This window comes from Protopterus annectens, chromosome 4.part0 (assembly GCF_019279795.1).
Source record: "Protopterus annectens isolate FY-2018-M chromosome 4.part0, PAN1.0, whole genome shotgun sequence".
Lineage (NCBI taxonomy): Eukaryota > Metazoa > Chordata > Ceratodontiformes > Protopteridae > Protopterus > Protopterus annectens.
In genome coordinates this window covers 1242011825-1242083913 of record NC_056733.1, presented here as the reverse complement: position 1 = coordinate 1242083913, position 72089 = coordinate 1242011825, and positions in this window count along the sequence as shown.

Genomic DNA, 72089 nt, shown 5'->3' with positions numbered 1-72089 from the left:
GTCTTAGAAAAAAGAATTTAAAATCATACTTAGATATGTTACCAATACATGTAATGGCATATGAATTGCATAAGAATACTGGACACGTTGTGGAGGTTGCGAAGAGCACTTCTAGCTAACATCAAAGACTGAAACAATACTCATTTCATGAACTCTAATCATACTTTGACTTAAGAATGGGTCAGTTCCCATAATGGTATTAGAAATCCAAAAGACTTGGAAAGAAACCTTATAAGTATACTGTCTATGTGCATGGTACTTACATTCCCAAGCTTGCACTGTACATCATTGCAATGCAGAAGTGATGGAGAAAACAGTTTCTCCATTGCTGTTCATTTTATTTTCACCTTTCTTTCTTAACTGTTAGAAAATAGAGTTGTTAGGAGGGACAGTGCAGAAATACATGGAAAATCAAATATGTTTCTGTTTAATTAGTTTTGCAAAATGTACCTAATTTTTCCTATATTTTGCTCTGTCTCCAAGTATATACCTATGGAAAGTCTGGCCATTCAATAGTACTTCAGTGGCTGAACGTTTTTCTGTTGGTTTATGCTCAATTTAAAATTTGCATGCTGGTTGGGCTCTTCAGTCATGGTGTTAGTTACTGAAAAGTAATGAGCTGTTATTATATCATCACTAATATACTGGCAAAAAAATCAGTTCTAATTTTACCTCACCTACTCAAACCAAATTTCTCTGCATTTCCCAAATTGTTCCTCCTAAAATCTCTATTTATTAAGTCCTAACTGACCTCTCCAAAGCCAAGAACAATAGCTCTATGGGTCCTGGCAACATATCCAGCCTTATCCTGCCCTGTCCTAAGCAAAATCTTGACTAATTCCTCTTCTGTACTTGGTCAGCCTAGTTCTTCACACTGGTCATATCACATCTGAGTGAAGAACAGCTACTATTGTAGCACTACACAAGGCTAACACTATTATTTTTTGTCTCCTTCCCCCATTGTTTCATATATTCCAATCATACTCCAGTGCGCCCATCCATTGTTGGGTCTGCCATCTCCTCCTTCCATCCCCAGACTAGATTACCATCTGGGGCTAGCATGGAACTTAAAGGTGTCTGGAGGGGGGGGGGGGGGTTGCCAACAACTGCTTCACTGCGGTGGAGGAATTTTCTTTCTGTTATGACCTACCTTAGTTTTGTCCCTCCTTCCTCTCCTATGTTCAACTTGTTAAGCTGTCTAAGGACAACTCTTGTCTTATGACCATGTCTCCCCTCACAGTGTACTAAGATGAACATCCCTTCCCCTGGGATAGGAACTCCCATCTCTCCCTGCCAGTGCTTCAGACACCTGAACAGCTAATTGAACCCAGGTCACCCATGCTGTAGCTGCAGCTTTATCCCTCTATGTCACTGTGTTGGCTACATGGTGGCACTTTTATTGGCCATGGGATTTGCAGGCCTGTTAGCCTTAGCAGCAGCATTTCCAAGGCCAGAAAATGATTAAATGGTAATAGTAATCTCCACTTTATAGAACTCATAGAAGGAAATACACAAACTCCAAAATAAATATGCTCAATGTGAAACCAGATTCATTTTGTAAGGTAGATCATGCCAACTCAACTTAGCTGTTTTTTTTTTTCCTATAAGCATCCCCCCATTCTCTATAACTCCCTATTGAACTATCGGTGCTTAAAATGCTAAGTGCAGTGCCAACATGCCAAGAAAAATAAGTGAGGTCAATCCTGTCACACCTGTCAAACACACACAAACACACACACACGTATGTCTGTGTGTGTGTGTGTGTGTGTGTGTGTGTGTGTGTGTGTGTGTGTGTGTGTGTGTATGTGTGTGTATATATATATATATATATATATATATATATATATATATATATATATACTAAAGATAAATACCTTGGAAAAAAGGAATATTCCAAGAAATGGTCATCATGGACTTAATATATGCAAGTTAATTTTTTCTGTCATTTAATCTCCATGTTTTGGGAGCCACTCTAATGGGTTCTACCATTTCATATGGTTACCCTTCCTGCAGGGCCAATCAGTCCATTCATTCAATGGTTACATGAGTCAGGAATTTCAAGGTGACATGATGGCCTTACGTCCCCTTTATTCCTGTCTGAGAATCCCACAAGTCATGTGGCAGGCAGCCAGCCAACTTAAAGTTCATCTGGGGTGGCCTACCCTCTCCTCAGTATAGAATGGACCACCCCTATTAGCTGATCTTCTGAGTTCCACTCTAACTGGTCTCTGAGGAGAAGTGTACCTATACATGATTCATTCCCCTCATGTCACTGTGTAACATGCACCCAGCAATATAAGCTCAACAGACATAAGGTCCATAAAGTAGACCCTTAGTGCTTCTGCTAGGTGTGGCCTATATATTGAGCCAGGTCACAAAATCCAAACATTTTTCCAGCCGTAACAGCTCTATAGTTTATGATTTAAATTTCTTTGCTAATTGCAGTACTGACTGGTTAATATATCAAGTACATGCACTTGTGGTTGCTTTTACATTGGCCAGACTTCTCGTCCATTCAGAATCAGAATTTCTGAACACATCAGTAATATTAAAAACAAAAAGGTAACCAATGCATTGTATAAACACTATCTAACACACCCCACTGCCAGATTTTCTTTCATGGTTATTGACATCATCAAGGGCAATAAATCCAATAAAACTGGGTGGCACTCTATTTTAAATAATAAGGAAAAAAAGTGGATCGTTAAACTGGGTGGATTGTTTCCACCTAGTTTGAATGAACAATTCTAGTATGGGCCAATAGGCTTTAAGATGGGTGTATTTAACTTACAACAGAAACTGTATTTGACTTGCACTGAAGAAGGCTGTGATATTTTCCGGCCGAAACCGGTCTGATTTTTGTTGTTTCATTTGAATAAAGACAATTATGGAACACAGTATGCTGGCTCTACTTTTTTTGGCGCTTCAGATTTGTTCCTGAGCCGTGCATTTGCCTTTCGCGCAGGAGTGCTTTTTTGACTGTTACACTCCCCTTCATTTCATGCTGGAGGCCTGTGCTCTTGATACTGATTGCCAGTTATCTGTGCAATCGCTCTAGTCATATTTTTATTTTTTTTTTTTTTTTTTTTGCGACACACCATCTTACTCCTTTTGGTCGTTTTTTGTGGATTATCATCCGTTGTTGGTGCTGTGGATTTATATGGCGCTTGATGTTTATTATTACCAGGTTTAAGCTGGATATATTGGTGGCGTTTATTCGACATCACGCTTTGTCTGGCATGGAATACAAGATTCTCAACATGGCCATATTGGTTTCATCTTGATGGGGACTTCAAAGCTGTTTACTTGTGTTATTTGTTTCGCCATCAAAGTAGAGTCATACAAGTTTAACGCATTTTGTGTTTAAACTGTTATTTGGATATTCTAATTGTGTGGATATTACGAATGCAATAACCTGAGATCAAAGCAGTGGGTTTGCCCTTTTTTTTGGTAAATATCTGACGGCCAACTTTGTGATCGAACAATACAGGTACTGTTTTTTATTATTCATTTGGCGTCTTTGATAAGAAGGAAGTTTCTTTTTGTTTATACAAATGGATTCTGTATTTTGCTTATGTGAGACACCATTTTACATCAGATGGATATAATTTTACCAGGCATCGCTTATATCAAGGCTGTGTGATTTGTTATGCCATACAAGTTCAACGCATTTCATGTTTAAATTACAATTTGGATATCCTAACTGTGTGGATTTACGAATGCAACAACACGAGACTATAGCAGTGGGTTTGCCTTTTTTTAGACAATTAATGGCCAAACTTTGTGCTTGATGAACACAGTTACTGTTTTTTATTTTCCATTTGGTGACTCTGATAAGGAAGAAGTTTCTTTTTGTTACACAAATGGATTCTGCATTTCACTTATGAGAGACATTAGTTTACATCAGATGGGCATAATTATATTAGGTGCTACTCATATCAAGGCTGAAATTCATTCTGGACATTCATATCCTTAAATGGACAAAATTTTCTAACTGGTTTGTTTTTCAAGTTGGATACAACATTTTCATATAGTTCAAGGAGCGTTTGATATCATTTTCTGCTTTCTCTCATCAACATGTTTTTTGTATTATTGAATTTATGATATGAGGTCAAAATTGACCATTACTTGTTCTTCACTTTACAGTTTCAGTATTTAGACATCATCATTGCTGGTGCAGGCTGATATTTGTTCTGCATTTAATATTTGATTATCTACAGTATCATTCCATATAAGTGTTCCATTGGTCATCCTTAGGATCAACTTATGTGTACATGTTTAATCAAGCTTTATCTTGGGTTATTTGTGATACTATTTAGTATTATCTCATCCAGATTGTATATTTCCACAGTTCAATAATTTTTCTGGATCCTTTTTGTTGTATTTGACCTATGGGCTACTACAATTTATGCTCTATAGTCAACTTTTTTATCCATATTGCACAGTTCAGAGTCATTTGCATTCTTCTTTTTTAATGATTTTTATGATTGGTATTGGGCAATTGTCCTTTGTATGGATAAAGTAGGGACGCAGCTTTAGCAATGAATGGTGTATGGACCTTCTTTTATGAGCTGTTATTGTACCTACAAATTGTGTTTTACTGACATAGTTTTTGTTACTATCATTGTCAGTATTATAAATCAATATATTTTTTGGTTTGAATCTCCTGACAAGCCTTAAGTTCATTATGGATCTTTCAAGTTCGGTAACAGGATTATCAGCTGATAGGGAAGACCTCAGAGCATTTGGCTTGGGTCTTTCACTACAAAATAATAATGACACCAATGATTCTCTTGGTTCTGAATACAACTGTGCAATAGTTTATGATAATTTATTTAAACAACTTCAATTTTTAAGATCTAACATCTGGCATTCGAAGTTGTTCAAGGCATACACTGCCAAAGGGATAACCCCTCTAGGTTTGAGAGTATGTATACAACCTCATGTGGGGGAAATAGACTCAGAGCTCAGCAGCCAGTGGTCTTCAATACAACAACAGGCCAGTATATCTTTTGTAGAAACCTTATCTAAATATTATGATCGGGTTATTGATAAAGAGATTGACACAGTGACCAAATTGGTAGATAATGTCAAACCATTTGAAGGTGAATCCTTTTATAATAAATATCTCAATAAAACAGCCACGGACCTGAACAATTTAGAACAACAATTTAGAAGTAGGAAGATCAAAAAATTCCAGAGAGATCAAGCTGATTACCAGCATGGAAATCCTTTTTCAAATAGTACTAAGCATGTGAGGTTTGCACCTTCATTACCTAAAACTTCCAAAAGAAAGAGACCACGCTCCATTTTGAGAAAATCAGGTCATGATACAGGTTCCTCGACTGAGGAAATCTCTTCTTGCACAGATAATGAGTTAACAGTCAGTATCAAGTTCACCTTCCGCCAAGAGGACACCGTTGTCTGTCCCTTTAGGCCCAAGTATCAGCGAGGGGGACGCAAACATAGGAGGCATAAACAACATTTAGAGTCTGTTGAAAATGGCCATACAGAAGTAGATTTGGATTATGACAGGAATGTTTTAAATTTATCTGATTTTGTGCTATCTCCAGCCCATTTGGCTGTCCTCAATAAAGGTTTAACTTTCATTCCGGGTTTCATGGTGTCTGAAGATATTTTTGCTCAGGACTTAATGTCCTTTTGTAGAACGTTAAATATGAGAATGTTTTTTGGTGACAATGATAACAATTTTACTGATGACAAGTTTGTTTATCACAAATCATCTTTTTCTCCCCCTATGCATCCTTTGGTACATCAGTTCCAAAATAGCGTTCTCAAAGATCTGCATTTCTCCAGGTCGGACACATATTCCAAACGGAATAATGTAACTGCTGCTGAAAAACAAGCTATTCTGGAACTTCAAAACAACAATAATATTGTCATCATTTCTGCAGACAAAGGGGGAGCTGTGGTTCTTTTGAATTGGTGTGATTATGATCAAGAGGCTAAAAGACAGTTGTCTGATGGTAGATATTATTTTGAGATGCATATTAATCCCATTTATCATTTTAAAAGACTAATCGATGATTTTTTAATTCAGGCTAGGGATGAAGCTATCATTACCAATGATACCATGCATCAACTTACCATTCAGGATCTGGCCAACCAATATATTTATTTTTTGCCGAAAATTCACAAAAATCCCACCAATCCACCGGGTAGACCAATTGTCTCAGGAAAGGGTTATATTACAGAACCTTTGTCTCTATATTTGACCAAACATTTGAAGCCTTTGCTCCATCTTGTACGTTCTCGGTTACAGGACACTACAAAATTCCTGTAGATCATTTCAGATAGCCAATTAGAATCTGATAGGTTGATGTACACACTAGATGTGTGTGCTTTATATACGAATATTCCACACAAATCTGGTGTAGAAGTCCTTACATACTAGCTGGAAGTGGCCAATTTATACAGACCTGACTTCAACTCCTTTTTGGTTCAGTTAGCTAGACATGTTCTGAATAGCAATGTATTCTTTTATCAGGATACGTGTTATTTACAAACAAAGGGCACAGCAATGGGTGCTTCATTTGCCCCGATATATGCCGACCTGTTTATGGCCTTTGTCAAAAAACATCTTATCTATGATCATGTGAACAACATCTATTTGGAATACATTGACATTTGGAGACGGTTTTTAGATGACTGTTGGATGGTATGGAAGGGTGAGACAAATGTGTTACATGAATTCATATCTTACCTGAACAACAACCCATGGGGATTACAATTTACTGTTCATTATGATTTGAACAGCATTACGTTTTTGGATGTGATTATCAACAGACTACCAGATCACACGTTGAGTACTGAAGTATTCAGGAAATATCCCCAATACAATACCATCCTACATGCGTCCAGTTTCCATCCACCACACATAGCCCGGAACATCCCAAAATCGCAATTCATCAGAATAAAGCGTATTTGCTCTGATGATTCCTCTTTTCAGAGACAAAGGAAGGATCTCATAAATAGATTCAAATCTAGAGGTTATGGTATGGGTTATGTATTGAAGGCCAGTAATCTGGTCAATTCCATTGACAGACAAGAATTTTTAAGTTACAAAGACCATAACAATTCGGCATTACAACCAATTAGATTCCTAACAACTTATGCCAGGAATTCTGACAACCTAATTCAAAGTGTGCATAAACATTAGAATATTTTACAATGTGATCAGGAGCTAGCACACATCATACCAGAAAAATGTCAGTTTTCTTTCTGTAAAGGCAAAAATCTTGGTTCCTGTTTCAGTCATTACAAGCATGGGACACTGAATCAATCCTCTACATATGTACAATCTACACTATCGGGGGATCCTTTAGTTGGCTGCTACCCATGTGGACACTGCATTCATTGTGACAAGGTCACAAAATCCAAACAATTTTCCAGCCGTAACAGCCCTATAGTTTATGATTTAAATTTCTTTGCTAATTGCAGTACTGACTGGTTAATATATCAAGTACATGCACTTGTGGTTGCTTTTACATTGGCCAGACTTCTCGTCCATTCAGAATCAGAATTTCTGAACACATCAGTAATATTAAAAACAAAAAGGTAACCAATGCATTGTATAAACACTATCTAACACACCCCACTGCCAGATTTTCTTTCATGGTTATTGACATCATCAAGGGCAATAAATCCAATAAAACTGGGTGGCACTCTATTTTAAATAATAAGGAAAAAAAGTGGATTGTTAAACTGGGTGGATTGTTTCCACCTAGTTTGAATGAACAATTCTAGTATGGGCCAATAGGCTTTAAGATGGGTGTATTTAACTTACAACAGAAACTGTATTTGACTTGCACTGAAGAAGGCTGTGATATTTTCTGTCCAAAACTGGTCTGATTTTTGTTGTTTTATTTGAATAAAGACAATCATGGAACACAGTATGCTGGCTCTACTCTTTTTGGCGCTATATATTGAGCTCCAGCTGCTGCCCTTCCCACTAGGATCATTAAGTTGACAACAGCTGTCCACTCCTGTCTGTCCTCCCTTCCCAGCTCCTAGGGGTGTCCCAGCTGTTATTTGAACTTGGGTCACCTGCAGCCTAGTAATGGTTTTATTTATTTATTTTATATTTTTTTACCGGGAGTGTCTTACTGGGCCAGGAGCCCATTTTCAGCAGTGGCCCGGGGAGAAAAGCTCCAGTATAATCAACAAATTTTAACATTTTCAAAAACATAAATGATTATGTAGTACAAAACAAAAAATCAATATCTGTAGAGACAAAAGGAAGGCAAAATATCAAAATCAATATTAACACACTCTCTCTCTCTTTATATATATATATATATATATATATATATATATATATATATATATGTGTGTGTGTGTGTGTGTGTGTGTGTGTGTGTGTGTGTGTGTGTGTGTGTATGCATTGTACAGTATCAGTGAAATATGTGGCATATTGGAGATAATCAGACTAGTTCACAAATGACTGAAAAAAACAATCTCAGAGACTTTAAGTAAAGACACTAAAAGGGGCTATCACTAGCTGTTATTCAAGAACATAGTATTAACAAGAAACTGAGCCTGAAACTGGGAACTGTGCAGAAAGTCAATGATGTTTTATCCCTCTATGCCACAGAGCCATCAATCTGGTTGACTTTTCTGAAAAGGTTACAGAAGCTCTGAAAGAAGGAATGTCTATTCATGCTACTTACTATGAGCTAGCAAAAGCCTTTAGTACTCTTCCCTCATTACGCCAATAATTGGGTACAATGCCCCTTTTTGTATGTACTTAGCCAGACACCTGTAGCAATTGTAGAGATTACAAGCGTTCATCACAATGAAAATTCAAGGTATTCATCATCTGTCCTATGTGGATCAACTGAAATCACTGTCACTTTTCTCCATTTCATATAGACTACTCAGAGGTGATCTCTGCCTTGTGTATAAGACAATCTCTGACTCTGCTTTATTGGAAATGCTGCATATCTGTAAGTCCAATGGCTCATGGGTTACTCACTCTAAAGACCTTAACCTGGTATGTGACATTAATAGAACCTGCTGGAGGGACAGGTTTGTCTCCCAGAGGTTACCGTACCTGTGGAACAGACTCCCAACTCATGTCAAGCAGGGCACCTCTTTGGCCCTCTTCAAGCACTATCTGGACAACTGGATGGGTAAATTTAATTTCACCCCAGGGGTTCCACCTGTCTCTCACTTGGATAGGAGTAATAGGTGCTGATCGTGGAAATAAGGGTAGAACTTAGCTAGGCTTGTAAGTGCCCTAGGGCCATTAGCCCAGTAACTTCCAATGATCCTATGAATACCATTCCTAGTGCTTGTATAATAAACTGTCTCATCTTAACATTAACTCCTATATAGTTTACAGGACAGCTGTTTCTCCAATAAAATGCATGCTATTAAGGTTGGGGTACTGCCACATAACAAAAGAAAGTCACTAGTGGCATTCCCCCAGAAGGCCCAGATTTAAGCCACCTACTCTTTCGTACCTACTTCTCAGATGTGGTGGCAGATGTCAATGGTCTGTAGTTAATCAAGTTTGTAGAGGATTGCAAACTGAGTGCTGTTATCAGCTCCTCACGGATTTTCAGGTTCCCCAAAAAGGTCATGACATAATTAAAACAGTTATGCCAATCATGGGTGCAGTGTGAATGCCAATAAATGTGGCAACATTACCTTTGAAATATATAATTACCCTTCTAGCACTTCTCTCAAAACTGAATCAGTTATTAGTGATCTGGGTACCTTTTCAGACAGTAAGCTCCCTTTTTGAGACCACATCTCAGTAATTATTAGGAAAACCGATCTCCCAACGTATTCTTACAGACATCTATTCTAGATCCAGAGATATTATCTTCTCTCTTGATTTCTCCCTTAGAATAGTCTCAATTTTACACCCCCTTCATCAGTTATCTCACTATGCATTTATATCACTTTGAAAGGCTCGACAGACACCTAATCAACAGATTTAGTAGTTTGGGAAACCTAAGTTATCCTGAAAAACTAAACACCCTCTGCATATACTCTGTTTCATATTGTCTTCTGCAGGGCAGCTTCTCCTCCCAACAATCATGGCAGGTGACTGCCAGACAGCTCTGTGTGCTGAATTTGCCTGATTTCATTTTTTAGACATGTGAAGATAGTCTGTCTAAGATGACTTTGTTGCTGTTGGATGGCCGTGGTTCGACTGTTCCTGGCAAATTTTGAATCTTGTCTTTTTCCCTCATTTTTTTTTTTTTTTTTTTTTTTAGGATTTTACTGTTTTATTCTTGAGTGCTGGGATGGCCAGTGTGTTGCTTGTTCACATCCTTATGGGAGATGGTGAGGAGATTGTGGTTCTGAAGTATGGTACTGCCATGCTGTCAAGCTCTGGGACCCTAAGTTTTTGGTAGAAGAACAGTTCTGGACTTTGTGGAATGTTCAGCATCGTCACACCTGCTGGTAAAGAATGAGTGTAGTCAGACACCACTGCTGTCCTGCAGCCATATTTTGGGATTTTAAGCCTTAAACAGAGGAGCAATGTTGGACTTTGTCAAACACCAAGTACCCTTTTGGATCATATGGACTTGGAGGTCTATTTGGATACTGTCATTTTGTAAGGGCCTTATGAATGATTGCTACTATGTTGTTTAAATTTTGTCTATTACTTGGTGAGATTATCCTTGACAAATTTATTGCATTTATCCCTGTTTTATAAATTGGACATTATTCATTATATAATCATTGTCTATTTGGATACTGTCATTTTGTAAGGGCCTTATGAATGATTGCTACTATGTTGTTTAAATTCTGTCTATTACTTGGTGAGATTATCCTTGACAAATTTATTGCATTTATCCCTGTTTTTTAAATTGGACATTATTCATTATATAATCACTGTCTGAGTTGTTCATTTTTTGTAAAGTGCTTAGTAAATACTGAAACAGATGGGAATTTGGAAAGCCAATCTGTGAGTACCTTTTCAGGGCATGAATTGTCCTGTTCTTTTCAATCTTTTCCACTTATATAGGTTCATAGGTAGGTACTAGGCTATATGCCCGAGGGCATTTATAAGCCTAGCCAGAGTGTGTCGGCTTTCACTGCCCCATTGATTAATTAACTGATCCCCTGTCAAGCAGAGCCAGTGATGTGATCCCAGGAGTGTATTTTCTGTTACCCATCCACTCGTCAAAGTTTCTCTTGAAGAGTGTTAGTGAGAGGCTCTGCCTGATGTAATTTGGAATTTTGTTCCAAAGCATGGGGAGTCTCTGTGACAGGAATCTATCCCTCCAGCATGTTCTATTTATTGTTGTGGTGAGGTTTAGCTCACTAGAGCGCGTGGCTTGCAGTGACTTGGATTTCTTTAGGTGGAGCATGTCCATCAATTCTGAGTTGGACATGGCTTTGTAAGTCAGGCAGAGATCACCTCTGAGTAAGCGATATGCCACTGAGTACAGCTGGAGTTTTTTAGTCGGGCTGCATAGGACATATGTTTGAGACCAGTAATCCTCTTGGTGAGGTACGTTTGTGGTCTTTCCAGCTGTTGGAAGTGTCTTGTGAGGTACATCCCAAATGGGGCATTGTACTCTATGATGGGTCTAATGAGTGATGAGTAGAGGGGCACTATAACTTCTTTATTTCTAGATGCGAACCCTTTAGTAATTAGATGGGCCACATAGAAGGATTTCCTAACTACTTTGGCAATATGATTGTCAAAGGAGAGATTACTATCTACCTGGGTCCCCAGATCTCTAATTACCTCTTCTGTATTAAGGGGGCTGCCACCGATGTGGTAATTCGTGGGTGTTTTGTTTTTCCCAAAAGGGATGACTATGCATTTTTTGGCATTTAGCTTAAGGCCATGACTTTGACACCAGGTGTCCGTCACAGTAAGGCCCTTTTGTAGGATGTCCGTGTCAGCCGGAGAGTCAATTATGGCTCCCAGTTTGCAGTCATCGGTGAACTTGGTTAGCCATAGTCCTCCTGTGTTTTCCTGTACTTCTGAAAAGTATATGCCGATCAGTAGGGGTCCCAGGACCGAGCCTTGCAGGACACCACTTGTAACTGGTTTAGAGTCGGACCTGGAGCCCGCTATTCTTACTGTGTGAGTTCTGCCTGTATGCCAGTTGGCAACCCATCTTGTGACGTAGGGGTTTATGTTCAGGCTGGTGAGTTTTTCTGTAATACCCAAGTGGGGATGGTGTTGAAAGCCTTGGCGAGGTCAAGGTAGGCTGTGTGAACCACCTTTCCCTCGTCTATGACCTTGGTAACTGTCTCGAAGAAATCAACCAGGTTTAGTAGGCATGATCTGCCCTTAACAAAGGCAAACTGGGTCGGGTCAAGTGTCTGGAGGTTCCCAATGTCTTTGTTAATGAGTTCCATGATGATGCGCTCCATAGCCTTGCAGACCAGGCTAGTCAGGCTTATGGGGCGATAGTTACCAGCAGTGCAACTCATGTTCCAAAGATTTAAACCTCCAACCTGACTCTGTAGCACAGAGGACAGAGTCCTGACTGACACTCAGATGACTAGGCAACTAGAGGGATGCATGTACTTGGGCCATAATGAGTGGAGTAATTTCCCATGCAGAGAGCAGGGAAACCACCGCTCTTGATTTAACGGGAGGGGCTGCCTGAAAGGAAATGTCTAAAGAAAAGAGAGGACACTCTTCACTACAGTCCCCTGCACATCCACTCCTTGGTGCTTTGCAGAGGCAAGTGCAGCATGTGAAAACCTTGGCTCATCTCTAACAACTGTCTATATGATGACCCCAACCAACCTTCACTTCTGTAAATGAAAGGAATGGGATGACCATTAGGAATTGATGATCAAATGACAGGGTCAAAGAAGAGACAAAAGACAGTACAAATGTGTAAGTAAATTTATTGTAACACTAGATATTGTAACAGAAGACTGTTGTGATAGCTCAATCTATTTGTGTCCTACCCCTACCCCACATGGCCAGCCAGTTTTCAAAGCATTTGGGCATCTTCCATGTGTTCTGTCAGCAATTCCATAAGACAGAATGCCAATTTCTTCAGACATTTTTTGCCTAGAAAAGGGAAGCAAGAAATCTGAAAGGACAATGATAAGAAACAAACCCAAAGGTAAACGATATAAATAAAGGTCTACATCCATGCTTGGCAATAGAAAAGGGACACAATCAAAATAAGGCGCTGGAGAGAAGGGCAGCTTCTGTAATGGTGCTCTATTACAATATCTACAGCTTCTTCACTCCCTTATTTCTATTAATTTCTCTCCCCCTGGCTTTCTCTATAAATATACAATAAGCCTGCTTTTCACTCACTTTGTTTTGTAATTCCTGTTTGTATTACACTAACTTACCTTTAATTTATCCATAAACTGGCTAAAATTAACTATCAGATCATTATCATATAACATGTATCTATTCTTAACAAGTGTTTTCAAATTATGTCTAATTTGCTATAACTATTTAAGCAGTATTTGTATTATTTTAAAGGCTGTAAAATTATTGTTCTTAAACTGTTTTGTAATACTTTGGAGATTTTTTCCCCTGGGCATCTGCTGAAAATGGGCTCCTACTCAGTTGGACTTTCCCTGTAATCAAATGTCAATAAATAAATTAGTGTCAGTCAGGGATGCTATGACTGCTACTAAGTCACAATCATCATCAGATTTGGTCAGCCAGAGGCCCTTAATGTTGGCCTTGACTTCAAACTAATAGATGCCTTAAAAGGAGTTATCTCAGGACTGATCCATTAGCGTCTCCACTGATAACTGGCCTTTTTGTAGAGGTGGATTCCCCAGTTCTAATTTTCTGGGTCCTGTCTGTGAGCCAGATGGCTGTGTACTAGCTACTATTACTCCTTGTCACCATAAGGTTTTATGCCTAACAGTGCCCAAGTGAGGTATTGTGTTAAATGCCTTGGCCAGATCAAGTTGGCAGTATGAAATGTTTTACCCTCATCTATTGCAAGAGTAGGCATGGCCTGCCCATGACGAAACCAAACTGGGTTGGGTCCAGTGTCTGGAGATTTACTATGTCACTACTGATCATTTCCATGATAGTTCCTTCCATGGCATTTGGATATGCGACTTATGGGTTTGTTGTTTCCAGGAATTATAGATGGTCCACTTTGTGAAGAGGGATGATGGTTGCCATTCTCCATTCATGACGCATGAATCCTGTTTTGAGGTTACAGTTAAATAGTGATTCTAGATGGCCTCATAGGTCATATTTTATGCTATTCAGAAGGCAGCCTGGGATATGGTAGAGAGTGGTAAGTGCTTGTAACTTGTATACTGTCCTATGAGAAGTCAGAGCAATAAGTAAAACTGTCTTCCATGTTAAGGACATTAAATCCACCTGATGAGCTGGTTCAAATGAAAAAGAGTAAGCCTTTAAAACACAAAGTTAAGATCCAAAGGAGGATGTTTCTGTTCATGGAGTCTGTCCAAGTCTTACTTAGCTGGTCTGCAACTGACAGACGGTATAAAGCCTGAAGAGTCAAACTGAGCTTTGTTGCTATTTCCCAGGCTGTCAAAGGAAGTCTGCAAAGTGGGTATGATCTAGTATCTCTGAGTTATGTACCACATCTCTGTGGGCTGTCGTTGTAAAGTTGTAGAGATTTTGGTGACCAGAGCTGAGTTGCTATTTCCCAGGCTATCACAGAAAGTCTGCAAATAGGGTATGATCTAGTATTTCCTATTTACGTACCACATCTTTGTGTGCTGTTTGTGTAAAATTGTACAGGTTCTGGTGACCAGCGGTGACTTTAAAGCATTGATCACTGCCAACATCTTTCTGATGTTTATGTGCTTCTGTCTATTATGAGGGTTCCACATATCTTGCAATTTCACCCTCTTGGAGACTGTTCCCTAAGCCAGATCTGAAGCATCTGTAGTGACAGATTGGACAGGGATTCGAAGGCAGAATGGGAAACCTGGATTGCAAGAGATCAGGGTTATCCACCAGAGAATCTCCCTTCTTACAAATCCCAAAACAGGGATCTGAAAATATAAAGGATGAAGATGCTAATTCCAGACTGAACTGAGGTATCATTGGATTTTTCTCATGTGGAGTCTGGCAAGGGGAAGTAAGAGAATCATCAGTGCGATGTATCCCAATATCCTTAGAAATTCCCCTTGCAGGTACATGACTTTGAGTTGAGAAACTCAGGAAGAACTGCTGCAATATCTGTACTTTGAAAGAAGAAAGGGTCTTATCACGGGCAGAATCTAACAGACATCCCAGAAATACAATTCTGTGAGACAGACTTGTTGTGTCTTTCGGCTTTTCCTGGTTAGGGGTCGCCACAGCGGAACTCCGGTCCGCTAATGTTTGGTAGTGGATTTTTGCATGCCGAGTTACGAGCCCTGATGCACAGCCTTCCATGAAGGCACGCCCATTCACGCATGCCTCCACACAGAAGACGCTCTAACTGAGAATCGAACGGAACAACGTCTTGCTGTGAGGCGACAACGCTACCGCAGCACCACTACCGCGGGTCACTGAAGATTTTTTCTGAGTTGATTTGAAAACCTAAACTGAGCAACAGATTCTGAACAGTAGGTAAAGACTTTGTAGAAAAAGTCTGCAAAGATAAGACAATTGTCTATATAAGAAATATGAATGCCTTGAAGTCTGCATAAGCCACTTTGTGAATACCCCTGGTGCAGTACAAAGGGTAAGGCAGAGAACTGATGATGTAAGTCAGACACAGAAATTCAAACATCATGACAATGAGAATGTGTTAACAAGCATCCTGAAAGCTAGAGAAGGGAGCACAGGTGAAAGGGAATGAAGGGAAAACATTTTAAACTTTGGAATTTTGGTAGAAATATTTACAAAGGAAACGTCCAGCAGAGACTTCCAGGAAAATGTTTTGGTCCAGAAAATCAGTGAATAAAAGCTATTGCCCATATGACAGGGAGCAGAGTTTCTATTACTCCCCGAGCAAGAATCTAATCTATAATGGGTGTAAACAAGGAGACTTGGTTCACAAGGCAAGGAGATATCCCCTGGAAAAGGAGAAAGATTCCCATTGCCATGTGCACCCTTAGTGAATTGCATGTAAAATCCATTAGACTGTCACAACCAGATACCACAAAGGAAGATGAAACCTCAGTTATAGAAAGGTTACCAGGGTGGGATGGGGGGGGGAGTATGAACAGACAAATAGTCATGCTAATTGGGAGGACTGTCCTTGATTATTAAATGCTTTTCCTTTATTACTGGAGCCTTCTTGCCATTATGTTTTAATTCCTCGTTAATGATTGCTTGCTGCTTAAATTACTTATTGAAAAAGGAAGTGAAAATTTTAATATGCTTTAAAAAATGAGGGTTGAAATATTTGACTCAGCCCTTGAATTATTTCTTTCCCTTCTTGATCACTTCAAGACCAAACAGAAATGGATGTTCTGTACTTACCATAATGCTGGATCCTTTCATTCAGGTTTGTCCAGTATGACTGTAAGTTCTTTGATCAACTTTTTGGATCTGTACAAGCATAGTTAGTGTTCTAGCCTTGAGCTCCTCAAACCTTTCCCTCTCACAATGCACTTGTCCTGTTATCCCAACTTCTCTTCGACTGAGTTTGCCATCTATCATGCTAGGACAGTATAGTACTCCCTTTATATCCTCTTTCAGTAAAGGACAGAGGATGAAAGGAGGGTTCATTGTATCGGACAGACAGGAATGAAAGGATCCAGCATTATGGTAAGTACATAACTTCCATGTCCTTTACATTTCATCTGTGTGATCCAACTGTTGGGACAGAATCCCAAGCTACTGGAATTTCTGGGTAGTGTCATGAAAAATATCCCTTTGAGGACCGAGGCTTTGAAAGAAGCTCAGGATATAGATATCAAATCCTGCTTACAGTGTTTTGAAAAGTTATGCTAGTTAGACCAAGTAGCAGCTGCACATATATCAACGATGGAGAAATTTCTAAAGGATGCTATAAAGGTTGCTACTGAATGTATAGAATGAGCCTTAAACATCACCAACAAGGACATATTCCAGCATTGGTACACAGATGTGATGCCATCTGGACAGGGTTAATCTAGAAACTTTCCTGCCTAATGGATTTGTAGCAAAATAAATAAACAGCTGAGAATCTTTTCTATGCACTTTAGCATGATGTGAGTGAAATCTTAACTGCTTATGAATTTCCAAGACATGAAATGAATACTCACCTTTATTGGTATAACTGGGAAAGAAAACAGATTGATAGATTGATTTAAGTTTAACTCAGAGGTCACTTTAGGAATGAAAAAAGGATTAGTCCTGAGGTATACACTGCCCTTATGGAAGACATGGCCTGAGGGAAGACAATGCTTGGAGCTCTGAGACTCTCGCTGAAGAAGTAACAGCCACCAGGAAAAGAGTTTTCCAAATAAGGAATTTCAATGTGGCTGTCGCGACTGGTTCAAAATGTGGTTGAGTCAAGGCTTCTAGTACCAAACTGACATCCCAAGAAGGAATGGGTTCTTTGATCAGAGGTCTCAAGAGAAAGATTCCTTTTAAGAAGGCCTTAAATAGCTTGTTTCATGTCAACTTAAATCTAGTTGAGGAAAAAAATTCAAAATTGACACTAGCTGTACTTTAATTAATAGGTGGAAAACTAACCCCAACATCAAATGCAGATACCAGAAACAGCAGCATATCTGAGAGAGGCTTCTAATGGGTTGTGTTGATAAGAAATAATCAATAGAGCAAACCATTTCCATTTACTGTGATTGACCTTCTTAGAAGAAGAGTCTTTTTGGGACATGGAGAGAATTCGTAAAACATCCTGAGATTAGGCAGGATCCATAGCCCTTACAGGAACTGGAAAAGTAGTGGTTAAATTCAGGTTCTGGAGATTAGGTGCAATTTGTAATGAGATACAAAAATATGAGCATTGATCATCAACAGATGTTCTTGATCAAAAAGCAGATGAACTGGTCATGGATCCTAGTGAGCTTTATGTGGTTTTGGTAAAGAAATGCCTTGTTGGGAATAGATCCAAGAAATGCAATTAGTTATCCATTTAGCCAATGTAACTTTAGATACTGGATAACTCAGTTGACTTTTTGAGTAGAAGATAAAATGTGGAAAGAAGACAGGTAAATGAATGGACTGATTAATGTTAGATTCAGAAGCATCATTAGGTAAAAAGGAAGGGTTAGTTTGTAAAGTAACCCATCTTTATGAAAAACACTGTACAGTCTGATGAAAGAGCCTGAAGTTCAGAAATCTTGTTGGCAGAAGTGATAGCTACTAAAAATGCTGTTTTCCATGACAAATACTTTAAATCATGTTTTTACTGAAGGTTCAAAGGGTTTTTGAGTCAGGCCTTGTAGTACCACAGTCAAGTCCCAGAGAGGAGAAGAATCTTTTACTGGGGGTTTAAGAAGCAGAGCACCTTTCAAGGAGGTTTTACAAAACTTGAAAGAAGCCAAACAATACTTTTTATCTCCTGAACAAAAATTTGATATGGCTGCCAACTCTAAAGAAAACAGAACATTCTTTGAAAAGAACAGCTAGAAAATTAAGAACAGCAGAGACAGGGGCAGTAAAATGGTCAACGTTGTTTCTTAATGCCCAAAGGGAAATTTTTTTCCATTTGCTCTTGTAAACCTTTTTGGTGGAATCTTTTTGCAATGATAATAAAATGTTATGTACTGAAGAAGAAAGTCATGGACTGTCTGGCTATCAGTGGAACTGGAGAAACCGTGAGGTTAGTTTGAGGGTTACGATGTTGGGATGACTTATCCCCGAGGGGTGTGAGAGAAGATCTGGAGTTGAGTCCATTATCCAGGGAGGATAATGAAGATAAGATCAAAGGAAGGCGAACCACACCTGACAAGGCCAGAAAGGACCAATGAAGATGACTGAGCTCATCAACTGAATTGCTTTCTGAAGAAATTTTGGGATCAGAGGAAGTGGAGGATTGGCATAAAGGAGACCAGATGGCTAAACGTGAACTACAATATCTCTTGCTGATCCACCTGAGGGTGATCAGGGCAAAATACCGGTTGCACCTATTGTTGTGGGGGGATGCAAACAGTTCACAGCAAGGGTGGCCTCAACAATGGAAAATTTCCTCTGCCACAGAGTGTTTGAGATCACTCATAATGCATCAGAATGTACCTGCTTAGTTTCTCAGCTAGTACATTGGATTTCCCCAGAATGTTGCTACTAGAAAGTGTTTAGAGAAGATCACCCATTGTCACACTCTCATAGCCTCCCAGTAGAGAGGGTAAGACAGGCTTTCTCCCTTGTTTATTGATGTACCAGACTACAGACATTGTCAGTTTAAATCACAATAGGTCCTAGACAAAGACCATCTTGAAAAGCCTGCAACACCAAAAGAACTGCTCTCATCTCCAGGATGTTGATATGTGAATTGGTCTCTTGGGGACACCATGTGCCTTGGACCTTCCTTCCCAAGTAATGCCCCCCCACCCCAATTGGGAGGCATCTCTGATCACTGTGGCCAGTGGGGCACGAAAAACAAAGGGCCAGCGTAGGTGAATGTCATCTGAGTGGATCCACCAGTGAATATGGGGTTGCACATTGGTGTAAGCTTGACTGGAAATGATAGTGGTTGTCAAAGAACAGACCACTGAACAGCTACAGTCCATTGAGGAACACACATAAAGTAAGATGCTAAGGGAAGTATGACTATTGCTGTTGCCACAGGCCCTAAAGCTTAGAGAATTAGTCTGGCTAGAGGAGCCGAATGAGCTAGAATTCAATGAACATGAAATCTGAATATGCCTATGCAATGAACAGGCAAAGAGGCAATTTGTGTTGTCATGTCCAGATGTGCATCAATAAACTCCAGGCTCTGTAGCGAAGTGAAGTTTCATTTGGCATAATTCACTGTGATTCCTACTGAATGCAAAATCTGGAGAAAATAGTCCATGAATTGTTATAGAAGGTGCATAGTTGGGGCAGTGAGGAGCCAGCTGTCTAGATATGGAAACATTTGGAATCCCTTTAGTATCAAGTGAGCTGCCTCCACTGCCATACATTTGGTGTACACCCTTGCGGATGTGGTGAGTCCAAAGGCAGAGATCTGAATTGGTAGTGACTAGTGCACAGCTAAAAGGGCAAGTGTCTTTGAGACAGCCTATTTTGATGTGATAATACACATCCTGAAGTTCTATGGAGCACATACAATTGTCCTTGCGTAGAAACAGCAGAATTGTCTGGACCGTAAACATTCAGAACTTTGATTTTTATTTTTCTTCAAACTGATTTAGTTTACTTAGATCCAAGATTGGTCACAAGTCCCCTGTCTTTTTGGGCACTAAAAAGAAATATGAGTAAGTTCTGAATCCTGTTTGGACTGGTGGGACCTCTTGGATAACTCTTTTGTCTAGCAGCTTTTGAATTTCTTGTGCTACAGCCTTCCTCTGACTGGATGGAATGTCAGGAATTCTCTTTCCTTTGGAATTTAGGGGCTGGAAAAATAGCATGAAATAATCCCTGGATATTATTTTTAGCACCAAGAAATCTTTTATTATAGCGGCCAGGCACCTGGGTGCAAAGACAAGCATCCCCAGACTGTCTCCAAAGCATAGCAGTCAGGTAGCACTTCAGGAGTGCTGAAAGAGTCTATCCAGGAAGGCATCCTAGAAATCCTTTTTTGCTGGCCTTCTGTGGCTCGAGGGTGCCGTCTATCATTAGAACCACCTCCTCTACCTCTGAAGTTGTTTCCCCATGGATCCTGGACAGGTCTCTGATATTTGCAGAAAGAATAGTTGTGTAAGAACATACCATAACCATAGATATCCTTTGCTTCCATGTTGCAGTATTCGTAACCTTAGGAAGTTGCTGCCTGCAGCACCAGACATCCAGCCAGCATACCAAAGTTTTAGAAGCCGAGGTACATGTGACGTTGCATGCAGGAGCCATAAACTGACATTGGCTATATATGTGATGTCTGCATGTGCCCAACTCAGAAATTGGCCGCTGCATAGATAGAGAGTGACCCCAGGAGCAGGAGGAAAGAACCCAAGCTTAATTTCCCCAGGCACACCAAAACAGTGCTATAAGTATGTCCAAGAAAAAAGGGGGAGGTGGGTGGGATTGAATACTGCAACATGGAAGAGAAGGACATCTATGGTTATGGTAAGTTCTTACACAACTATTCTATATTCTTCTATTTTCATGATGCTGGTAAAAAAAAGAGACAAAAACCTTTGAAACAAAAACAAAAGCTCCAAAAGCCACGAGTATAAAACCGAAACGACTTTAATTCACAAATTCAGGAAAAAAACGTTTTCGCTCCTGTAACAACAGGAGCTTCCTCAGCGTATACAAAGCAACTGTACAAGTGGTTTAAAAACCTTAGTTAGTGACAAGATGTTGATGTCACTTCCTGTAGGTGCATGTGAAATGCATTTAGCTCAAGTAAAATACATAGTTTAAAATAATAATATCAAATTCACATGTAAAAAAAGGTTTGCTTATAAATATAAAAAATATACAAAAGCAAGTAGTCAGGGACACATATTCACAACGGCCGACTTCATATGAGAATATCCAATGTCGAGGGACAACAATAGTGGAGATCTATAATCAATACCATAACCTCTTTAAATAAAATAGACCAAAAATACTTTACAACAAAAATAATAATAGAAATAATAATATAAATAGACCTAGTACACCCCTTTAAAAGGGGGGTTCTATAAAAACTGAAAAACCTTTTAAAAAAGGGGGTTCAATAAGAGCTGTTATGAACCTGCCTCCATAAATTTTTCAAAGAACAAACAATAAACAAAGTAAAATAAAACAAAATCCAATGAGGTGGCATAAAATGAAATGAACTGAGATAAAATAAAATAGATTAATCTAATTACCTGAGGTAACTTCTATACTTCAACATGCAGGCAATATTACAATTATCGTTAAGCCCTGGATAGGCAAATGCATCCAGTTGAAGTTGCCACTCTAACTCATGGGTTTCTAAGATTAAGGTTTGTGGGCCCCCCCTAATGCCACACTTGATGGTGTCTATGCCCATAAATTGAAAACTGTGGCCACTGTTGTTTAAAATGTGTTTCGAGAGGGCGTTGTCATTCTTATTGTTCTTTATCGCATATGTGTGTTGGTAAATACGGTTGCGAAGACGCCTATCCGTTTTACCAACATATAATGCGTTACAGCAGTCACATAGGGCTAAATAGACCAGTGACCTAGTATTACAATTGATCTTATGATTAATGTGGTATTTCTTCATACCCACAGTAAAAGAGTTACCCACTCTGAGGTACCCACACCATTTACAACACCCACACCTATATGTGCCTTTTTGTCTCACCATAAGGTCCGTTCCTTTATTCCTCTGTAGTAACTCTTTGAGATTGTTACCTCTTTTAAAGGTAAATAAAGGGGTTACTCCTAGCCTCTCATGTAACCCAGAATTGGTTATAAAATACCAATTCTTGCGAATTATTGAGCACAGGAGTCCCGAATTGATATTAAATGGAGAGGTAAAGCTAACAGAGAAATTAACATTATTAGAACTTCCAGGGGTTAGGCCAGGATTGTCACTAGTCATGGATAACCTAATCCCAGCAATAACTGGTGTAGACCCTGTTCCTACAAGAGGTGTTTTTACTTCATGTGAGATCAGTGGAGAATAAGTGCCTTTAAGACGTTTCAATGAAACTTCGTCAACTAGGCCACAAATAAGATTGTTAGGGTATCCACGATTCAAAAACAGATCTTTAAGGAAGGAGCACTCTTTATCAAAAGCTTCATCGGTGCTGCACATCCGGGCAGCTCTAACTAATTGCCCTTTGACAATAGAACGCTTCTGCTTCCAGGGGTGGCAACTGGAAAAGTGCAGAAACGAGTTGCAATAGGTAGCCTTCCTGAAAACAGATGAGCTGAATCTATTGTTAGTCATATCTTTGACTAGCCGAACATCTAGGTAATCAATCTCAGAGGTGGAAAAGTGGTGAGTGAATTTTAAAAATTCTGTTGAGGTGTTCATATGTGCAATGAGAGTCAAGGCAACATCCTCGCCCCCTTTGATTAACATGAACACATCATCAAGGAACCTCGTGTAAACTTTAGCACTCTCCATGAATGTTGGGTGGTTAAATAGGTGCTTCTTTTCCCAATAGGCGACAAATAAATTTGCCACACTACTCCCACATGGAGAGCCCATTGCTATGCCTTTCTTCTGAAGATAGTAATGATCTTCAAAAATGAAGAAATTAGAATAAAGGACGATGTCCAGTAAGATAGTGACTAAGGTGATGTCATTTTTAGAAGCTCCGGTTTCCAAGAGCATGAGTTCGATCCATTCGACAGCTTCCTCATGTGGAATCGAAGTGTATAAATCAACCACATCGATGGTCAAAAAATTGAGATCGCTGTCGAACTGGATGTCATTAATCATGCTCAAAAAGGACCATGAATCCTTACAAATTTGTGGTATAGTTTTCAAGTATTTCCCAATAATACTGTCTATGAGACGAGCACAAGGATGTGTGATGGAACATCTACCATCCACTAGGGCGTGCATAGGTGGGTCTGACAAGCTCTTATGTATCTTAGGGATCCCAAACATAGTTGGGATCCTGGGGAAAGATATGTCAATAAAATTGTAAGTGTCAATGTTAATCCTCCCCTCAAGGTATAAGTCCCTAAAGTACCCTTTGATTTTATTATAGGTACCTGTAAGTTCATTTAAAGAGGAACTTTCATATGCCGGGGACTCTAATACTTGTAACATTCTAGCAGTGTATTGTGCTTTATCAAAAAGGACTAAACCCCCTCCCTTATCTGGTTTGATTACTCTAACAGCCATACTAGAAATTTTATTCAAGGCCGTAGTTTGGTCAAATGAAATGTTCTTAATTAGACTAGAATCAAAACCAGAAGACCCTAGATGTGAACTTACAGGTACCTATAATAAAATCAAAGGGTACTTTAGGGACTTATACCTTGAGGGGAGGATTAACATTGACACCTACAATTTTATTGACATATCTCTCCCCAGGATCCCAACTATGTTTGGGATCCCTAAGATACATAAGAGCTTGTCAGACCCACCTATGCGCGCCCTAGTGGATGGTAGATGTTCCATCACACATCCTTGTGCTCGTCTCATAGACAGTATTATTGGGAAATACTTGAAAACTATACCACAAATTTGTAAGGATTCATGGTCCTTTTTGAGCATGATTAATGACATCCAGTTCGACAGCGATCTCAATTTTTTGACCATCGATGTGGTTGATTTATACACTTTGATTCCACATGAGGAAGCTGTCGAATGGATCGAACTCATGCTCTTGGAAACCGGAGCCTCTAAAAATGACATCACCTTAGTCACTATCTTACTGGACATCGTCCTTTCTTCTAATTTCTTCATTTTTGAAGATCATTACTATCTTCAGAAGAAAGGCATAGCAATGGGCTCTCCATGTGGGAGTAGTGTGGCAAATTTATTTGTCGCCTATTGGGAAAAGAAGCATCTATTTAACCACCCAACATTCATGGAGAGTGCTAAAGTTTACACGAGGTTCCTTGATGATGTGTTCATGTTAATCAAAGGGGGCGAGGATGTTGCCTTGACTCTCATTGCACATATGAACACCTCAACAGAATTTTTAAAATTCACTCACCACTTTTCCACCTCTGAGATTGATTACCTAGATGTTCGGCTAGTCAAAGATATGACTAACAATAGATTCAGCTCATCTGTTTTCAGGAAGGCTACCTATTGCAACTCGTTTCTGCACTTTTCCAGTTGCCACCCCTGGAAGCAGAAGCGTTCTATTGTCAAAGGGCAATTAGTTAGAGCTGCCCGGATGTGCAGCACCAATGAAGTTTTGATAAAGAGTGCTCCTTCCTTAAAGATCTGTTTTTGAATCGTGGATACCCTAACACTCTTATTTGTGGCCTAGTTGACGAAGTTTCATTGAAACGTCTTAAAGGCACTTATTCTCCACTGATCTCACATGAAGTAAAAACACCTCTTGTAGGAACAGGGTCTACACCAGTTATTGCTGGGATTAGGTTATCCATGACTAGTGACAATCCTGGCCTAACCCCTGGAAGTTCTAATAATGTTAATTTCTCTGTTAGCTTTACCTCTCCATTTAATATCAATTCGGGACTCCTGTGCTCAATAATTCGCAAGAATTGGTATTTTATAACCAATTCTGGGTTACATGAGAGGCTAGGAGTAACCCCTTTATTTACCTTTAAAAGAGGTAACAATCTCAAAGAGTTACTACAGAGGAATAAAGGAACGTTCCTTATGGTGAGACAAAAAGGCACATATAGGTGTGGGTGTTGTAAATGGTGTGGGTACCTCAGGGTGGGTAACTCTTTTACTGTGGGTATGAAGAAATACCACATTAATCATAAGATCAATTGTAATACTAGGTCACTGGTCTATTTAGCCCTATGTGACTGCTGTAACTCATTCTATGTTGGTAAAACGGATAGGCGTCTTCGCGACTGTATTTACCAACACACATATGCGATAAAGAACAATAAGAACGACAACACCCTCTCGAAACACATTTTAAACAACAGTGGCCACAGTTTTCAATTTATGGGCATAGACACCATCAAGTGTGGCATTAGGGGGGGGGGCCACAAACCTTAATCTTAGAAACCCGTGAGTTAGAGTGGCAACTTCAACTGGATGCATTTGCCTATCCAGGGCTTAACGATAATTGTAATATTGCTTGCATGTTGAAGTATAGAAGTTACCTCAGGTAATTAGATTAATCTATTTTATTTTATCTCAGTTCATTTCATTTTATGCCACCTCATTGGATTTTGTTTTATTTTACTTTGTTTATTGTTTGTTCTTTGAAAAATTTATGGAGGCAGGTTCATAACAGCTCTTATTGAACCCCCTTTTTTTTAAAAGGTTTTTCAGTTTTTATAGAACCCCCCTTTTAAAGGGGTGTACTAGGTCTATTTATATTATTATTTCTATTATTATTTTTGTTGTAAAGTATTTTTGGTCTATTTTATTTAAAGAGGTTATGGTATTGATTATAGATCTCCACTATTGTTGTCCCTCGACACTGGATATTCTCATATGAAGTCGGCCGTTGTGAATATGTGTCCCTGACTACTTGCTTTTGTATATTTTTTATATTTATAAGCAAACCTTTTTTTACATGTGAATTTGATATTATTATTTTAAACTATGTATTTTACTTGAGCTAAATGCGTTTCACATGCACCTACAGGAAGTGACATCAACATCTTGTCACTAACTAAGGTTTTTAAACCGCTTGTACAGTTGCTTTGTATACGCTGAGGAAGCTCCTGTTGTTACAGGAGCAAAAACGTTTTTTTCCTGAATTTGTGAATTAAAAGTCGTTTCGGTTTTATACTCGTGGCTTTTGGAGCTTTTGTTTTTGTGTTTCTATTTTCATGATGCAGTATTCATAACCTTAGGGAGAGTACCACAGCTCTCTAGGAAGTTGTATGGGAGGTAGGTAGGGGAGCAGAGTCAATGAGACCCTGCAGGATTGCCCTAACAAACCCTGCTCTAGCCCTGGAGATCAGATCCAATTTGTAATGCTTGATAAAGGTATGTACAGAAGACCAAGTTGCAGCCTCTACGATAGAAGCGTAATCAACACCCTTGAAGAAGACTGCCGAGGAGGAAGCTGCTCTGGTGGAATGGGCCTTGGCAGGTGACCTCAGTTGCTTTCCATGAAAGGAATGGCAAAAGGCTATCACCTTAGAAATCCAATTGTTGGGTTAGACACTGCCTTGCCAAGGGCTCTAGTATGGAAGGAGACCAAAAGCTGGTCAAACTGTCTGACAGGTTTTGTCTTATCTAAGTAGAACCTCAGTTGCCTATGAACATCCAGGGAATGCAAAGCCCTTTCTGAGGAGTTCTGTGGCTGAGGGTAAAACACAGGTAGATTAATGGTCTGGTTTAAGGAGATTTCATTAACTACATTTGGCGTGAATGAAGGGTTAGTTCTGAAACAAACCCTATCATTATGAGAAATAAAATAGAGAGGAGAAGCCATAAGGGCTTGGATCTCAGAGACTCTCCTGGCAGAAGTAATGGCCAGTAGCAAAACTGTTTCCCATGTACAGAATTTAAGGGAAGATGAATGGGGTGGCTCAAAAGGGGCCAATGTTAGCTTTTCCAGCACAAAGTTACGGTCCCAAGGAGGAGAAATAGGCATATGCGGAGGTCTTATGTGGACCCCTTTCAAAAACAGCTTGACTTCCAACCTGGAAGCTAGAGGTGGAGTCAAGGGAAGGCAAGCATAAATAGCAGAGAGGTGTACTTTTACTGATGAGTAGGTCAGTCCTGAATGTAGTAACTCACACAGGTAGGAAAGGACCAGTGGAACAGAAACTAGAAATGGGTCCTGTTTTCTCTTGAGGCACTAGTGGGAGAACCTTTTCCACTTTAATAAGTAATTTCTCCTGGAACTTGTTTTCCTGGCCTCCTGCATATGTCCTCTGAGTATAGGTGCCTAAAGGGGATAAAACCCTATCACCCACAGTGTCAGTTTAAGATTGAGCAGGTGAGGAGGAATAACAGATCCCCTGTCTTGTGTGAGTAAGGTGAAGTGGTGAGGTAACCTGTGGTGACTGCCCTAGGCTAAAAGGTAGAGTAGGGGAAATCAATGTTGTCTTGGGCAAAAGGGAGTCACCAGCAGGATTTTTGGTTTGTCCTTCTGTATTTTCAGGAGGACTTTGTGAATCAGAGGAAATGGAGGGAAGGCATAAAGGAACATTCCCTTTCATGAAAAGAAGGCATCCACCCTCCATGCTTATGGATGGGGGAGCCCTGTGCAGAAGAGGGGCATCTGTTTGTTTTGGGGGGAGGCAAACACATCTGTCTGAGGAATACCCCACCTGAGAATTAGATCCTGAAATACCTCCCTCTGAAGCATCCATTCATGGGACAGTGTTAAGGTTCTGCTCAAGGTGTCTGCCATCGCATTTCCTTCTGATGGAATGTAAACTGCCGGCAAGTGAATTTGAATTACTGCTGCCAGGGACCATATCTGTATAGCCAGGCTGCAGATGAGGTAAGGCTTTGTTCCTCCTTGCTTGTTTATGTATCACAGGACTGTCATATTGTCTGTGATGACCTTCAGGGTGCCTGGCAGAAGGATGTCTTGAAAGGCCTGCATAATCAAGGATAGGGGCTTTAGCTATTTTAGGTTGATGTGGTCCTTCCTTTCTTGAGAGGTCCACTCCCCATGGACTTTGTGCTGGTTGTTGACATGGTGTAGGATGGCTCCCCAACCTAAATCTGAAACGTCTGTGTATAGATGCTGTTTGGGTGGGGGAATCTGCAAGATACCCCTTGATTGATGGCAATGGCGGCAATCCACCAGGAGAGTTCCCTTTTTAAACAAGGAAGAAGAGGAGGTTTTATTTCCAAGGGATGAGAGTGTTGGCTCCAATAGTTTCTCAAGACCCACTGAAACTTCTTTATGTGCATCCTGGCTAGAGGGATCATGAGAATCAAGGAGGCCATGTACCCTAGTATCCTGAGAACTTCTCTGGCTGAGATGGTAGTTAGAGGTAGCAGGGAAGAGGGATCATGAGAATCAAGGAGGCCACATACCCTAGTATCCTGAGAACTTCTCTGGCTGAGATGGTAGTTAGAGGTAGCAGGGAAGAGGGATCATGAGAATCAAGGAGGCCACGTACCCTAGTATCCTGAGAACTTCTCTGGCTGAGATGGTAGTTAGAGGTAGCAGGGAAGAGGGATCATGAAAATCAAGGAGGCCACGTACCCTAGTATCCTGAGAACTTCTCTGGCTGAGATGGTAGTTAGAGGTAGCAGGGAAGAGGGATCATGAGAATCAAGGAGGCCACGTACCCTAGTATCCTGAGAACTTCTCTGGCTGAGATGGTAGTTAGAGGTAGCAGGGAATGGAAGAACAGAGAAAGAAATTCCACTTTCTGGGGAGGGACAAAGACTGACATCAAGTCTGTCCTTATCATGCACCCTAGATAGACAAGGTCTTGAGAAGGAGTCATTTGAGACTTGCAAACCATGTCCAAGTGTTTGGACAGGGTTAGCAGATCCTGATGCAGAATAAGAAGATCATCCAAGTAGGGAGAAATGTGTATGCCCTGCAGTCTGCAGTGTGCAATGGCTGGGGCTAGGCACTTTGTGAATACTCTTGGCGCTGTGGAGAGGCCAAAGGGTAAGGCAGAGAACTGAAAATGTGATGAACCCACTGAGAAACAAACATTTTCTGTAAGGTGGGAAGATGGGGATATGTAGGTAAGCATCTTTCAGATCCAGGTAGGCCATTAATGCTTGCTGAGGAAAGAGGGAAGGAGGTGCTGCAATGTGAGCATTTTGAAAGTGGGCACTTTGAGGAAGAGATTGAGGTGGGATAAGTCGAGGACAGGTCTCCAAGGCCATCTTTTCTTGGGACCAAAAGCATGCTTGAATAAAATCCCTTGGCTAACTGATCCTCTGGTACATTTTCTATAGTCCTCTGAGATAGAAGTTGGCTCAGGATAGAGGGAAATAGTGGCAGCTGATTGTGAGGGGGGTTGAGGTATTTCCTGGAAGGATGGAGTAGCCTGCCAAGTCATAATGTATCCCCTCTCGATGATGGAAAACACCCACTTGTCTGAGGTGATTTTCTGCCAGGAGGGTAGGGACAGGGTTAAACGTAGGGATAAGGGGGTGGAACTAGTTAAGATATGAAAGTCACAGTGGAGGAGCGCTGTCTTGGTCTGGCTGCCTCCAAAAGGATGACAGAGTGGAGGTGGTTGAAGACCTGGGGGTCAGACTGCTTTCTGGTTTGCTTTTGTCCCCTAAACTAAGTTGTAGAGGAATGAGAGGACTGCCTCTTGACAAGGCTAGGTCTTTGGGGGTAATTTCTATGAAATCTGGTGAGAGGAGACTAGTAAATGTTTTACATTTTGTAAGTCTTTATCTTTCTCCTGTAAAGACTTACGTAGCTCTGCAGAGGCAGCTCCAAAGAGGGCTTTGTTGTCCAAGGGTGCATCCAACAACTTAGCTTGGACATCCAAAGGCAAAGGCTAAAACCTCAACCATGAAAACCTCTTTAACACAGAGCCAAAAGCAGCAGATTTAGAAGAAGCTTCTACAGCATCATAGCTGCACTTAATGGAGTGTCTGGTTACTTGAAGGACCGTGGACAGAACGGTACTTAATTGAGGCTTAACAGGAGATTCTGGAACCTCTGACAGAAGAGTAGAGGCCTTGGTGAGGGAATCAAAAGCAAACTTGGCCATATGGGTCTGATAATTAATAGCCCTAATGGCCAAGGTGGAAGACGTATATACTTTCTTTCCTAGTCTGTCCATAAATTTTTTTTTTTATTTTATTTATTTTTTTATTTATCATTTGTTAACCGGGAAAGTCCGACTTGGAACAAAGCCAATTTTCAGCGGAGGCCTGGGGAGAAAGGCTCCAGATTTACTATCTTTATCTGTTGGAAACAGGGACAAAGAAAGTATTTGCATAGAGTACTTATCAGGTGACACTGCAATGACTGCAGGATCTGCTGGATTGTTTTTGAAAAGGTACTGCTCCTTGGCAGACACTTTGTAGAATCTGGTCACTTCAAAGCAGGAGGCTGTGATTCTGGGATTTTTGAGGCAGCAGAAAAAACATCCTGGAAAGCTGGAAGTAAAGGTGGGACTGGAGATGGTGAGGGTTGTTCCATCTGCAATAGTTTGAAATATCTCTTTTTTGTGTCAGAGACATCTGATAGTTCCCACTTAAGATGTTGTCTAAGTAAGGAAATGGTATCTCCAAAGGAGAAATCTTCTCCAGGGGAGTCAGGAGTAAGAGATTCTTCTTCTTCAGGGGTAACAAAATCTTTAGGGGAATCAAACTGGGAGCAGTAAGTTAAGGACTCATCTGAGGAGGAAGACTCCTCCTCAGATAGTGCCTGAGGAACAATTGGTAGGCCTGTCTTGGGGATCTGAGTTTGAAGAACCTGAAAGACCTTGAACAGAGTCTGGAAGAAAGTCTCTCAGGGTGGAGTGGGGTCTTTTGAAGTGTGTTTCTCCTTTTGTTTCCTTTTTAAAGGAGTGAAAGGAGCAGAAGTGGGCCTAGGAGCCATTGTAACAGTGGATGACAAGCCTAAAGTAGTAGCAGGGCCCTCCGAAGCAAGAAGCCATGGTTTCCCCTCACCCTCAGGTTTGGATGGTTGAAAAACCTCAGCAGACTTACTCTGGGTATCCACAGAACTGGCTTCCATTTCAGTTCCCAGTTGCTGCACAATACCCGACATCCAGAGAGATCCTAGGCTGATATTCGCCTCGAGGATCTCAACAAACAACTGAGGCGCAGCTTGGGCATCAGGCCTAAGTTTCATGGCTGCCTTCCTATTCGGCTCCTCGGAGGGGCCTGCTGCACCTTCCATACTGGACGCCAAACGTCTGAGGCGTTGACTTTCTAAATACAGTTTTAAAGTCACCAGGCAGCTTCTAAGGGTTTCAGAACAAAGGATTGGCAAATGTTACAGGCTTTGTAATCGTGAGCCTCTCCTAGACAAAATAAACACTGCTCGTGTGTGTCTTTATATGGGATTTGCCTACCACAAGCACACTTTCCCTTAGTAGAAGACATGTATGTCTGAAAAAACAGCTAAGAAACAAAGTAAATTCCCACAGGGGTACTTATCTCCATGCGGACAGCTGGGAAATGATCATCGAAATCAGAAGGCTGATGTAGAGCAAATGCCGGATTGCAGAACTGGCGATTGGACGTCTGAATCTCGCTGCGGAAGAAAAGTTCTGAGCTGGGTACATGCAGACATCACAGATATAGCCAATGTCAGTTTATAGCCCCTGAATGCAACGTCACATGTACCCCGGCTTCTAAAACTTTAGTATACTGGCCGGATGAGTGGTGCTGCAGGCAGCATCTCCCTAAAGTTATGAATACTGCAACATGAGAATAGAAGGACATCCACATTTACTTACCACCTCTCTGATTTCTACAGAAAGTTCATTGAGGGGATAGAAAACTGACTAGAAGGTAGGTGGAACTGGCTGTTCCTGTGGAATAGGCCTGATGGACTCAGAGCTCAGAACCAAAGAGAGGATAGGGGGCAGATCTGAGGGGTGACAGACTGAATCTCTAGAAAAAGAAAAAAGTAATTTCCAGAGCCTTGAAGGCAGATGGACCTGGAGAAGCCATGGCCACCTGCACTGGAGCAGAGTCTTCCAGTATGGGTAGATCACAACTCTGATCAAGTCCATGCCTAGAGAGAATTGGACCCAAGCTGTCCAGTGCCAAGGCTCTGTGGAGCAAGGATGGATCCAATGACATTGGAGTAGATCCCTGCCCCACGGATCCTATGCTGACTCTTCAGATCTGGGACCTGTTCCAATCTGAAGGTGTCAAAGCAGAACTGGTTAGGGAAGCTGTCAGAGTCAAAGTAGTAATTCTCTTCAGACCATATGCCAGAATTCTCGGGTCTAACAGATCATGGGGCTCTGAAACTGAAGGTCAGATCTAAGAAAGAGATAAGACTGTATGAGTAGTGGCCGAAAGACTCATGGATCCAACAAGGGACAGAGCTGAGATAACCCCTATCTGGATTTGAGCTCTAAGGAAATTACAGATCATCCTATCCACATTAACTTCATATAGACTACTGGAGAACATGATGGATGATGTAGCCAACTGAGATCTGGACTGCTTTCTTGCAGTCTGCAAAAATGTAAAATGATGCCTAGGGGAAATAGGATCAATGAGGAACTCAGGGGAATGAGTCCTCAGAGTTTATGAAGAACTATGCTTCAGATCCAAAAGCTTAAGATCTATAACTTGAGTGATCAGACTATCCAAAATCATGATCAGATCTCAGAGCTTAGGATCCACTGTATGTTGTTTCGGATCCAACAATTTAGTGACTTTAGAGGGCAGCTCTGATGGAGTCTTGAGAGACTTCAGAGGTGACAGCCTCCTATACTTCAACGGAGCTTTTGATGAGTTACTGGGGGTTTGAGCCCCTGAAGATGAGGGAGGAAGCAAAGCCTTGAGCATGGGTTTGTTTCTCTTGTCAGCTATGGCATGAGAATTAAAGGCTGCACAGATTGAGCAGCTCATAGTTAAGTGAGTTTGCCCCAAGCAGTAAACACACACCGCATCTGAGTTAGGGATTTTATGCTCACAAACGGTGGATTTTTTATACCCTGTTGACTTGTCAGCCATGACAGCACAAAAGAAATTATAGATAAGGATCCCACATCTGGTCACAATGGCAGCAAATGAGATCTGGGGGTACTGAGGATAGCCTAGGGCATTTTGGGTACAGGGAGCAGCTCGAGAGTTGGATCCAAAATCTTAAGTTTGTGGCCAAGTCAGATCCAAGGATTAGATCCATAACCCATTTCTTGATGAAGAAAGAAAAGGACATCAGATCTTAGTTTTTAGTAAACATGTTTACAAAATATTAAATGTTTTGTTTCTTTGCTGCTTTTCAACTGTATGAAAATCTTTTATAAAAATATCTATCTTTAAACTGTAATTAGCTGTATGAGTATCACACAAGTCCATATTTGTAAGTGAAACTGTAGACGCATTCCCTATGATTCAGAAAGGTCTACTGCAATGCAGAAGCCTTGCCTCTAAAAGTTTCTGCATCATGCTAACTCCAAGCAATGCAATACAACAGTCCAGAGAGAGCAGCTAATGCAAATTATTCATGTACTCATTTGCAACAGTACAGGAAGAGCAGCTAATGCAAATTAGTCATGTACTCTCTCCTGGAAATGGTGCTGGTCTGAAGTAATATGATAGACTAATTATGCTCTACTGGGATTTTATTTTATTTTAGTTACTTTTTTATTATTCTAGTTATAGGTTGAAAAACTTGAAATGCATTCACGCATTCATCCCTAAGAAATGGTTACTGCTATTATGACTACAGGTGGGTATCCTTGTATGTGTAGGTTTGTGTCTGTCTGTAACAGCATGAATGTGGTTATGTGTGTGGGTTTGTATATATGTATATGGGTGGTCACTCTGTCCGCAGCAAGTATGGTGTAGTGTGTGTTTTCTGTGCACCTTACTAAGTGTCAGTATGTCTGTAGGAGCTTGCTTGTAGCTGTAAGGTTGTGCATGTGTGTCTATCTACATGCATACTGTGTGATAACATGATGTGTGGGCTGGATGGGAGAACACTAACACGGTCAAATCTGACAGCAGTGTGTTTTATTCAGAGACATAGTAATTAGCTGCTAATGAGGTATTCTTTAGTGTAGCTTTACATTGTCACTGAACTGGAAATTCCCACCACTGCACTAATTAAAAGACCCACATTACCTAATTACCATGGGTGGTGAGAATCTCTAAATCTCAGGAATTGTTCATTAAATATATACTCACCATGCATACACCTGTACCCATTTTCTTCATGTTGACAAAAATGAGCTATACACACGTTCTGGCACTGCAGCTTAATTATGCTTATTTCATATTAATATTTTGTTCTGCACAACATACTTAGTGTTCATAACACAGCATTTGGGATTACTTAAATAGGTGTGTACATGATGAATATTATCTTTTGCACAGAATTATTTTAGTTCTTTCTATGACAATGCAGAAACAGGGTTCCTATCACGTAATCAAACTTCCAGAAGGTCGAACACCAGAAGTTCGAACTTGGAAGTTCGAAAGTTAAAAATGTCGAAGCCGCAGAAGTCCGAATTCTTTCCCAGGGAAAGAATTTGGTTGGACGTTTCTGCGGCTTCGACATTTTCTCCACTGTGGTGCGAAAGTTACAGAACGGTTAAGGTAAGTGTGCGATTGTGGCGGACATTGGGGTTAGGGTGCGGGTAAGGTAAGTGTGCGATAGTGACGGAAATTAGGGTTAGGGTGCGGGTAAGGTAAGTGTGCAATAGTGATGGACTTTAGGGTTAGGGTGTGGGTAAGGTAAGTGTGCAATCGTGACGGACTTTAGGGTTAGGGTGCAGGTAAGGTAAGTGTGTGATAGTGACAAACTTTAGGGTTAGGGTGCGGGTAAGGTAAGTATGTGATAGTGACGGACCTTAGGGTTAGGATATGGGTTAAGGTTAGTGCATAGATAGTTGTGTATGTAAGGTTTAGTGTAGGTTTATAAGGTTTTTGGTGTGCTTGTGTTGTTTGTGTGTTTTTCGGAACAGCAAATTCTTTCCATGGGAAAAATTTTGCTGTTCTGATGTTTCAATGTTATCACATTTCGATCTTCCAAGTTCGAACTTATGGTTTTCTAAATTTTGAAAGTTCGATTACGTGATATAGACCAGCATGAAACAGTATAAGGTACATGATGCTAACCTAATAATCACATTAATAAAAATCTGACACCTCTTCCATTAACTGTGACTACTATACTGTATGTATTGCTGTAATTCATACTGTCTCTGCAGCTTTTCTCAACAATATCTGGTCTGACATGTACATGTTTTTGCATTAAGATGCAACATTAATTTTTAATTACTCCTACTTCGGTGTGTGTATATATCATAGTTTCTATTCCATGTGCTAAATATGCAAGTAGTAAAACAGATTTAAAAAAATAAGGTGCATAGTCATTAGCAATCCTTCCTGGCACCTTCATGCATGAAACCATCACAGAATTGTGGACCTTAGCCTCATAGCTGCAATACTTGTTCGGATTTCAGATCTGTGTCTACAAGCAAAATTTCTTCTTCAATGTAGGTCCCATCTTATCTTGGTAGTGCTGTAAAAGGGCTCAACTGCAGATGCTAAGATAACTGAGTTAGTTTTGAAATCGGTATGAAACCACTTTAAAAAGTTTCCTTTTCTAGGACATCAGTGGGATGATTATTTGTTTAGTATAGTAAGTGTACTATCCAAATTACCACCCTGTGTTTCCCATTAAAATCACAGGAAACTCTAACTCAGAAGTGTCAGATTATAGCAAAGCTTTTCACCTGTACCCAGAAACATAGTATGACAATATAGATAGCTTATTTGTGCCCTATTACTACTACTTCTAAACAATATCTCAGTGCTTTTCTAGCAATTTCAAGTCATCTGACTAAAGACAGCCAGGAATGAAGGTTCTCCAGTCATCAGACAATTTTCTCCTGCAGGCATGCATTATCTATATTTTCTTGGGGGGCTAGATACATCTCTGGACAGTGTTAACAGTGCAAAATGCCCAGAACACAATTCAGCCTTTTTTTCCTCTTGAGACTACAGTGGCATGGGGTATCCATAGCAGAAAGCAGAAACATTAACTGTGATTATTTGCTTTTTAGTCCACTCTTGGAAACTACATATTGCAGGTGATCACACCATCTATTTGGAGGGAGAGCCTGTGGATAAAAGGAAAGGGCAGTTAAAGAGATCATTGCTGTGCCTTGATGAAGGCAGTGAGACTGAAGATTGAGAACTGTGGGTTGAAAACATAGTATGTTGATTTTTTTTCACTTTTACTTCAAATAAACATGATAAGGGTACATAGAATGTATTAACCTAAGAACAGATGATGAGGTGGGAGTCAACATACAAGTGAAATTGCAGGGCAATTATGTGATTGGCCTTCTCTAGAGGCAGAATGTGCACTTGTCTATGAAGTAGCTGAAATTCGTTACAGAGGCCAATATGCATTTTGCTTTCTTCACAATCGCACAAAAGAAATGTGCACACAAAGTTATCCTGAAGGCAAGTTATGCATGACATTGTATTTCTTTATCTTTTGCTGACTGGGTTAGTCCCTCTAGGCTAGTTGTGTCTTTTCAGGGGGAGAACTACAGTGGTATTTATACTACTGGGGAAAATATGGCCAGGGCATTTGGGAACTTCCTCTACTCTTCAATAGCTTCTGTGGGGTATTTTACATCTACCTGATGTACCACCAGCTCAAGAAGGCTTAGGGCAATTGCAAAGTTCACAGAGATTAATCTATGCAATCAATTTGGGAAGGGGTGTGAAGCCATGCTTATGTTTCTAGGAGCAAAAGGTTGAATACAATTAAATATCAAAGGTATACACAAAAGGTGGCTGCCTTTTCTAGCCAAGGGTGAGACAGCATGTCATAATTGAAAGCTCAAGTTAGTCAAAGGACCACTGTTGAATAACAATGACATATTCTGCTGGAGAGGTGCATGCATGTAAAAGCAGCAAGTTGAAATGTGTTTCTGTGACCATTATGCCTCATTTTCTTCTTAATGAGAGTATAGAAGTAAACAGAAAGTAGCCACCATTGTTTTTGTGATAGGCAATGTATGAAAGCAAAGGGGAGTTGTAGGATCATGTTTGAATGAATACTGATAAGGTTTGTTGGGTGGGAGTATCAGTCTCACAGCAACATGGCCATTTATGTGAAAACTTTATAGTCAAAGTTAGTACACCTTCTAAGAAGGATCATATTCCATTGGGGCAATATTCGTGCAAAAGGAGGTGAAGCGAGTGGATTTGTGTCTGGAAACACTGTGAAAAGATAAAATATATTTTGGCTTGCTCTAGAGATGTTATTTTACAGTAATAATATCACAGCCTCCTTAATAAAGATGTCATGAACATGCACTTTATAAAAGCATAAATATATTTTGTTTCTACAACATAAAAAAATGAAAATCGTTATTTATTCATGAGTGAGTTTTTTTTCAGCATCTGATATGCTATTACTGTAGCACTAAAATGAAAAAGAATTAGTGGGAATTGTGACTTGGTACAGAAATTACAATGTACACGATACAAACAGTTGCCTGCTTGAGCACACACACACACACACACACACACACACACACACACACACTGCTGAATCTCTTGGAGGGACAGTCTGTGGATGAAATCAAAGAGCAGTTCAAGTGATTACTGCTATGCCTTGATGAAGAGTAAGGAGAATGGAGACTGAGCGCTACAAGTTGAAATATATGTTGATTTTTTTTTTTCACTTTCACTTCTCAACCAAATATAAGAGGGGCACATAGAAGGTACACACCTATGAATAGGTGGTGAGGTGATAGGCAGCCTAAAACTGGCTTACCTAGGGACAGTGTGTGTGTCTATGAATATTTGATTCCAATTCCCCTTACCTTACATAGGATGTTCAACAAATGCTGCCCTCAACAATACCACCTTTTGACTAACTATGGCAGCATAAAATTAAATGACAAAAGTTAAGTTTGATAGAATGAACTATACCCATATTCTTATGGAAATTCACTGAACTATGCAATAAAGTACAGTTGTTTAGGAATTTACCATAACAGCAGATGTCCTACTGATTACTGTTGCAATATTCCAATAATGATGGGTTATCTTGCAGAGGTAACCTAATGCCTGGATGGCATACCAAAGCCAAAAATCTCCTATATGGTCATTCATCTGGCATATTACCTCAGCTCATAGGGGTGGCAAAAGGGGACGTAGGAGTGCAAGATCCACAGACTCTCTAGAGCCAGGAGTCCTAGGAGTAGTCTGAGCCAATGTATCAATGAAAAACTAGGTTAGATAAAAGGACGCAAGAGGAGCTGTTCCTCCCTCAGTCCACAGGGTGCAAAGAGAAGAGTACATATAGCAGTGGGGGGGGGGTAGGGAGGGAAGCTATAGTGTAATAGTGCTCAGCAGGACATTTACTGATATGCTAAGTTCTTACGCAACTGTACTATGTCATGCCTTAGATCACTGCTGCAGTATTCCAGTACAGATGGGTGATTCCCAAAGCTTACAGGCTAGATATGGTGGATGGTCTGGATCTAAGGGAGCTGTCTACCAATCCCAGGAGTACAGATCTGGCAAAGGAGGTCCTTGATCTAGAAAAGGTGCCCATTCTGTAGTGACTTGTGAAGGTGTATACAGAAGACTGGGTGGCTACTTCCAGAATGACTCTGGAGCCAATATCTTTAAAGGCACCAGAGGATGATACTGTTCTGGTGGAGAAACTAGTGAAGACAGGGACTTGCCATGGTAGGAGTAACAAAATGAAATGAACTTTGAGATACAGTTGGTGATAGTCTGTTAAGAGAATGGGTTGTCCAACTTGCCTTTCTAGAATGAAAGAAAAAGCTAGTCCATTTTCCTAATGTCTTTAGCCTTAACAAGGTAGAGTCTAAGTTGTCTGTGCATATCCAAGGGAAGGAGAAACCTCTCTCCCCTCTTCTGTAGATTTGGAGAGATGGTATGTAAATGTATAACCTGGCTGACAGACAATTCACTTTCCACCCTGAGCATAAAAGAAGGGTTGGCCCTTAGACCGCCCCTATCCTTATGAAAAGTGAAGAAGGGAGTGGTGGTTATGAGAGCTGGAAGCCCAGATATCCTTTCGGCATAAGTAAAGGGCAATCAGTAAAACAGCTTTCCAAGTACAAAACTTTAGGAAGGCAGAGGCCGCTGGTTCAAAAGGTGGCAAGGTAAGCTTTTCTTAATCAAAGTTGAGATCCCAGGGTGTGGAATAGCACTGCTAAGGAGATTCAAATAAGAATACCCTTTAGAAACTGACTTTAATTCTTAAGAGCAAGAGGGGATTAAGAGGCATGTAGAAAAAATATCTGACAAATAGGCCTTGACAGAGGAAAAGGCTAATCCAGTTTTGAATATTTCACATAAGTAGAACAAAACTATTAGGACTTCCCACTTGGCGGGGGTTCTGATACTTCTTAAGACACCAGATAAAAAAATCTTTTCCATTTGGAGATGAAAAACTTAATGGTAGGTTTTCTTGCCTGCTGGAGCACCTGAAACAATTCCTCAGAAAACTTGTGTCTGAAAGGAGTTAGGATTGTATCATTCACAGCATCTGGTTAACACCCTGCAAGTTGGGATGAAGTTGAGAGCCCTTTTTCTGTTTAAGTCCACTTTGTGGGGGTAAACTGTAGTGATAGTCTCTGACTAGTTGAACAGGAGGAGGAAGGAACTAGTGCTGTCTGGGCCAAAAGGAAGTCACCAACAATATTTCTGGCTTGTCACATTTGATCTTCAGTGGAACCTTTGGGATTAAAAGGAGGGCGGAGGTTTGGAAGTACTTCCTCTCACAATAGAAATACATGGCATCCATCCTCCAGGCCTGGAGACATGCAGTCTTAGAGCAAAACAGCTTGATCTAATTGTTTTGAGTGGAGGGAAACAAATCCATTTGAAGGCTACCCAATCTGTGAACTATGTCCAGGAAGACCTCTCTGTTTAGCATCCATCCATTCATAAGGATCTTCCATGGACCTTCTTAGAGAATCTGTAAGAACATTGTCATCAGTTGGAATGTAAACTATCTGTGGAGACAGATTTGCTTTTACAGTTTGATTCCATGCCAGAACAGCAAGCATGGACAGATGATAGGACTTTGTCCCCTGTTTTTTGATTCACTACATCACTGTGGTGCTGTCTGTGAAAATCCTGAGTGGCCCTGGGTTCTATAAGTGAGAAAATACCTAAAGGGCTCAAATAAGGGCTTTAATTTCTTTGATGCTGATGTGACCCCCTCATCTGTTTTTTTTTTTTTTTTTTTTTTGGGGGGGGGGTACTGGCCTTGAAGTGTTGAACAGCCCATCCATGCTATCCAAGCCAGATATGATGCATCTGTGTGCAGGTCCTGATTGAGACAGGATGGGTTGGAGGGAAGGCCTGGATTGAATTGGATTTGAGAAATCCACCTCTTTCTTCAGAAAGGACAAAAGAGGAATCTGAAGTGCAGTGAGCGATATTCCTGAGGTAAAGATTTCAGGTACTAGTGGATTTTTCTCATGTGTAGCCTGGCACACAGTACCATGGGAATGGTTGCTTCCATGTATCCCAGGGTTGTTAGAATTTCATTTTCAGAAGTAGACTGAAGGTAGAGAGGATGAAACATTTTTCATGGGGGAGAAAGACTGTCATCTGACAGGTATCCGGTCTGTAACCCAAGAACACCAGGTCTTGGGAGGGAGCCAGAGATTTCAGGAGATTAAGGGTGAACTCCAGCCTTTCCAGAAGTGAGATTGTTAAACTGAGATGCAGCCATAGTGTGTCCTTGGATGAAGCCTGGACAAGGAGGTTGTCTATATTTGGGAAAATTTGTATTCCTTGGGTTCAGAAAAATGCAATAGGAGGTTTGAGGCACATTGAGAAAACCTTAGGCATGGTAGGTAAAGGAAAGAGCAAAGCAGAAAACTGAAAGTACAATGAAAAGGCAGAGAATCTGAGGAATGTATGGAAGGTGGGGTGAAAGGGGACATGGAACTATACATCCTTCAAGTCTAAGAAAACCGGAAAGGCTTGGGAAAGAATAAAAGAGAGTTTGGAGGGGGACCATCTTGAAAGATGGCATTTCCAGAAAGGTGTCAGGGTGGGATAACTTCAGAATAGGCCTCTAAGGGCTCTCTTTTTCTGGGGACCAGAAAAAAGTCTTCAATAAAAGCCTTTTCCTAGGTTCTGGTGGGACACTTTTTATGGTGCCATGGTTGAGGAGGTCTGGTAGCAGAGAAAGGGGGAACCTGACTGGGAGGAGGGGGATTCCCTTAACAATGTAAGTTCCCTCCAAGATGTCTTGCAACTGTGCTGAATGATGGATAATACTCATTTGTCTGTAGTGGTGAATTTCAAGGCTGGAAGGGACAAAGTCTTTTTCTCAATGGAATCCCTAGGCTGAGAAAGGATGAAAGGGGCAGTAGATAGTCAGGTAGACACTGACTTGTTTGCTAAAGGAGCTTTTTCAGATCTGGAATCTTTGGTGGGTTTCTCATGAAAACTTTTCCTGCCTAGTTTCCTGCCCTTCTGTGAGGGTTTCTGTTCCTTGCAGGCAAATGAAGTGGACTTAGCATGGTAACTTCTTTAATACCTGTGTACTGACATGAAAAAAAATGTTTACAGTCTTGCATCATTTTGACCTTCTCTTGCAAAGTCTTGAAAGGTTCTTCTGCAGAAGGTCCAAACAAGTGTTCCCTGTGGGGGTGGGGCATCTAAAACATTGGCTTTAACATCCTCAGGGAAGGACTACAGGTGAAGATAAGCAACTCTTCCAACTGATCCAGGGGCTGCAGCATTGGAACAGGCCTCTGCAGCATCATAGGTGCATTTAATGGAATGCCTTGCAACTTAGCTTGTACATAGAAACCACATGTTGCTTAGTGTTAAAAGGCACAATCTTTGTCAAAGTTTAAGTCCCTTAAAAGGGACAATGGCTGCATTGGTAATTTAAGGCCTTAAAGGCAAGAGTGGTAAAGGTGTAAACCTTCTTACCATACCTATCCATGATCCTATCATCTCTGACTGATGGCAACACATAAGCTAGTAGCAGCTTAATAGGTTTATTAATGGAGATGGAAGAAGGAAAAAAAATGGATCTGCTACAGGATGTTTTGTAGAGAACCTTCACATCCACAGGTACCTTATAAAACCTATTAGGCTTCTTGGGAGCTGGAGGCTGGGACTATGGGGTATTAGAAGTGGATGTAAAAGCATCCAGGAAGGCTTCTAAGAGACAGGAGGAAAAGTAAAAGGCACAGGGGTCCCAGCCTTCAGCAAATATAGTATACTAGTATAAAATATGTCTTTGTACATCAGTCACCTGTTTGCATTCCCAATCAAGATGTTACATCATTTTAGTGACAGTTTTCCCAAAAGAAATTTCCTCAATGGGGAGTCAGGGGACAGGGCTTCCTTGTCATCAGAAGCAAGTTGACCAGGCAAATGAATTTGTGATTAATATGTTAAGGAATCTTCATCTGAATCAGATTCCTCCTCCTCAGATGAAGACTTTGTCTTTTCTGAAGGGTGGGGAAGTAAAGCAGTGGAAAGGAATTAAGGGGGGGGGGTTCCAAAATGAAATGGCCTTTTATAGGCCCTATGAGAAATGAGAATCAGGTTTGTTTTTGTGTTTCTTTTTCTTAGGAGTGATGCTAGGCCTCATGAAATGTGGTGAGTCAGAACCTTGATGGACCTCAACAAAAGTGCCAGGCACCACTTTCCTAATAAAGGCTTTGAGGAATGCTTTCATATCCATCAGAAATAATCACCCTTGGTTCCCCTTCAAAACTTCATCAGTATGAACACTGTCTCACCGGATGTGCAAGTCAGGACACCATACCAGCCCCCATCAGGGTCACAGTAGTGGGTATCAGAGAAATATCCACTTACTACAGATCTCTGCAGCATCTCATTGATTGTGCCTAAATCAGACTGGGCTGCAGAAGGTTCAGGCCAAGTTTTCTTGAACTTCTTCAGTGCAAACTGGATAGCTGAGGCTGAAGGTTCTGCCATTATTGAGTGTAAGATGGGAAGAAAGCCCAAGTATGGAGAGTTTTAGTGACAAATGATTAGCAGATCTGACAGTTTCTGTGACTGTGTTCAGCTTCTAGGCAGAACAACCACTGTGAGTGGAGGTCCATATAAAGTATCTGCCTACCAGAGTTGCACTTCCTTCCCTTAGCAGAGTTTAACAAATCTTTTGAGAAAAACACAAGAAAAAATAAAGTTCCCCAAGGAGGCACTTGAGTCTAGGCAATGGTAGCAGAGAACAGACTGATGGGAACAAAGATAATGCATTCAAACTGGAGTCAAGATAATCTAAGGATCTTAAGCTCCTACATCTGCTTATTTACCCTTACACCCTCAGGCTGAGGTCATACTACAAATGTGTAAGTATATTAGAAGGGTTTTTGCTTTGGTATGTCAGCTGACCGTCAGGTTACGTTGATGAGAAAACCCATCAGTACTGGAATATCGCAACAGTGATTTAAGGAAGACCATCTGAACACAGTAAGACAATCAAAACACAAATGTAATGTATGCACATCAGATTACAGAACCGACCCTTAAATATACACTCACATTACACAATATAATCAAATCCAGATCAATTCATCCTACCCTTTATACATATCACATGCAATATCCCTAAAGCTATCCAACTTGCAGCACAGGGATGTATCACATTTATATCCATCATGAACCTTTATATGAAAGAAATACATCTGCCAAGCCTCTAATAAAATTATACAAAATCTGCTATTAGACAAGTAATATTACATATTGTTATACTCAAACCATTCACAAAAACACATAAAAAACAAAAACAGATTTCAAGAGTTTTTATGGGAGAGGTAAGCCTCCTGTTGTTTATATACACTAACTCAGAGATCACATCACAGTGGTGAAATGGAAATTATACAATGACCCCCACATTAATATTCCAAAACGTGCATGTTGATTGGCCAGCGTGCCTGTTGCAAATCCCACAATATACCAATGGAAAAAGGTCCGGTCACCTGAACTTTTTTCCATTGGTATAAAGTGTATTTTTATTTATTTATTTTTTTTAATTAAAAAAAATGGAGCAACGGAGACTTTTTTTCCCCATTGCTTCCGTTTCAAAGCACTGATGTACTGGGTATGCATGGGAACGCAAGTCCCATATGCATGCGCAGTACATCAACACAAGGAAGCAGTATACCACCACCGGTGGAAGAACAGTAATGCGCCGTTATACAAAGACATTATTTAAGAAAAGTAAGTATTTAGGATGGGTGCTGGGCTGGCAACTCGACACCGTAAAACTCCACTGCCAATCATGAGCGGACAGGTGATCCGCTGTGGCGACCCCTAACCGGGAAAAGCCGAAAGAAGAAGAAGCATCTTTTTTCCTTAAATAATGTCATTGTATAATAGCAATACCTGACTCAGTGGTTGTGGTATATTGAAAATTTACCCATGGTTGGTTTTATTTAATCATGCCAACCGTGCGTACATCTTCAACATACCACACCACTTCGTCGGTTATTGCTTAGATAAACATTCCCCATTAAAGGGAGATCTCACACATACACCACACAAGGGTGTGTGTGTGTGTGTGTGTGTGTGTGTGTGTGTGTGTGTGTGTGTGTGTGTGTGTGTGTGTGTGTGTGTGTTTTCAACCACTCAAGACAACATTTCTGTTACTGCATATAATAAACATATAGCATACAACAGTGGTGAGCTGACCATGAAAACCAGAACTGAGATGCAGTGATATCCAAGGGTGTAAAACTGCATTCTTGAATGTATTTTATGCCCAAGTATCCTATTAAAATTCCAGGATTTTTTTAAGTAGTGAAATACTTTACAGAAACTGATACATGGGGCAAGACTCCAAAAGAGTTGCTCTCAGTCAAAGTCTGCTCTGATTCCAAAACACTTTCTTCTCAGTGTAAGTGACTTATTTCGGAGTAAGGCCTATTTATTAGCAGGCTTACACCAGGAACCAGATTCCAAAAGACCTGCTCTTAGTACAAGAAGTGGTCACTTACACTACCAGCAAATCTTTTGTAATCAGGACTCTTGGATTCTGGAATGCAGCCAGCAATTCTAACATTTCGGAGGACTTTTGTTGTCACAGTCTTGTAGTACACCCACTTCCAATCTGGGGGCTTTCTGACCTCTGATCATAAGGCCAGCTGAAACCAATGTTCAATATACACATGCAACAAGTACTTATTAGACCAGAAGGAAGCTGTTATTTCCCTAGCCAAGGCAACATTTCTCTTATGCATACCCCCAAAATAACCTATACTCTGTATATGGATGACAACAAAATCCTTTCCATTTAAATGTGTTTTGGGCCAAAATCTGTCATTAGAATTCCCGTATACATACACACACACACACACATATATATGCACGTATATATACGTACACAAATATATATATATATATATATACACACACACACACACACACACACACACACGCATACATAAATTATGAACTGCCTTAAGGAAAACAAACAAAAGACTTTTTATATATCATAAAGGAATCTAGTGTTTTAGAGGGCATGTGTTAACACAGTTTGGCATGACACCTGATTTCTACCTGGGGCTCTCTGACCACACAGTTTAAAAACATAGCCATTAAATTAACACTAAATACATACCATACGGCTCCAGGATGCCTTAGAAAACACTTGTCAGTGTTAGCCCCACTCCGCTGGGGCTCGCTCCGTGCCCCCTCCCTGTCCCCAATTCTCACCCACCCCCCTGCACCACTAAATTTATAGTTACCCAACCACACCACCTGTTATAACATCCTATCAGCTCTCACCTACCATATTTTCTCCACCCAGGAGCGGCCTTAGGACAACCGGTGCCCTAGGCAAAACAGCTCCAGGGTGCCCCCACCACACCACCTGGTGCCCACATCCTGGTCTACCTACACCAAATAAATATTGGAAAAGCACCCCTGCTAGAGCGGTGCCCTAGGCAACTCCGTAGGTGGCCTATGCCTAAGGCCGGCTATGTCTCCACCCTGTTATAACATCTTATCAGCTTTCACCTAACTTACTTTCTCCACCCACTCTATTACCTCTAAATTTACCATCAGATGATCTGCTGTTGTACCTTACAAACAGATCCTTAACAACCACACTCCTCCTCTCATAATGCTATACTCCTCTTTACTATCCATTCTGCTGGCCACTTATTTACTCAGCTTGTTTGAAAACCAGTTTCTCACTGGTTATCAGTACCCAAAAGACCATACTATCACCCCAGCTGTAAATCATTCCACCTTCAACCATACTTATAATAATGGGTCCGACTCAACATCCTATTAACTCTATCAGCATACCAACCCCTGGCACATTAGCCCTAGATCCAGACAATACTACATACTTATAAACAAACTCCTGAAGCTTATCAAGTACAGACCTAGCCTAATACTTGGTGGTGATATTCACCCCAGCCCATTCAATTCTGACATATACACTCCCTCTACTTGTAACCTAAGCTATAAACCTACAATCAATAGACCAACTAACTCTCTCCTCACTTGTCATCTCAATATTAGAAGCATTAATAACAAGGTACATGAACTGCATGCACTCCTGGCTGTCCACTCCCCTGAGATTCTCTGTCTATCTAAAACCTGGTTAAAACCTAACACCACTGACAATGAAGTGTTAACTTGGGTATAACATACACAGGCTGGATCGTGTTTCCAGGAAGGGAGGGGTGGGGTAGCTATACTTTATAAATCTGAGTTGAATGTGACCGTAGATGTTACACAACCACCCCAGATTAATAAGTCCGAAATTCGTGCCACTAGATTACAACTTAACAAAAGTAAATGCATTAATATCATCTGCATGTATATTCCCCCATGTAAGAATATAGCCACACTTGAAGATACCCTACACTGGCTATCATGTCATTACCCCCAAGAAACCCTACTACTCGGAGATTTTAACATAGACTGGGGCAGCTGTTTCTCAGTATCCCCATCTATCCATATTAACCTGCATGCATTTACACAAATCATAACCACCCCTACCAGGATAGGCAAGCCCAAACAAAAAGAAAGCATACTCGACTGGGTACTCATAATTAGTAACCCCCAACTGTATATCCCTGGTACCCTCCCCGATGACCTAAGAAATCACCTTGTCACTTATATAATTAAGCAAAAAGCCATTAATCCCCAACAACCCTTACTCAGAAAAGTTAGAAAGAAAAAAGACTTTGACCCTGCCAAATTCCAACAGGAACTTAACTCCTGTAACTGGTCTATTCTAAAACCCCTCCCATTAAAGGAGGCAGTTGCATATTTTAACAACAAATTTCTTGAAATCCTTGATTTGCATGCACCTGCCCGTTCAAAGAGAACAAAAGCAAAAACTGCACCATGGCTTTCTAGAGTCTAGACTCAAAATTACCAGCAGAAACACATTTGGGGCTTTGTGACACTCTACTAAAGACCCCCAATATCAAGTTAAATACAGGCAAGCTAGGAATGAAACTAAAAAATCCATTTTACAAGACAAAAAACAATACTATTGTAATTTACAGACAGCAAATCAAAACAATCCTCAGAAGTTTTGGGCAGGTCTGAATAATCTACTTCATCCTGGAAAAACTTCTACTCCTATCCCCGCTGCTACTATTGATAAACCCCCCCAAGGATGTTTCAGATAGTTTTAACTAATTCTTTACTGAGACAATTCAAGCCCTAGCTAGCCAATTACCTCCTAGCTCCCCTGACCCTGAAAGTACCATACCTACGAACCTACCCTTGTTCAGCTTCCAACCAGTGTCCACATCACTTATCTGTACCTTGATCAAAAAATTAAAACCCACCACACTCTCTGCTGATCAACTCCCACCGAGTACCTTCAAAAATCAGCTGATGGTATTGCCTACCCAGTATCAATACTAATTAATCATACCAAGAAGCTAAAATTCCCACCATTTAGAAAACATCCTATGTAATCCCACTACATAAAGGAGGCAGCTCCATTGAATTCTCCAATTATAGACCAATAGCTATACTCTCTCCACTCACAAAGATTATGGAAAAAGTATACACAAACAACTCATGCACCACCTAATCCAGAATCACCTCATGGCAGGTACTCAACATGGTTTCCATCCACACCACAGCACTACTTCAGCCCTACTAGCTTTTACCAACACCATAAACCATAACAATAATCAGATATCCTCAGCCCTCTTCTTGGATATTTCCAAGGCATTCAACATGGTTGACTACCAAATTTTAATACACACTCTGCAAACTTTCTGTCTAGATTCTAAAGCCCTTCAATGGTTTAAATCCTACCTCAATGGGAGACTTTGGCAGAACAAGCTCTCTAACCTACTACCTTTGAAGTACCACAAGGCTCCATACTAGGGTCCCTACTGTTTTCCATCTTCATTAATGACCTGTATACTGTCATCCCAAATGTTAGCTGTATCCAATATGCTGATGACTCTACCCTGATTTGCTCAGCCACATCTCCTACAGACGTATGGTCTGCTACCCAGTTGTTGTTGTTGAGTCTTTCGGCTTTTCCCACGTAGGGGTCGCCACAGCGGAACTCCGGTCTGCTAATGATTGGCAGTTGATTTCTACGTGCTGAGTTGCCAGCCCTAATGCACAACCTTCAACGAAGGTACTCCCATTCACTCATGTCTCCATGCAGAAGATGCTCTAGCTGAGAGTCGAACCGGTCAGCGTCTTACTGTGAGGTGACAACGCTACCACAGCACCACCACCGCGGAAATGGTCTGCTACCCAGTCCACCTTTATTATTATAGAAAACTGGCTCTCTGAACATCATGTGATACTAAATCCCAAACAAATAAAATGCTGTTATTCTAGCCAACACAAAGGTCTGTTGCTTTTACCTTTACCATAAAGGCAAGCAATAGCACAATAATCTCCCTCGACCCCTCTACAAAACATTAGGTGTCGTTATAGATAACAACTTAAAATTTGACCTACATGTAAACCAATCGATCAAAACCATTAATAAAAAACTAGGGTCACTTTACAGAATAAAAGCCTTCCTAACCCTCCATCCAAAATTGCCATAGCTCACTCTCAACTACTGTCAACACTTCTGTATGCATCCCCCCTACTCTCTAGTCTAAACAAGACTGTACTTAAACTCTCAACCTGCCATAATCACATTGCCAGATTTGCTACTGGCCTGCCTTTTAGGACACATCACTGCATCAATCTTAACCAGCTTGGGTGGCTTGAACTACCCAGTCTAATCCAATATAGCCTACTGATTATGCCTTATAAAATCCTTTATAATCCAGATAATACTCCGCCACTTAAAAATCTTATCATCCCCTATAACAATCAGCAACTGCTTCGATCCTCTAACAGGCTACTAATTCAGACAATCAAAATTAACAATGCAGCCGGTGATTCCCTCTTTGCAAACTCTGTAGGCAGAGCCTGGAACTCACTTCCAGCTGGTATTTCTTTGGTCTCCTCCCTTGGTCAATTTAAAACTAGACTCAAACAACATCTGGCACTAAACTGGCTATGCCACTGTAACAAGCCTGGCTAACTCTCATCAAGAATGTGTTGTTGTTGTTGTCTTTCAGCTTTTCCCGGTTAGGAGTCGCCACAGCGGAACTCTGATCTGCTAATGATTGGCAGTAGATTTTCATGAACACCAAGGTGCCAGCTCGACGTTCAACCTTCAACAAAGGCACGCCCATTTACGCATGTCTTTCGAACGCCCACCCAACCGCGGGGAGGACATGCAGATCCACACAGAAGGCACTCCCCGCACTCTAGCCGAGAATTGAACGGGAGAACCTCTTGCTGTGAGGCAACAATGCTATACGATCTATTAATCAGCTTACTGTTGAATTTACCCCTGACTTTCAACAGGGAGTAACTCTAACCTGTGGAAGTTGTGTATTTATGTTTGCTTATGAAATCTTTGTCAGTATCATATTTGTAATATGTTTTCATCATTTTATTGTATCTGCTTACCTTGGAGCTTTTCTCCCCGGGCCTCCGCTGAAAATGGACATGAATCCAGTCGGACTATCCCGGTCAACAAATGTAAAATAAAATAAATAAAGGTTGTGTGAAATTAATGTTCAGAGTACATTAACACCAAGTTCTTATGATGATAGAAGCAAATTGTAATACTTTATCAGAAAAACATTTTTCTAGTTGTAATGTGCAAAAGCTGCAATGCCACACTTTCATAGAGTTGAACTGGAAACATCAAATTCAGCTCTGAGCTGCAGTGAAATTCCTGTAGTTATGATAGCAGCTTTTATGCATTCCGTAGCTGACTACCCTGATGTTGATGCCTTAAAGTTTCATTATGAAATCTCAGTGGGAGAGATGTAATCTAACATACCGAGGCACTTTTAGTTTATATCAAAAGTTTAATTTAAATTTTCATCGTTGACATCTTCTGACAGCCTTTAAGAATGCAAACGAGCCAACCTCATTACAGTTTCAGTGGCAGTAGCCCTGGAAGTGGCATAAGCAGAATCATAAGCAAATTTCAAACAATGGGTAGCCACTTGAGACGCAAAGCAACCAAATTGTACAAAGCAGATTTCTCATTAGAAGAGGAAACAGATGACAAAATACTCCTCATGCTCTCAAAGGATGCAAACAAACTAAAACAAGAGCTTGACAGCTGAGAATCCTAAAAATGTGTTGCAGTAATACAATTTTTCCCCCAAAATCATCAAAACCCATCCCAGCTTTGCCAGAAGAAGAAAGATTAGTATTAATAAATTAAATGTTTATCAGCAGCTGAGATTACTAACAACAGGGTCAGATCTGGGATGAGTGTATAAAAAGTCGAGATTTAAGAAATGCATACAGCCCATCTAGGTTTGTGTAGCAGCAGTCAGGCAACTTACAGGCTGTTTATGTGTCTGTGTGTGTATTAGGGGGGTGCTCCAGAGCTGAAAGAACTGAAGAAAGTACAGTTGTGTACACTTACATAAATGTAGATGTTCGAGTGCATTCACTGTTGCAGTCATCACCTGTCGGTTATCCCTGCTGTGGTAGCCCTTGGCCAGCCCGAATACCAGAGTCAATATTTTTCTGCGTCAGCTGCTGACATTTGTAGACTGATGTCAGGTCGTCAGTGCTATAAAGCAAGGCAGCTTATGCCATTACATCAGTTTTCTTGCCCTAACCAGCCAGAAGCCCAAGGAAATATGGCAAAGTGGTCCTGGTAGTTAAAAACCACCCTAAGAAGTTTATATCTCCCTAAGGAAAGGGGATATAAGGGGGAAGGAGGGAGGGAAACCAGGACTTCAACAGTGAATACACTCAAACATCTACATTTATGGTAAGTGTACACAACTGTACTATGTTCGTCATGTTTCACTGTTGCAGTCATCACCTGCTGGAGGATTCCCAAAGCTGAGGAGAGGGGTGGAAGGATTAGTTACAGACCTAGGCATGAGTAAGCAAGCCCTGCAGAATTGCAGAGGCAAAACCTGCCCTATCCTTAGAGAAAAGAGGAAAAAAGAGGAAGGTTGTAATGCTTTGTAAAGATATGGACTGAGGTCCAGGTGGCAGCTTCCAAGAAGTCCCTGGTGGGAACTCCTCTGAGGAATGCTGTGGAAGTGGAGGCTGCCCTAGTGGAATGGGTATGAATAGACTTAGGGGTGGTTTCCCATGTAATCTGTAGCAGAAATGGATACAGTGTGATATATATCCATTTGGAAATGGTTTCCTTGGAAAAGGGATTCCCCTCTCCACCTGGGGCAAAGCTGACAAGAAGGTCCGTTTTCCTGAAGGATTTATTACGGTCAAGGTAGTATCTGAGCTGTCTGAGTATGTCTAGTGAGTGCAGAATTCTTTCCCCCTTGTTTTGAGGGTTAGGGAAGAAAGTGGGCAGATGAATGGCCTGGTTGAGAGTCACATTAGATACCACCTTGGGCATAAAGGAGGGGTTAGTTCTAAGGGAGACCCTGTCTGCATGGAAGATGATGAAGGGCTCAATGGCCATCAGTGCCTGAAGTTCTGAAACCCTTCTGGCTGAGTTGATAGCTAGTAAGAAAGCAGTCTTCCAGGAGAGGTATTTCAGTTCTGCTGAAACGGAAGGTTCGAAGGGTGGTAAGGTTAGTTTTTCCAAAACATAATTCAGGTCCCAGGCTGGTGTGGGTGGCCTTCTGGGAGGTCTGATATTAGAAGCTCCTCTGAGAAATTGTTTAATCAAAGGATGTGAGAACAGGGGCTGGTCTGTATCGAAATGAGCTGAAATGGCTAAGACATGGATTTTAACAGAAGAGAAGGAGAGGCCACTATTGAGTAAGTCCGCTAGACAGTCCAGGATAAGAGGGACAGAAGGTTGTGTGGAACTGCCCCTCTGGACTGACTTCAGGAGCAGAATCTTTAACATTTCCCTGTGCAAGATTTCCTGGTGCTGGGCCTTCTGTCCTCTGTGATAATGTCTAGGACCTGTTTGCTTAACAGGTGCCCCTTGCTTGCCTTGAGTATTAGACATGCTGACAGTGAGAGTCTGCAAGTCTGGGTGTAGCATCCCCCCCACTTGAGTCAAGAGGTCTGAGATCAGGGGAAGCTGCCTGGGAGGCTGTGATGTCAGGCTGCACAGCAAGGAGTACCAATGCTGTCTGGGCCAATCTGGAGCAATGAGGATGGCCTTTGGTCCCTCCTCCCTTATCTTGATCAGTACCTTGGGAATAAGAGGCAGAGGAGGGAATGCGTACATGAAGAGGGAGTTCCAGGGAAAGGTCAAGGCATCCACATTCCATGCTAGGTGGTGATACTCCCTGGTACAGAATTTCTTTAGCTGGTGGTTGAGGTGCGAAGAAAAGAGATCTGCCTCCTGATTTCCCCAATCCTGAGTGACTTGCAAAAAGATATTTCTGTGGAGCTGCCATTCATGGGTGTCTAGTAAGTTTCTGCTTATGTGGTCTGCCAGGGTGTTGATCCCTGGTAGGTATTGGCTATTAGGTGTAATCCCATGGAGGAGGCAGTCAGCCAGAGGTTCATGGCTAGCCTGCACAGAGGGTAAGATTGCATCCCTCCCTGTTTGTTGATGTACCACATTACTGTGGTGCATTTTGTTTTGATAAAGAGAACTCCTAGCCTGAGATGGGGTTGGAAGGATGTCAGAGACTTTTGTACTGCCATCATTTCCTTCTGGATGATATGTAAGGGAAGGTGCTGGGCATCCCAAAGACCTTGGGTACACCTGCCTGCTAGGTGAGTGCCCCAAGCAATGTCTGAGTTGTTGGTGGTGATGGTCTGCCCTGTAGGGCAGAGAATGAAGGGGAGACCCTTGTTCTTGGCACATGCCCCTGCACACCAGAGAAACTCAGCCCTTATACAGGGGATCAGAGGGAGACAGGTCTCTAGAGGCTGTGAGTGTTGACACCAAATGTTCTTTAGATACCACTGAAGCTTTCTCATGTGAAGCTTAGCCAGAGGAATCAGAAGAATGCAAGATGCCATGTACCCCAAGGCTTGCAGGAACTTCCTCACCATGAGGTGACTTTTGGATGCCAGCTGGACAAAGTAGAGAGGCAGGAATCTCTGCTTTTCTGGGGGTAGGAAGACCATTTGGGATGCTATGTCCAGCAGTGCTCACAAGAAAATGATCCTCCTGGAGGGAGTTTGCTTTGATTTCTTCTCATTGATGGTGAACCCTAAGGAAGTTAGGAGGGTTTTGACAAAGCAGAGGTCCTGGAGCAGCTTTTCTTTGCACTCTGCCTGAATGAGGCAGTCATCCAGATAAGGGTAAATCTGTATATTTCTCTGTCTGCAAAATGCTATGGCTGGGGCAAAAAATTTGGTGAATACCCTAGGAGCAGTAGATAAGCCAAAGGGAAGTGCAGAGAACTGAAAGTGTTGTGAGCCTGCTCTGAAGTGCAGGAATTTCCTGAAGGATTCCCTTATGGGGATGTGGAGGTAGGCATCTTTTAGGTCTAGGGTCACTAACCAGGCATTTTTTGTCAGCATAGGCAGCAGCTGCTGCAAAGTTAGCGTTTTGAATTTGGGGACCACCGGGGAGGTGTTCAGAATGGATAGATACAGGATGGTGCACCAAGTGCTCTCCTTTCTGGGAACAAGAAAAAGCCTGGAATAAAAGCCTTTGCCTGTTTGATCTGTAGGAACAGGATCTACTGCTCCCTGGAATATGAGAGTTTGGACTTGTTTTAATGCCTCTGCCTACTGATTTGGAGGCAAGTCTGGGTACCCTCTGGGATTTGGGAGTTCGATGAAAGTGAATTTGCATCCCTGAAAAATTATCTTTAAGACCCATTGGTCCTTTGTTACAAACAGCTAATTTTCTTTGCAGAGGGACAGCCTTCCTCCTAGCTTTTGGTGGATGAAAGGAGGGCAGGGGGGGAGTGGGAGTCATTGAGAGTTTTTGCCATAGCGGGATGGGTTAGAACTCCCTGCCTTTGAGGCAGAAGTGATCGACTATTTAGTTCTCTGCTGTCCCTGGGATAGGGGCCTGGGTGGTATGTCCCTGCAAGGCTTACCTCGTCCCTGTCTGATACTTGCAGGAAAAGACCAGTGCTTAATGGGAAAATTCCTGCTGAATCTAGAAGGTTGAACTTGAAAGAAATCTTTTACCGTTTGCATTGATTTTGTTTCGTCTTCCATCTTTTTAAGCACCTCTTCTGCTTTTTCTCCAAACAAGCGGTCTTTATCCAAGTGTGCATCAATTAATTTAGACTTGACATGATCAGGGAGAGGTCATTCTTTCAACCATGCATGTCTCCTAATGACAGATCCTGACACTGCTGCCCTGCTTGAGGCTTCTAGGGTGTCATATCCACAGTGTAATGAGTGCTTGGCCACTTGACAAGTAGAGTGCAGTAAATCTGCAAACTTTTTAGAATTGGCACAGTCAGGAAAGGTAGAAATCTTTTGCTTTAATAGTTCCAGAGTCTGTTGTTGATATTTTAACATATGAAACTGAGTTGAGTGCTCTGATAGCTAAGGTTGCAGAGGGGTAAACTTTTTTACCCCATCTGTCCAGAGCTCTGGCATCCTTGTCAGGAGTAGGATTCTTTGCAGAACTAGCCCTATCTCCTTTTTGTCCCTGTGTAATGACCTTTGCGTCAGCAGCAGGATTTCTGTACAGGTATTTGTAAGAATCCGGTACTCTGTAATACCTGGAAGGTTTACTGGGAGCAGGTGGAAGGGCATCACGGGCTAAGCTGGATTCATGGAAAACATCATCCACCACTTCTAAGATGGGGGGGATAGCCAGGGGTCTGCGCAGGGGCAGGTCTAGAAACTCTCTTAGCCTTTTTGTGGACTGAGGGAAGTCCTGAGATTCCCAGTGGAAATGTTCCCTGAGGGTGTGAAGGGTTTCCCCAAAGGAAAGGTCTTCTGGTGGGGAGGCAAAAGGAATGGATTCCTCTGCATCTGAATCCTCATAAGCAGTCAAAGGTGGTTGTTCCTCTTCAAAATCTAAATAATCAGATTCCTCAGAACCTGCTCTATCATTAGTTCAGGAGAAGGGTGTCTTTTCCTTTTAGAAGTTGTGGCCTGACTGCCCCTGAGAAGGGAGATAAGATCCTCTGCCATCTTAAGCATTTGGGCTTGGGGTAGTGGAGCAAATGTAAGATGGTGGCTAGAGGTAGATTTTCTAGGAGTGGCCTGGCTTCTAGGCCTAAGAGTATCCATCTCTGTGACACAAATGGTAGTTGGATGAGAAGACATCTTTTTTTGTCTAGAATCGGTAGTGCGAAAGGCTTCCTCGGAAGCTGGTGCCTGCGTCGCGGCTCTGGATCCAACCAAGGCAGAGACAAAGTACAGTTTTGTGCCTACCATAAATGTAGATGTTCGAGTGCTCATACAGCTGCAGTCATTACAGATGGGTTATTCTGCCATCAGGCGGGTCCTCGGTCGGCCGAATTCCAAAGTCTAGGTCCAGCGTCGGTTGTCATCGCTTCTTCCCTGACGTCAGTGCGGCAGGGGTATAAAAGAGGCAGCCGACGCCATTTTCTTCAGTTTTTCTTGCCCCAGATGTCAGGTGCCCCCAGAAGGAAGGCAAAACATAATATTATGCAAACATGCAATGTAGATAAATCAAAAACAGTAGTTACAAGCAAATACACCATAAAAGAATACCCCAAATAGGTTGTATGATAAAGGTGTTTGTCATAAGGCCTGTCCTAAGAGGGGATGGAGGGAGGGTAACCTGGACTGCAGCTGTATGAGCACTCAAACATCTACATTTATGGTAGGTACAAAACTGTACTATGTTCATCGTGCATACAGCTGCAGTCAAAACAGATGGATAGAATCCCAAAGCTAAGTAAGGGTGGTAGGCACTAAGTGGAACTAGGAGGGACGAGGATGCCCTGCAGGACTGCTGTGGCAAAGCCCGCTCTAGATTTTGAGTATAGTGGAAGGTGGTAGTGCTTGGAGAAAGTGTGCACTGAACTCCAAGTAGCTGCTTCCAAAATGTCCTTGGTAGGGACCCCCCTGAGGAAAGCTGCAGAGGTAGCTGTAGCCCTGGTGGAGTGGGATCTGATGTATACAGGCACAGATTTTCCATGAAATGAATAACAAAAGCGTATGCAGTGGGCTATCCATTTTGAAATTGTCTGTTTGGAAATAGCCTTTCCTTCAGCACCTGTAGCATAGGACACAAAGAGCTGCTCAGATTTCCTGAATGGCTTTGTTCTGTCCAAGTAATAACGAAGTAGTCTGTGAATGTCCAAGGAATGTAGTAGTCTCTCCCCTTTGTTCTGTGGATTTGGATAAAAGGTAGGTAAATGAATAGTCTGATTCAAAGCTACACTGGATACTACCTTTGGCATGAAGGTAGGGTTGGTTCGTAAGGAAACTCTGTCCTGATGGAAAATGATGAATGGTTGCACAGCCATGAGGGCCAGTAGTTCTGAAACCCTGCATGCTGAGGTAATAGCCAGAAGGAAGGCTGTTTTCCATGACAAGTATTATAGCTCTGTTGAAGAAGCCGGCTCAAAGGGAGGCAGGGTCAGCTTTTTCAATACGTAGTTTAGGTCCCAAGCTGGGACTGGTGGTTTCCGTGAGGGTTTTATATTTTTTGCCCCTCTGAGGAACTGCCTTAATAGAGGATGTGAGAATAAAGGAGGATCTGTATTGTATTGTGCAGAAATGGCTGAAGTGTGGATCTTGATGGAGGAGAAGGAAAGGCCACTGTTTAATGTCTCAGCTAGGTACTGTAAAATTTGAGGTATATTTATTACCCAATGATTCTGGCCCTTTTCTTGATTCCAGGAACAACATCGTTTCCATTTGGCGGAGTAGGCTTTTCTAGTAGAGAGTCTTCTGATCTCCAAGATGACATCCTGCACCTCCTTGGAGAGGAGAGTCTGTTGGGAAATTAAGGTATTCTCCATGCAGCCAGATTTAGGGTTTTGAGCTGGCTGTGAAGGGTTTTGTAGTTGTGCTGGGACAACAGAAGAGGGACTAGAGGTAGGATCCATGGTGGGGAGTGTGCCAGGCTCTTTAGGAGAGGATAACAGTGTTGTTGTGGCCAGTCTGGAGCAATGAGAATCATTTGTGGCCTCTCTGCTCTGTCTTTTAATAGAACTTTGGTCAGTAGAGGAAGAGGCGGGAAGGCATAGACTGTCAATGTTGTCCAATTGAAAGAGAGTGCGTCCACTTTCCAGGCCTGTGGATGATAGGTCCTTGAACAAAATTTTTCCAACTGGTAATTTCTGTGGGTAGCAAATAGATCTATGGCTGGCTGTCTCCATGCCTGAGTTATCTTTGAGAAAACTTGAGGATGCAACTTCCATTCGTGTGGGTCTGTCATATTTCTGCTTATGTTGTCCGCCAGTGTTTTTTCCTTCCCTGGCAGGAATTGTGCCTGTAGTTGAATTTGCAATTCCAGTGCTGTGTTCCATAGGGTCATGGCTTGCCTGCACAGGAGGTATGAATGAGTTCCTCCCTGTTTGTTTATGTACCACATGACTGTGGTGTTGTCTGTCCTTATCAATAGCTGGCCTGGATGCAGTAGGTCTTTGAAGGTCATAAGAGCATTTTGCACAGCTAGCATCTCCTTTTGGTTGATATGTAGGTGCTTCTCTTTTTGGGACCATTTTCCCTGAATGCACTGATCTGCCATGTGTGCTCCCCAGGCGTAGTCTGAGGCGTCCGTTGTGATGATTTGAGTTGCTTGAGGTACACAGAAAGGGAGACCTGTGTTTCTTTGGCATGCTTGAGCCCACCACAAAAATTACTTTTGAAGGCATGGAATGAGTGGTATAATTGTTTCCAAGCTGTGGCTGTGTTCAGACCATAAGTTTTTTAGGTACCATTGTAGCTTCCTCATATGCAGCTTTGCACATGGTATTAGTAGGATGCAAGATGCCATGAATCCCAGAGCCTGCAGGACTTTCCTTGCAGTTAGTCTGGTGAAAGTTGCCATTTTGTTGAAGTATTGAGACAGTTGCCCTTGTTTGTCTGGCGTGAGGTAGGCCATCTGGGTGGTTGTATTTAAGCTGGCACCCAGGAAAATTACCTGTTGAGAAGGTATTAGTTTTGATTTCTTTTTGTTCACTGTGTATCCCAGATAGTTTAACAGTTTTATTACAAACACCAGATGCTGCAATAGAATGTCCTTGCTGTCCGCTTGGATCAGGCAGTCATCCAGATATGGGTAGATTTGTATTCCTTGTTGTCTGCAGAAGGCAATTACTGATGCCAGGCATTTCGTAAACACTCTGGGCGCAGTAGATAAGCCAAAGGGCAATGCAGAGAATCGGTAATGGGTTGAACCTGCAAGAAATCTGAGGTATCTTCTGCAATCTTGTCTGATAGGGACATGCAGGTATGCCTCCTTGAGGTCCAATGTTACCAGCCAAGACTCCTTGCCCAGCATGGGAAGAAGCTGCTGTAATGTGAGCATCTTGAATTTTGGCACCTGTAGATATGTGTTTAGGATGGATAGGTCTAAGATGGGTCTCCAATCTTTGTCTTTCCTTGGTACCAGGAATAGTCTGGAATAAAAACCTTGACCTTGTTCTTTTGCAGGTACCTCTTGAATCGCTTTCATATCCATGAGAGCAGAAATTTGTCTTTGTGCCTCTGCCCTTTGATTTTGTGGCAGGTTTGGCAAGCCTCTCATTTTTGGAAGGGTGTGAAAGTGAACCTGTAGCCTCTGTCTATAATGTCCAGAATCCATTTGTCTTTTGTAACAATGTGCCAGTTTTTTGAAAATAATGCCAGTTTTCCGCCCAAAGGTGCTACCATTAAAGCTTTGTTTGGCAGGCATAGGGGGAAGTCATTGTGTCTGTTTTCTAAATGACTGTGATCTATCTTCTCCACCTCTTGGGGTTGGTGCTTGCCACTGTCTAGCTCTATAAGATCCTTGAGGTTGTCCTCTACCCCTTGGGCGTCTGTATCTGCCCCTTTGAGATCTGTCTGTGGCTGGAAAGGACCAATTTTTTGAAGGCCAGTTTTTGCTGAAGCATGGAGGTTGTACCTGCAAGAAATCTTTCATTGTTTGCATAGATTTCGCTTTTTCCTCCATTTTCTTTAGTACCTCCTCAGCTTTAACACCAAACAATACATCTTTTTGAAGTGGTGCACCTAATAACTTTGCTTTGACATGATCTGGTAAGGTTTGCTCTTTGAGCCAAGCATATCTACGTATAACAGACCCCGTGACAGCAGCTCTACATGAGGCCTCTAAAGCATCAAAACCACATTGCAAGGTATGTTTACCCACTTGCTCTGCTCCATGCAACAAATCCTGCAACTCTTTCAAATCTGGTTGTTCTGTTTGTGTCAAAAACTGTTGGCACTTTAACATATGAAATTGACAGTTTAATGCCCTCATGGTTAAAGTGGCAGATGTATACACCTTTTTCCCCCACCTTTCTAATGCTCCGGAATCTCTCTCTGAAGGTAAAGGGTTTTTAGCAGTAGAGGCCTTTATTCCCTTGGGACCCTGTGAAATTGTTTCTGGGTCAGCAGTATGGCTTTTATAAAGGAACTGGTGAGAATCAGGAACCCAGTAATACCTGTCTGGTTTAACAGGGGCTGGAGATAAAGAATCTGGATTAAGGCTGGCTTCTGCGTACACATCATCCAAAATATCTAAAACAGGAGGGATAGCCAGGGGCATATGCTGGGGGAGCAGTAGAAATTCCCTGAGCCTTTTCTTGGAATCTAAGTAATCTTGGCCTTCCCAGTGAAAGTGTTCCCTCAATGTATGCAGGGTTTCCCCAAAAGAGTAGTCCTCGGGGGGGGGCCGAGGGAATAGACTCCTCAGCATCAGAGTCTTCGAAAGGGGAATAGGCATTATCCTGGCCCTCAGAATGGTCTGAGGTAATAGAAGCCTGGTCTGAGGAAGGGTAGTCTTCCTCCAATCTGGGTCTTTTGTCAGAGGGGGGTTGAGAACCCCTGATGAGAGTTATCAAATCCTCAGCCATTTTAAGCATCTGCTTTTAGGCATGGGGCCTTGAGAGGAGGTCTGAGGACCCTGTTTTTTAGTTTTCATGGCAGCTTTAGATTTAGTGAAGGATTTAATAGAGAAGGTGGAAGGCCTGAAGACGCCTTCAGAAATGGCAGGCCTGACTAAATTTTCAGTTTCCCCGCCAAGAGTGGCGTCGGTATCTGCAATGGGAATGGAGACCAAGGAGCCTGCGACCTCGGGTACTGAAGTCACCGGCAAAATAGATTCATCGGTAGTCAGGGGCTGCGTAGGCGCCTCGCTGAGAACCGGAGAACCGGTAGTCGGCCTAAGCGTGGTCTCAGTACTCGGTACAGACCTTGTATGTCGGTCCTTGTCTTTGCATCTTTTGCTTAAAACTGGTGTCGGAGTATCCGACGACATGATATAATTAAATTTTTTGCCAAAATAATGAAGGGCGAACTCCACCCGGCGCTTAATAGTGCGCTTGTTGAACCTAGCACAAAAACGGCAGGCCGAGACGTCGTGGTCTGGCCCTAAGCAAGGTATACAGAAAGAGTGGAAATCCTTATGCGGTATTTGCTTCCCACAAGAAATGCAATTATTAACTTTGTCTGACATCAGACTGAGGCAAGAAAAGTTTCCCCAACAGGGTACTTAGCTTTAAAGAAGACTTCGGCTGAAATACGTTCGTAAATCTCAGAAGCTGGCCGACCAGCACTTGCGAACTGCTTCTGCTTCGGGCACCGCGCAGCAAGAAAGACTTAAGAAAATGGCGTTGGCTGCCTCTTTTATACCCCTGCCACACTGACGTCAGGGAAGAAGCGACGACAACCGAGGCCGGACCTAGACTTTGGAATTCGGCAGACCGAGGACCCGCCTGACGGCAGGATAACCCATCTGTAATGACTGCAGCTGTATGCACGATGAACATCCAAAGGCTTGGAAGACTAAGAAGATTTCTGCGGCATACTGGACTCTGAAAGGGTCTCAGTAGATGCATACGTAGATATCATATCGGGCATCAGGGGCTGCGAAAGCGCCTCACTGTATTCTGGAGAAATGACAACCTGCTTAGTGGTAGAGTCGTCAGAAGGCTTAGCCTTGTGTGGTCTGTATCTTTATCCCTAAGTTTTTTCGGAATGTCTATGGATTGTTGGCTGAAGGACGCCATTTGTGATGATGGAGGATGAAAATACCTGTCTACAATAAGAGCTCTACGATGAATGGTTCTCGCATTAAAGAAGGCACAGAACCGGCAACGGGGGACATCGTGGTCTGGGCCTAAACAAGTGACGCAGTATGAATGGAAGTCTCAGTGTGGGATCTGCTTTCCAAAGGCAAGACAATTGTTAACTTTTTTGGACATCTGTTAGTGCAAGAAAAAAGGATCTCCAATGGGGTACTTAGCTTTAGACGTTTTCAGCTGTAATCCAAGCTCTGGTAGCGACCGACCGGTACTCTTGCGAACTGCTTCTGCTACAGGCTCCGCGGCAAGAAAGACTGATGTAATGGTGTCAGCTGCCTTGCTTTATAGCAATGACAACCTGATGTCAGTCTACAAGTGACAGCAGCCGATGCAGAAAAACATTGACTCTGGTATTTGGGCCAGCCAAGGGCTACCACAGCAGGGATAACCACAGGTAATGAATGCAACAGTGAAACACGAAGAACATCTGGGGTAGATTCTTGACACTCCAGTTGTAATAAGTCACACTACTTTCTTATGGGCTGGCTGAGAGACCATGATTTTTCCACTGAAACAACTGACTCATTCTTGAAACAGTTTCCAAGAAAGAGAATACTTCAAAGGAACCGACTAAAGCTTCAACACCTGAATCAGAAAACGTAGGGCAACAAAACAGACTCTGTCCCTCACAATCATTTTCAGGTTCAAAATCTTGAATTTCTTCAGAAAATGAAACTTCTTATCATCTTTCAACAGTAGTAGCCATACTGGCAAGGGAAAAAGCCTAAACTGAACCCTGAGCCAAGCCCAAAAAAAATTCCTGTCCGGAGTAAATGAACCAGAGAAAGTGTCTCCCTTATGTTTTTTTTTGTTCGTTTTTCAACAAGAGTTTATGAAGAAACAGACACACACATTTTGCCAGGACAAATCTCCAGAGGGATGGGCATAGCTTTCTGGCTAGGAAAAGTGGCATTCTCAGTCCCTTCTCCCAGGACCAACAAGAGGGGCCCTCCCTTGTCTACCAAGGGCACTCCAGAGGATGTCTCTAACCCCTGGTCCATGGTGGCTGTATGGACTACACCAGAAGTTACCCATCAGCAGCTGAGGCACTTAAGCATCCTGTTGTGGTGGCAAAGGCTATTTAGTAATTTTCAAGGAAGGAAGAACTGAGGAACCAGTAGGTTCTTCTATGGCTAAATTGATAATCATGACCAATTCCCATGGAAGTCTAACAGCAATAATCAGTAAAACAGGCAAGCTGTAAAAAAGTAACTAAGACTCCATTAAAGCACAGTAACAGACACTTTAAACACTTAAATCTCCAAAAGTAAAATAAATGAAAGCTATGTGCTTACCATAACGATTGCTCCAGGTTATCTTGTTCCATCTGGTTCAACAGTTGGGTTACTGGATCTGACCTTGATACTTTTTTCAAGAGCTTGGGATCCAGAAATCTGTCACCTCCCTACCCATAATTCCTGTTGGTCCCTAGATTAACTCAGATCAAGTCTGCCTGCTTGTAGTGATCATATAACCCAGTTTTGGGGGGGCAAACACATGCCTAAACTAACCAAACCTAACTGAATAATAAAGAAGATAAAAACAGTAATAGGCTGTAACAAATACAAGGCTTCTGATCAGGTCGAACCGATCAGTCAGGAGCCAAAAATATGACAACTGAGGATGAAGGACAGAGGGAAGGAATGTGAAACTGTACAGGGCAACAAAACGAGGACCTAGTATGGTAAGTACTTAACTTTTGTTTCCAATGTTGCCTTTTTCATCCGATTTAACAGTTGTGACAGATTCTCATGCTACCTGAAAACCCAAGTGGTCTCATAGGTTGGTACTAGGCTATCGGCCCTAGGGGCTATACAAGCCTAGCCATAACAATTCCCAGGATATTTCTTCCCACAATATTTACTTCCCTGGACCCCTGTCTAGCAGGGCGACTGACGTAATCCCCAAGGTGAATTTCCTATCGCTCATCCAATTGTCAAGGTTCCTTTTGAAAAGGGCCAAGGAGGCACTCTGCTTGACATGTATGGGCAGTCTATTCCAGAGTATGAGCAGTCTCTGGGTTTTCCCAAGTATGTTGGAGCCAAAGCAAGCATAACATCTAGACTGCACATCCAACTTGTAATGTCACAAAAAGGCATGAAATGGAGACCATGTAACAGTAGTATAAATCTCATCAATGGGAACTCGGGCAAAAACAGCTGTGGATGTAGCCACAGCTCAAGATGAATAAGCCTTTGGTTTGCTTAGTAAAGGCAATCCCAGTTTTTTCAGAAACAAATGAAATACAATCAGAAAGCCATCTGGACAATGTTACTTTAGGGACTCCTTGTCCAAGTTTAGTTTTTAAGACGAAGAGAAAAAGTTGGTCTAACTGATAGATTTTACTTACATCGCACAAAGTATAAGGTGACAAAGAACATTCATCAAATGTTAAGTATGCTTCCCTTTGACAAATTTGGAAAGAACTGCGGCTGACTAATCATTTGATTAAAATTCACTTCAGTTGTCACTTTCAGTAGGAAATGAGGACTAGATCGCAAAGACACAATGTCCTTGTGAAACACAGGATTCGGAGGTCTGCAAGATCATGCTTAAAACTCAGAAATCCTCCTGGCAAAAATAATTCCTACTAGAACAATTGTTTTCAAAGAAAGGAATTTAAGGTCCACTGAAAAATCAGGCTCGAAGGGAGCCCAAGTAAATGCCTGTAACAAGACTGTAACGTCCATGGAGAAAGAGGATCTCTGCTTGGAGGGCACAAGAGAAAAGTTTCCTTCAAAAATACCTTTGGAAATTTTCAAGGAAGCAAAGGAAGTTTGGTTTTGGCCCACATGGAAATTTGAAATGGCAGTCAACTCCACTTTGATGGTTGGAAAAGTAGTGCCTTTCTGAAACAATTCTGCTAAGAAATTTAAAACAGATGGCAGTAGAAAGGCATACACAGGGAGACCTGGGGACAAACTGTGGACTAGAGCATCCCTCAGTGACTGTCCTTGTGGATGAATAAGGGCAAAATATCTGCTGTATTTGCTGTTTAAGTGGGCAGTGAAAACATCGCAGCAAAGCTGGACCAAGAGAATGAAACATCAATGTCATCACTGATTGAGGGACCACTCATGGAGCAAAAGAATAGACCTGCTCTGCTTGTCCTCTAGAACATTTGAAGTTCCCAAGATGTGTGCTTCAACCAGAAAGCATTGGGAGAACACTGCTCACTGCCATACTCTCATGGCTCACTGGCACAGTGGGTATGGATTCCTCTCTGCTTGTTGAGATACCAGACCAGCAACCATGTTGTCTGACTTGATGGCTATCACACCCTTGGAGATGGTGACTTGAAATGTGTGCAACACTAGGAGGGTTTCCCTCATCTCAAAGAATATGTGAAGACTGGCCTCTGTTGATAACCATGTGCCTTGAACCATCCTCCCTTCATAATGCTACCCCTCATCCCAAAGGAGAAGTGTTCATTGCCACAGTAGCTATTGGAGGTGATAGGATGGTCCACCCCATGTTATTATTGGTGAGGTCAACCACCAACAGATGTTTCCTGCATACTGGTGTGAGACATACTGGGGCTTGAAGGGTTTCATGTATCAAAGACCATTGTTCTGAAAATGTCCACCGCAGGGCTCTCAGAATCTTGCTTGAGCTACTAGTGTGATTGATGCAGACATGGAGCCCATTATCGATTCAGACATGGAGCCCAGTAGTTGAAGGACAAGTCATGATGAAGGGGTTGGGGTGATAAAGGACCTGTGGATCTATCTGATGTAGAGACAGAATTCTGGTTTGTGGAAGTTGGGCTATCTGAGTAGTTGAGTTGTGGTGGCATTCAGTGAACTCTACAGTCTGAACTGGTGCCAACTGTCCATTGGTAAGGGTGATCATAATTCTCAAGTGTGGAGCTAGGTGGGGCAATAAGTCCCTGCACTGAATTATTAGATCCCTGGTAGTTGCAGTGAGGCCAGTTGTCCAATTAGGGGAACACCTACAACCCTTGTAACCTGACACACAGTGCAACAACTGCCATGCATTTGTTGAACACCCTGGGGGCTGTGGTGAGGCCAAACGGAAGAGCTCTAAATTGAAAATGACAATCTTCCAGCCAGAAACTGAGAAACTGATGGAGTTGTGTTGCTATCTTGACATGACAGAATGCATCCTGGAGATCTATCAAGCACATCCAGTTGTCCTCCCTCAAAAGATATAGAATGGAGTGAACTGTGACCATCCAGAACTTTGTTTCAGAAACTGGTTGAGGTAGCTTAGGTCTATAGAATGGGCCTGAGGTCCACATTTTTTTCCACAACAAAAAGGAATCTTGAATATACTCTGGATCTTGTTGGTCTGGTTGGACTTGCTTTTCTAGAAGTCCTGCAAACTCCACTGCTGCCAACTCCATTTGAATGGGTGTAAAATCAGGAATTTCCTTTTGTGAAGGGCAAGCAAGGGAAATACATTAGCCCCTGGTAATTATACTCCACACCTAGGACTCTTAAGTAATGGCCTGCCAGGCTTGAGGTTGCAGTGATAAGCACCCTGGACTACCTTCAGAGTACGACAGTTGGAGAACTGTTCACGAGTGATGGAAGAGTTTCTCTGTGAGGAGACCTTGGAACTTTGTGCTCAGCCTTTGCCCTTAGGGCAATGTCCATAAAAATTATTCCTCTTCCGGGGGTTTTCCTGTTTCCTTTCCTTCTCCTTACTTGCTTTCACTTTTTCATATTTCCTGGAGAAGGAAGAAGAGGCTGCTGAAGTAGAAGGCACAGACCCAGACACTTGGGGAGGGACGAGACTCAAGTACAAATTTGTCTAGACAACCAGCAAAAGCCCTGGCCTTGAAAGAGGCACAGACCTTGCACTCAGCTTTATGGTGAGTGCCACCTAAACAATATACACAAAGGGAATGGTGGTCTTGGGGTGGAAGTTTGGGCTTGCAGCCATACATTTTTTAAATCCAGAGGCCTTGTCTGGCATGGGATCAAAAAAAGGCAACAGCAGCAAGCACTCTTCTAGAGACACAGCGACCAAAGTTTAACAAAAATAAACAGTAATAAATTTTCTTTGTAAGTATTAAGATGATTTTTTTTTTTTTTTTTGGTAGGGAAGGTGGAAGACAAACTCCATAACAAAAAAGGAAAAAAGGATTTTGAGACACTAATTACTGAACTCAAGGGGACAGACTAGATAAAGATTAGGTATTTAGCAGAAAAAAGCTAAATAAAAAAAAACCCTCTTATCTATACCACATGATGCAGAGCCTTTGAATCACATCTTGATTCAAGTGGCAAATGAGATCCAAGTCGATCTCAGGACAGGAGGGAAATGCAGGTAGGGGGAGGCACAGCATGTTTCCAAGCTTTTGGAAAATAAAAAAAGCACTGACGTTGATCTGATCAGACCCGATAACCCATCTGTTGAACTAGATGGAAAAGACTTTAGGGTCACAACTTCTACCATTGAAAAAGCAGTTTTAAATTATTTTTAACAACTTTGCCAGAAAAGTAAAAATGTGACTCTGCAGTTTAAAAGTAATTACAAGTCACATAAAAGTTGTTAAAGACACTTGTTCATAGCTTTATAATAAGGTTTCACAGAAAATGTAAAATTTCTGTCATAAAAAAGGTCCACTGGAAGGGGCCCCCGACTTCATCTGCCCTCCATCCATTCGAAATGTTTTACCCAACTGTTAATACTCAGCAGCCCACCAGAGAAGCACTCTTCAGCGTTAGGTTAAGCTCTGAAGGGCTTGGCAGATAAACTTGACATTTTTGTCAGCTTAGGTCAATTTGACTAATGGCTTAGGCACACCGAAAGCTTTAGAAACTGGTCAGCTGTTATATCCTGCTACTGTAACAGTGATCCACATGATGAACATATTACACCATCTCAGTAGTCATTCAAGCAACACACATACTGTCACCAGCGTTTTGTACATCCAGCTGCATGCTTTCCTAAGAGGTTAAGCAGTTCTGTCTGTGTTGCATGGATGAAACATGACATTTTTGACTACATAAATTAAACAGCATGATAACAATAATATGTCTTTAGTTGTACTATAGCAGAAGTCAAGTATAAATGCTAATGTGCTGCCCGTTGCACATGTTTTTAGATGAAATCTTTCTGCAGCTTTTATATGGCATGGTTTTGCAATGTAACTATAAACAGGCAACATCACATACCTATAGGTATCATGAATGATCTTAGCAAACAACCTGGAGATATCACCAGGATTTAATGAGTTAAGGGGTTAACATGTCTAACATGAATAAAAATAAAGGCAAATTCATTCATGATTTCAGACACTGCAGTGCTCAACTCATTAACAGAATGGCTGAAAACAGATTGAAAAACAACAATAAATATATACTCATGTTTCCTATCAAAGTGTGCTCAAATTGCTCCACAAGGTTTTCCCTGCCTTTTTAGAATGTTAATCATAATCATCTTATAAATATCAGACATACCTGAAACTACTGAAAGTAATGCTCTTCAAGCTGATTCTAAACTACAAGTTGTCACCTGAAAATGTAAATAATGTACTTATGCAATTTTTCAGAATGTCTGCTTCAGTAATTAATGTCCAAATAAAAAGCAATGTGACTGTTAGGGGGTAAGCAAAGCACTGTGGCACAATCATTTTGTAATGTGCTTCTGAATACCTAAAACTTGTGGTATTTGAAAACACTTAAAATATCTTTTTGCACATTGATATTACTTCCAGAAAGGAATAAAGATTTGTAGGAAAACCATACAGCATCACTGAAATAAAACAGTTGTTGCAGGTAATTAATACATGTATTATGGCATGAATCAAACTCTTTAGGACTTGCACTGACATTTATGCTGCATGCTGGTATTTCAAATGATGCCCTTGTACAACATAATTACAAAACGATTATATATAACTCAGCTAGTTTTCACAACAATGAATATTAAAATATTGAATTACAAGGCAATTTATGATGCATCAGATTAATAATTATTTGTGAATCTGCAGGGTCCCTGCTTTAATTCTGTGAAAGTTGGAACTGTTAACAGGGGACTGACATATGCTTATTTATACACAGGTAATAGGGGCTTTAGGAGGTATATGATAATGAATGTCTGACAAATGGCGCAATACTTAGTTCACAGGTTCAGGAGTGAAGCTTATGACCTACTAGCTTTAAGAGCTCAATTGTTTCAACAGCACATTATTTTACTTCCACATACTTCTGAAGAAATGTAATTAATTTCGGATTGTGGATGGAAGTTTATTCCATAATTGTGGAAGGCACTGTGTGTGTCTGTGACTTTTCCATGAGGGAAAAAAAACTGATCAAACCATACCTCTCAACCTGGAAACATCAAAAATCTGGACAAGGCCCATGAAAAATAGGTACAAATCTGTACGCTGATTAACATAAAATCTGCATACATAATTATGTAACCCCACCCACTCCGATGGAATTGTGGGATATCAACTTTCAAACGGAAAGTGAAGAACAGACAACCAAAATATGGCACCAGCATCCCCCTGCAGCCATTCCAATGCCCCATTACCTGGCTATTTCACCCCATTTAGCATAAACACTAATGTGTGCATACTGCTTTACTTCTACAATAATTATTTGGATTTTATTTTTACATTTTATAGCACAATGCACAAACATGAATAGGTATCTGCTAAACAAAGCAATACTGTCTCACAATGAAAATAGACTTGGCATTAAAACTTCTCTGCCCTTGAAACTCACATTCATTGAAACAGCATTGAAACCCATACCACATACAAAGAAAATGCATCTGGCCACTGGCCAGTGTTGGATAAATATTACCTTTGGGCTGTTTTCAAATCATAGGCCCCTTGCACACAAAACAAGAAACATACATGTGTTCTTTGATACACCTTCCTGACTTTATTAAATTATGTTCCTTGTATAATACATCACAAACTTGTTAGACTTAAGTTAGAGCGCATTTTAAATTTATAGTTTGAACATTTTTCCAGTAGGCAATGAACCAATAATGACAAAACTATCCAATTCAGAACATTTCCATCATAAACGTCTACCTACACACAAAATTGCATTTTAAATGTATTGTTTGAACATTTTTCCAGTAGGCAATGAAACAAAATGCATGAACCAATAATGACAAAAACTGCCCAATTAAGAACATTTCCATCATAAAAGTGTAAATATATAAATAGAATGACAGTAGTGTAAACCACAAGTACCCTATTTTGCAAAAAAGCAAACATAAATAAATATATAAACAGAGAGACAGAAAGATAGATAAGACAGATATGTAAAAAAGTAAGTAATCAAGTACCTGTTACATATTTGTGCAGGGTGTGTATATGAGCATGGGTCCCTTGCATACATGTGCACAGGCATTTCTAAACTTACTCTTGTGAATAACATCAGTACAGACTGCAGTATTGTACAGAGATTTTCAAAAGAGCAGGTGTTGTACAGAAGAACTGCATGCCATGGAAGGTCATATCTGAGCAATGGTTACACATTTTATATATATATGTATACACACACACACTATATATATATATATATATATATATATATATATATATATATATATAAAAATTATATATATATGTCTGTGTGTGATCAGTGAAATGCTTTCAATACTTTTGACAATTACTATACATAAAATCTGCTTGTTCACATGAAAAAGACTCTCTTTTTTTGACATTCAGAATTATAACCTTAGTTTTAGCCTAGGGTAAGATTTTACAAATGTTAGTGTCTGTATGAAAATTACCTCCAGGCACGGGAAAACCCCTACTATTTGAATGGTACGTATATGTAGTGCATAAGAACTATGAATGAACATGTTCTTAGATTCTTTCAGAAATGGAAATCCTCCACAACATGTGATAGTAACAGTTTCAGTATTTTAAATACATCCTCTTTTTGTGTAGTCTATAGATTCTTATCAGGTGAACCCAGTTTTGCTTTTCAGGCCTTGTTCAACCCTACTACCTATTATCTCCTTTCCCTTGAAAAAAAAAAACATCAATGAATGCCGAGTTTAAAGAACTAGTTATATAACAAAATACCAATATGTGAACAGCATCAAGTGTCCTCTCACTTAGGCAACAAGCGACATTCAAATTTCAGTTAGACAAATGTTTGCATTTCATAAATTCATGCCTTGAGTATCTAGCTCCAAACTTCTATGCTAGACTAAAGATCTTCACATCTTAAAACTGTCCAAAGCATGGCCTGTGGACCACATTGCTGCATTAGTGAAAGAAGCAGGGTGACAAGCATATAACTAAATAGGACTCACTCACTGTCTCTCCATCACTCATACACACACACACTTCAGCTTTCATACCAACATTCACTCTCTCTGATCACTCACACACAAGCTCTCTTCAACTTCAATACCTGCATTCACTCACTCACTCTCTCCGATTGCTCACACACACACACACACACACACTTCACCTTTCATACCTGCAATCACTCACTTTCTCTCTCCAATTGCTCTCTCTCTCTCTCTCTCACACACACACACACACACACACACACACACACACACACACACACACACACACACAGAATCTCGTCAACTTTCATACTAGCATTCACTCACTTTCTCTCTCCGATCGCACACACACACACACACTTCACCTTTCATACCTGCATTCACTCACTTTCTCTCTCCGATCGCTCACACACACACACACACACACACACACACACACACACACACACATGCACACTCTTCACCTTTCATACCTGCATTCACTCACTTTCTCTCTCCGATCGCTCACACACGCACACACACACACTCTTCACCTTTCAAACCTGCATTCACTCACTTTCTCTCTCCGATCGCTCACACACACACACACTCTTCACCTTTCAAACCTGCATTCACTCACTTTCTCTCTCCGATCGCTCACACACACACACGCACACTCTTCACCTTTCATACCTGCATTCAGTCACTTTCTCTCTCCGATCGCTCACACACACACACACACACTCTTCACCTTTCATACCTGCATTCACTCACTTTCTCTCTCCGATCACTCACACACACACACACACACACACACACACACACACACACACACACACACACACACACACACACACTCTTCACCTTTCAAACCTGCATTCACTCACTTTCTCTCTCTGATCGCTCGCACACACACACTCTTCACCTTTCAAACCTGCATTCACTCACTTTCTCTCTCCGATCGCTCACACACACAAACACATTTCAGTTACCTTAAAGCAAAGCAAGCTGTGCAGCAACTCCCTTTCTGCCTGGAAAACTCTGCAGTTGTACGGTAGCAGTCCGTTGAGCTTAAATAGCTTAAATCCAAAACAGCAGTCCT